Raw genomic sequence first — 72,089 nt, forward strand, 5'->3', positions numbered from 1 at the left:
ATTTAAATCAGAGGTGAAAACAAAATAAAGCTGAAAGTTTACTTGTGGCATTCTAGTCTAAGGTTATTTTTATTTGCACGAATTGTACATGATACATGCTTTTGTACCTAAAATTCAAGTAAATACAGAAGAAAACAGAGACAAAGAAAAGGCTCCTTTGTTTTCCCTCTCTCACCCCTGAGTATCCCCTTTGCAGAGGAAAACACAGCTAACAGTTTAGGCTGTACACTTTCAACTGTTTTTCTAGGTTAGTTTTATTACTATCTTGTTCTTGAGGCTTTGCTTTTTCATTTTTAAACTTGCCTTTCTTTCTTTATGCTGATGACTTCCTGTCAGTATTCCTTGTAAGTTATATACCCCAGTGGCCTTGCATCCAGGTTCTATAAAGACATTTTTAATAATATCCCAGTGATCTAATCTCTTAAGGCTCTCATATTTCACCTGTTCTTTTGAAAGCAGACATTTTACGGATTGGTGAAGCAATCATTTAGAAACATACATCTCTGAAGCCATAATAGTTTTATAATTTGTTCTGCCTCACAAACAACCACAGACAGCCTTCCAAGAGGACAATCCGTTAAACCAAATCTCTAACATTAAAGCCGCTTATGGCTATTTCAGATAATGGGAGCTGTCCAGTGTGTGATGTGTTCGGTCTACTCCATTTAGGAAGGATCTGTTGCACTAATAATGGACTTGAAAATGAGCTCTGCACTAGAAATCCAGCAGTGAATAACGGAAATAAGTGAGCTTACAAAATTTATTGGAAATTTTTTTCTGAAGGTCAGAGAACATATTAAGCACAACAGCAAATGTGCATTTTTAATAGTACATCATATTTTTAGGAGACTCTGATGTAAAGCTTATTACGCATCCCTTTCAAAAACAAAACAGAAACAAAAACAGGTTAAAGAGACTTCAATCAAACCCACATTATAGATTTGTCTAAATTTCTGGAATAATAAATTAGATGTAATAAAATAAAAAATCTCTGAATTTTGCACTCAAAAAAGAAAATAACCCCTTTGTGGACTTTGTTATGAGTCATATTTTTATAGAAACACACATTATCACTTGAAGGCTATGTCATCTTGAATAGGAATGAGAATTTGTCTCTCAGTTTCCTTATTTTTAAACTGTAAATAATATTGTCTATTTTATAAGTATGATACAATGTATGCATAGCAGAGGCTTTACCATGAGCCTGGTCCACCATTGATTCCAATTCCAACTTCTGGTAGATAATTCCCATGCTGATGGCAAAACTCTACCCCAAGTATCTGTCTTATCTTTCAACTTTTCTGTCTCAGGACTTGTTCTGAAGAAGTAAAATTTTTCATCTTTCTGAGAACATTCCAGAAACATGGTGGCAACTAACAACCAGAGGGGCAAGCCTCAACCACTGAGGAATGGGAGTCAGTGGACAAATGCCTTCTATTTTTGTTTCTTTTCTGTTTCTGAAGGGACGTGCTACACAGTTCTTTGGAGGTCCCCAGTGGAAATGAGTACCAGTTGCCCACAGCAAAACTGTCTCAATAATGGACCCTTAATTGGCTTCGTGGAATTCTCTCTAATAGATTACCTTCTCCCAGATGCTTATCTCAGACTCCACTTTGAGGAAAAAAACAAATTAAAGGGCTTTTAACAGTGCAAGTACAAAATATGTGGTTGGTACATGATGGTACCCTTACCTGCCTCTCTTCATAAATGCCATTCCTTCTATTGATGAATCAGATTTCCAGTATTATCAAGGACTTACTCTTGCAAAATAAAAATGTGCTAGATACAAATATTCAACATGGTAACCACTAGCGACACATTCAATATCACAGTAGTCCAAGCCTATGCCCCAACCAGTAACGCTGAAGAAGCTGAAGTTCAATGGTTCCATGAAGACCTACAAGACCTTTTAGAACTAACACCCAAAAAAGATGTCCTTTTCATTATAGGGGAATGGAATGTCAAAGTAGGAAGTCAAGAAACACCTGGAGTAACAAGCAAATTTGCCCTTGGAGTACAAAATGAACCAGGGCAAAGGCTAATAGAGGTTTACCAACAGAATGCACGGGTCATAGCAAACACCCTCTTCCAACCACACAAGAGAAGACTCTACACATGGACATCACCAGATGGCCAACACCAAAATAAGATTAATTATATTCTTTTTAGCCAAAGATGGAGAAGCTCTATATAGTCGCAAAATCAAGACTGGGAGCTGACTGTGGCTCAGATCATGAACTCCTTATTGCCAAATTCAGACTTAAACTGAAAAAAGTAGGGATAACCACTAGACCATTCAGGTATGACCTAAATCAAATCCCTTATGACTATACAGTGGAAATGAGAAATAGATTTAAGGGACTAGATCTGATAGAGAGCCTGATGAACTATGGACGGAGGTTGATGACATTGTACAGGAGACAGGGATCAAGACCATCCCCATGGAAAAGAAATGCAAAAAGGCAAAATGGTTGTCTGAGGAGGCCTTATAAATAGCTGTGAAATGAAGAGAAGCAAAAGGCAAAGAAGAAAAGGAAAGATATTCCCATGTGAATGCAGAGTTCCAAAGAATAGCCAGGAGAGATAAGAAAGCCTTCCTCAGCGATCAATGCAAACAAATAGAGGAAAACAACAGAATGGGAAAGACTAGAGATTTCTTCAAGAAAATTAGAGACACCAAGGAAACATTTCATGCAAAGATGAGCTCAATAAAGGACAGAAATGGTATGGACCTAACAGAAGCAGAAGATATTAAGAAGAGGTGGCAAGAATACACAGAACTGTACAAAAAAGATCTTCACGACCCAGATCATCACGATGGTGTGATCACTCACCTAGAGCCAGACATCGTGGAATGTGAAGTCAAGTGGGCCTTAGAAAGCATCACTATGAACAAAGCTAGTGGATGTGATGGAATTCCAGTTGAGCTATTTCAAATCCTGAAAGATGATGCTGTGAAAGTGCTGCACTCAATATGCCGGCAAATTTGAAAACTCAGCAGTGGCCACAGGACTGGAAAAGGTCAGTTTTCATTCCAATCCCAAAGAAAGGCAATGCCAAAGAATGCTCAAACTACTGCACAATTGCACTCATCTCATACGCTAGTAAAGTAATGCTCAAAATTCTCCAAGCCAGGCTTCAGCAATAAGTGAACTGAGAACTTCCAGATGTTCCAAGCTGGTTTTAGGAAAGGCAGAGGAACAAGAGATCAAATTGCCAATATCCAATGGATCACTGAAAAAGCAAGAGAGTTCCAGAAAAACATCTATTTCTGCTTTCTTGACTATGCCAAAGCCTTTGACTGTGTGGATCACAATAAACTGTGGAAAATTCTGAAGGAGATGGGAATACCAGACCATCTGACCTGCCGCTTAAGAAACCTGTATGCAGGTCAAGAAGCAACAGTTAGAACTGGACATGGAACAACAGACTGGTTCCAAATAGGAAAAGGAGTACGTCAAGGCTGTATATTGTCACCATGATTACTTAACTTATATGCAAAGTACATCATGAGAAACACTGGGCTGGAAGAAGCACAAGCTGGAATCAAGATTGCTGGGAGAAATATCAATAACCTCAGATATGCAGATGGCACCACCCTTATGGCAGAAAGAGGAACTAAAAAGCCTCTTGATGAAAGTGAAAGAGGAGAGTGAAAAAGTTGGCTTAAAGCTTAACATTCAGAAAACTAAGATCATGGCATCTGGTCCCATCACCTCATGGGAAATAGATGGGGAGACAGTGGAAACAGTGTCAGACTTTATTTTGGGGGGCTCCAAAATCATTGCAGATGGTAATTGCAGCCATAAAATTAAAAGACGCTTACTCCTTGGAAGGAAAGCTATGACCAACCTAGACAGCATATTAAAAAGCAGACATTACTTTGCCAACAAAGATCCGTCTGGTCAAGGCTATGGTTTTTCCAGTGGTCGTGTATGATGTGAGAGTTGGACTGTGAAGAAAGCTGAGCACTGAAAAATTGATGCTTTTGAACTATGGTGTTGGAGAAGACTCTTGAGAGTCCCCTGGACTGCAAGAAGATCCAACCAGTCCATCCTGAAGGAGATAAGTCCTGGGTGTTCATTGGAAGGACTGATGCTGAAGCTGAAACTCCAGTACTTTGGCCACCTCATGTGAAGGCTTGACTCGTTGGAAAAGATCCTGATGCTGGGAGGGATTGGGGGCAGGAGGAGAAGGGGACGACAGAGGGTGAGATGGCTGGATGCCATCACCGAGTCGATGGGCATGAGTTTGAGTAAACTCCAGGAGTTTGTGATGGACAGGGAGGCCTGGCGTGCTGCAATTCATGGGGTCACAAAGAGTCGGACACAACTGAGTGACTGAACTGAACTGAGGGACACATGGCTATTGAAGACTTGAAACGTGGCTAAGCCAAATTAAGAGGTGCTGACAGTGTAAGCCATATAACAGATTTTGAAAACTGAAAATAAAAAAAGAATATAAACTACCTTATTAATAATTGCATATCGGTTAGTTGAAATCACAGTATTTTACATTTATTGTTGTCGTTCAGTCACTAAGCTGTGTCTGACTCTGCAACCCCATGGATTGCAGCACACCAAGCTCCTCTGTTCTCCACAGTCTTCTAGAGTGTGCTCAAATTCATGCCCACTGAGTCTGTGATGCTATCTAACCATATCATTCTCTTTCACCCCCTTCTCCTTTTGCCCTCAATCTTTCCCAGAATCAGGGTCTTTTCCAATGAGTTGGCTCTTCGCATCAGATGGCCAAAGGACTGGAACTTCAGCTTCAACATCAATTCTTCCAACAAATATTCAGGGTTGACTTCCTTTAGAATTGACTGGTTTGATCTCCTTGCAACCCAAGGGACTCTCAAGAGTCTTCAAAAGTATTTTACATACATTGAGTTAAATATTTCAAATGTATTACTAACATAAACTTCACTTGTTTCTTTTTACTTTTTATAACATGGCTACTAAAATTTTTTAATTATATTAGAAATTCAGCCTGGCTGAATTAGAAAAATGTATAAAGGCATGAAACCTATCAAAGCAATAAGTACTGTTTCCTTAGTTTACTTTTGGTCACAGTTCTTATCATTAAGAAACTTTCACGCTGACTGAATGAAATCTTTCACTTATTTCCCAGTGTCTGGAACATAGTAAGTTACCCATGTTTCCTTCTGCACAAATAAATCAGAGATTTTATTACAGGAAGAAATAAACAGTGAATTTTATAAAATAGGTTAGTGTCAGATTATACAGGATGTCAGTGCAATTTATCTCAAAGGCAGTATAACATTTTTGAAGGTTTTGGTACTACTTATTAGAAAGATTCATGTGAAATCAGTATGTAAGATGCAAAAGTGGAAGTGAGACTACAGCCTAGCTGGCAGGCTATTGCAAAATGCTGAGTTTGCCAATAGAAAGTGGTAGTCATGGCAATGGAGGAAAATCAGATCATAAGATAAAATTAAGAAGATGCTAGAAACTGATTGGTTCTGGGTAGAGAAAGAAGAGAGGAAGGGAAGTTTTTATGTCGTCATTGCAGCATGAAATTCATTAAGAATCCATGTTCTATAATTACTATTGTTATTTTAAAAAAAAAAAAGTTGCCCTAAGAACTTTCCTCACTATTCAAAGGTATTTTCTAACTCAGGAAAAGAAAAATGACTGCAGAACAGCAGAAAAGGATGTCATATTCTTTATTCCTAACTTCAAAAGCAATGTTCCAAAAAAACAAAGACACCATAAAAGCATGTTCAGAAAGAGACTACATCCTTCCTCTCCATTCAAGCTTCCATGTCCAGAAGATAAGAGCCTTCTGATTAGGATGAAAAGAAGTCATGAGGGAGAAGGAAAGGGGTTAAACGCACATGCAAGGAGGTCTGAAACATGACCTACTTTCCCAGATGTGTAGCTGGGGGAGACAGAAGGATGGAGAAAAGTACGGTGTTCTAGATCTACCACTCCAGTTTGGTATTGAAGTTTCAGGGCAGAAGTGATGGTGTGGGTCTCTCTACACCATAATGACATCAAGCCAACAGTTAGACATGCTGGGTGTGACATAAGGGGATGATGTGGCTCTGATCCTACCTTAAACTCACCACTGAGAAGTGGACGAATAAACTTTCCCCACTTCCCCAAGCAGGGCTCAGATGTCAGTTGAAGGAGACAGCTAAGGGCCAAAGGGGCTTAAATTTGTAAACCAAATGCCACTGTGAATCACGAAACTGAGGTTTTTATAAACGCAGAGATTTCAGAAGAGTGACAAATATTATGACCACCAGAGAGCAGATACTCTCTCTCCCTGACTTCCCATCTCAACCCCCATCCCGTCATTATCACATACAAGCCTTGGAACAGGAGGGCCACCCTAAAGAGAAGGAAAGAAAGTAAAATCCAGAACTGACACAATTTTAAGCTTGACTGAAAAAGTATGACGAAGACTGAGTTCACCTGGAAATGACTAGATATAGTTTTATAGCATCAGGAAAAATAAGGCATATAATAGAAACTAAATGCAAAACTGGGAAAATAAAATGTTACCTGCTTTGAAAATACGATTTCAGGGTTCACAAAAATTATACTTATAGCAGGTATAAAGGAATTTACTACATTCTTAAGAGGATTAAGAACTCTTTTTGGGGAACTATAACATATTTTATTTAAAAAAACATAATAAACGACTGACTGAAATGCTTCAATGCTAAATTGACATTTAAGGGAATTGCTATTTTCCTCCTGCCTGGGCTTCACTCTGAGGCACGGTCTGACTGTAATTTAGTGCTGGGTTTGATCAGCTGACTCATTTGAAAAGACCCTGATGTTGGGAAAGATTGAAGGCAGGAGGAGAAGGGGACGACAAAGTATGAGATGGTTAGATGGCATCATCAACTCAATGGGCATGAGTTTGGGTAAACTCCAGGAGTTGGTGATGGACAGGGAGGCCTGGCGTGCTACGGTTCATGGGGTCACAAAGAGTCGGACACGACTGAGCGACTGAACTGAACTGAACTTGATCAGTAAGGTGATAAGGATTACTAATCAATATTCTTTAGTACAGGGTATTCCAAAGATTTCCAGTCCATTCTTGGATCAGTTAAAGTCTAAAGGTTTCCACAAAATGCATTGAAGGTATGAAGATGACTTGATAGTTAAGATAAACTCTAGAGCAGTGGTTCTTTATGGAGAAGATGAAGGAGAGACAGCAAGTGGTTGGCTGGGGTGGGATACGGTGTACAGGGAGTGGGTGGTTACTCCCCATGGGACAGATGGCAATGTCTAGAGATAGTCCTGGTTGTCATAACTGAAGGTGGTGGGAGACATGAGCATCTAGAGGGTAGAGGCCAGAGATGCTGCTAAACACCCTACAATGCACAGACAGTCCCCACAGCAACCAGTGGTCAAAAAAAAGGCCACGGCTGAGAGACCTGCTCTAGAGGTGAGGCCTACCCACGCTGAGGATCCTGGCAGCTGACTGATCACTTTGAAGTGCTAACAGAAAAAAAAAAAGTGTTCATGGGATCATTTGTTTTGGGAGGAGCTTGGAGAAAACTTCCAGAATTTTCACAAAAAAATACCTTTTCTTTTCAAAAGGGCTCCTCATGATGATAATAATAATAAAATTCAGGTAAACTTGGCTCTAGCTATAGTTTAGAGCAATAAAGATATAGATAACCATCTATTCATCTGACTATTTTGGATTCTATAGTCTGAGTATTTAAATACAAAGATCAGGGGAGAGGCAGAAAAGAGAGACAGGAAGAAGTTCGCAAGTGAAAGTTGCTCAGTCCGACTTTTAGTGACCCCATGGACTACAGAGTCCATGGAATTCTCAAGGCCAGAATACTGGAGTGGATAGCCTTTTCCTTCTCCAGGGGATCTTCCCAACCCAGGGATCGAACCCAGGTTTTCCGCATTGTGGGCAGATTCTTTACCAGCTGAGCCACAAGGGAAGCCTGAAGTTTGTAAGAGAAGTTCAATATTATCATTTCTATCGTACTGGGAAATAAATCACTGGGTCATTTAGTAAAATTAGCTTTGAAAAATATCAACTTTAAAATTTTAAATGGTCATTTGATTGTTTTAAGAAATATTTTACCTTCTAAATAGAAAGTACAGACTGTCTTTAAATATTCTCCTCCTTTAATTATACAATCAATTAACCAATAAATGACCATCTCCCTCTTAATTTCAGTAATCTGTTCTTGAATAGTTCTGTGAAAAACACTTCTGTGAACGTAACTACCACAATTTTAAATGGAAAGATTATAATGTATATGTCAACCACAAACCCACGGCCAATGTTCTAAAACTCAGTAAAACAATCTTAAATAATTAACGAACTCTCACATTAGGACATATAATGCTTGAAACATTACTTCCCAATAAACAACAAATCGATACAGCTAATAATTTAGCAACATACTCTCATAAGCAACATCACCTCTCCTAAGACTCAAGAAGAGATTTTCAAAATATCAACATGTGAGTCTGATGTTGTGGCTTAAATAACTCAAAAACACTTCTAAAGATTGTTTTGTTGGAAATATTTTGTTGATTTTTCATTTCACTGACAACCAACAATATTTTTCACATAATTATTGGAGGGCTACAGTCCAAAGGGCTGCAAAGAGTCAGGCCTGACTGAAGCAACTCAGCTCGCACAGAGGGTACTTGCACACCTTCCTTTGTTAAATTCTGCTCAAGTACTTTAGCTGTTTCTTTTAGTTAATTGTATGTATTTCCAAAGAGTCGAACACAACTGAAACAACTTGTTTTTTTAATGTATTTATACTATTGAGATATGAGTTGCTTATATATTCTAGGTATAAGTCCTTTGTCAAACACATGCACTGTGAATATTTTTCTCCAGTTTATATTCTGCTTTTCATTTTTAAATGTTTTTCAAAGAGAAGAGGCTTTTAATGAATCCAACTGTTTAGCTTTTACTTTCATGGTTAATGTTATCTGTAAGAAATTTCTACCTACCTCGAGGTCACAAAGATATCCTCATGCTTCTTTCTTCTAGAAGTTTCGTATAAATATGCATTAGAATGTCTAAAAATAAAGGTTGACAACACCTAATGTAGGTAAGGATATGGAACAACCATATCTTTCATAATTTGCTGCTAAGAATGAAAAATGGTATAAGCATTTTGGAAAATTGCTTGGTGGGTTCTTAAGCTGTTAAACATATACCTACTCTATGACCCAGCAACTCTAGGTACTTACTCAAGAGAAGTGCAAATATGTCCATCAGAAGTTTATACAAAAATACTTATGGCCATATTCATAATAAAACTAGAAGCCACACAATTGTTCAACAAGATAGCAGACAAACAAATTTTAGTATATTCATACAATGATAAATGAACTATAGCTGTAAACAATAATACAGATGAATCTAGAAAAATAATGAGCAAAAGAAGCCAGACACAAAAGAGTTTATACTTTATGGTTCCATTACATGAATTTCAAAACAAGTAAAATTAATTGATCCTGATATTGATATAAATTAGAATACTGATTGCCTTGGGGTAGGGAGAAAGATAGGAGATTGAACAGGAAGGGGTATAAGGGTATAAGGAAATTTTCCAAGGTAATGGAAATATTTTATATTTTGACAATGGAGTGGATTACATGGGTGTATTGATTTGTTATTGAATTATATACTTGAAATGTGTGCATTTCACCATATGTAAATTACACCTCAAAAATATACATATTACATTTTAGAACCACAAGTATAAATTTTTCCTACAGCTAAGATATGTACACTTCATGACTTATTAAAAGTCACAGATATTCTACTAGAAAAACATTTAACTAGGAGAAATCCTGTTGGGGAGTGCCTGAATTTCTTGTATGTCTGAAAAGATCTGTCTTCATCCGTGCCCTTTTAGATGTAAGTAGAGAGTCAGATTATGTGCTGAAGGTTGTTTCTCTCTAGATTATATTTAATCTCAGTGGGAATTCCCAACAGTGGGGCTATGTTCTCCAATATGTTTGACCTATACTACTGGGCAAGTAACAAGAGTGAATTCAATCTCTACTTAATGTTGTAAATATCAAATACAGAATAACAGGATTTTCTTTATAAAAATAAAGCAAAAGTAACCCACTCCATCCTTTCAAAGACCAGAGCAAGAATACACTTGACCAGAGACCAAGATCTGCCAAGACTCCAGCTCAGTCTTAATAGTACAGAAGAGACTACATCACTGAGGGTAAAGCATTAACAAAACCTCTTGTCCTTTATGAACAAACTTGACCCTGGCTAACTTTACAGCACTCTTTCCCTAGAAACCTGAAAAAAGCAGAACCGAAGTGGTGTTACTCAACAGTATTTCTTACGATAAAACATGACAAATTGCATCTGGCAGGAGAGAAACTATATATAAACTGTATAAACCTGATGGGAAACCAAATTTTGGGGCTCCCTGTATGTGATGACTCATAACTAGGCAATCCCCTTGCAGGAACTCCAGAATTTATGCCTCAAATGTTGTTCTAATATATACTGGTTCCTATTTGAGATATGACGCTTTCATATCAGGACCGCATGCACGTGTCTCATCTCCTGGCACCTGAACTGTCAACTTGGAAGCCAGAGATCAGCCCCCTGACAGATGTGAGGACTGCTGCAAGAGTCTGACTGAAGATGGATGCCCAACAATGTATTTCTATGTTTGATTTCCTCTCAGATATATACATAAGTAGTTCCTCTTTGGTTTATATGTACTGGAGACTTCCCCCGTGGTCCAGTGGCTAAGACTCCACACTGCCAATGCAGGGGCCCAGGTTTGATCCCTGATGGGGGAACTGGGTCCCACATGCAACTACGAGTTCTCATGCCACCACTAAAGGAATCTGCGCGCTGCAACTGAACAAAAAAGATCTCGCGTGCCACAAGGAAGATCAAAGATCCTGCCGGCCGCAACTAACACTTGGCACAGTCAACTAAACAAATAAATGTGGTGATTTAGTCGCTCAGTCGTGTGCGACTCTTTGCAGCCCCATGGACTGTAGCCCAGCAGGCTCCTCTGTCCATGGGGATTCTTTAGGCAAGAATACTGGAGTGGGTTGCCATGTCCTCCTCCAGGGGATCTTCCTGACCCAGGGCTCAAATAAAGGTCTCCCACATTGCAAGTGGATTCTTTACTGTCCGAGCCACCATGCAAGCCCAAATACATAAAAATTTTTTTTTAAAAAATAAAGCTTATGTGTAACAAAGATGAAACTATAACCTCTCCCTTACATCTGGTTAACTGTGCCAAGTTATTAAATATCATAAACCAAAAGCAAACAAAGGGTCAAATATCATTAAGAGAAGTTGGTGACCAAATAGTAAACAGAAACATAGAATGGAATGAAAAAAATCCCCAAACCATTCTAAAGCAGAAAGAAAAAAGTAGGGATATTTAGACTTAAAAGTACTTGATACAAACTTTAATAAACTAAGAGTAGCTCTGGAACAGTTTCCCATGACCGTTTGAATTTATCTACATGTTAAGTCTATCAGAAATCAGTATACTACTATCAGTCACTAACTTTTCTTGAGCTTGCTATATAAACTTTTTTCCTATGTAAACTTTTAATGAACCCAACACAAAAGGTAAGTCAATGAACTTAAAATTATGATCCACCATAGGGAGATTAAGACTCATCCTGAGTACACATGAATTTGTCATTTGAACTTTAATTATGAAAATAACATCTTCTCTTACCGAGTTCTAGGTAGAAAGCCTACACCCTCATTTGGCAGCTAACATTACCATTTGCACATACTGAATGACTCTGTAAAAAATTTTTTTTAAAGTTCAATATATCAATGACTAGATGATATAGCTGCAGGGCTTTTGTTTTGCTTTGTTTTTGAAGACAAAAACACTATGGCTTTCCAGATGATTAAACTGAAATATTTAATAATCTGCAATTCTAATTTATTTTCTAGGCATACATGCAAATTTTACCAATAGCCTGTAGCAACATACTTAAGCTGCCACAAGTTGATCAACACATTCTAGCCTGGGTGTTTAAAAAGGATTTTGGGTAGAGATGGAGGAATAAAAGGCAAACTAACTCACCCATTCCTTAACCCTATAATCTTCAACAAGGAGTTTATGTCTGAGTAGACAAGAAATAAACAATATGACCAAATTGCCTACATTGGTGTCACTCCTTTCTGGAAACAGAAAAAAGCCTCTCTCAAATCATGCCTGAGAGTAGACCTCATATGGGCCCACTGCATAAATGACAGGATTGACTACCTCTATCCGATCAGAAGTGCCTAAAGGACTAACAAATTCCACTAGTTATAGTGAATTTGAAAGCTAATAAGCACCTGCTCTGTGGTACCCGTGTGCTAGATAGATGACTCCGTGATTATTTGTTTGTACCTTTATTGTCAGTTCCTCAAGGATATGCATGAGCTGTCTCTTAATCTCTTTACTCTAAGTTTTGCCTGGTATATAGTAAACTTAATAAATGAGTAAATGGACAAATGGTTGAATGAGTAACAGAAAGGTGGCCAATTAGTCTCAGCAACCACTGAAGATACTGTTACTCTACCAGTTAGGATGTTTTCAGCTGCAATAAACAAGTAACAGAATACTGGATTACAGGATTGATAACAGAACAGGATTAAATGAAGTGGACATAATCATCTCATTTAAAAGAGAAAGTGAATCCAAGGTTGGTGCAGTGATTCAATTATGTCATGTGGGTTCTTTCTATCCTTCCACTCTTCCCACCTCAATTTGTTAGCAATGTCCGCCTTCGTGGTCACAAGATGGTGGCTAAAGCTTCACGATCACACCAACACAAGGGTAAACAACAGCCAAAGCAGGAAGTGGATAAGCATATTATTTTTATTTCCACAGGTTTTTTCCATTCTACTACATTTTTGCTTACCTCTCACTTGCCAAGACTGATATTGTTTGTTGTTGTTCAGTTGCTAAGTTGTGCCCCTCTCTTTGCGACCCTGTTGACTGCAGCATGCCAGGCTTCCCCATCCTTCACCATCTCCTGGAGTTTGCTCAAACTCATGTCCATTGAGTCAATGATGCCATCCAAGCATCTCACCCTCTGTCACCCTCTTCTCCTCTTACCCTCAATCTTCACTAGCATCAGGGTCTTTTATAATAAGTCAGCTCTTTTCATTAGGTTGCCAAAGGGTTGGAGCTTCAGCTTCAGCATTAGTCCTTCCATGAATATTCAGGATTTATTTCCTTTAGGATTGACTATAGTTTGATCTCCTTGCTGTCCAAGGGACTCTCAAGAGTTTTCCCCAGCACCACAGTTCAAAATCATCAATTCTTTAGTGTTCAGCCTTCTTTATGGTCCAGTTCTCACATTCATATGTGACTATTGGAAAAACCACAGCTTTGACTATACAGACCTTTCTTGGCAAAATGATGTCTCTGCTTTTTAATACACTGTTTAGATTTGTCATAAGACAATATGAAAAAGAATGGAATTTCCATAACCGGCATAGAAGAGTTCTCTATGGCTAAAGAACAGAGAACAAAGATGTATCCTCCCTGCTCTCCTCTACCAAATGAACAAAATGAGAATTCTGTTTACATGCAAGAAGAGGAAATAGCTATAATCCACAGTATTTGCACAGCTCATTAACAGCATAATATACAGAAAAGTCACCACACTCTCAAATCACTCATTCATTTATTCATTCAACAAATATTTGGCAGGCACTATTCTCTGTCCCAGGACTTCCCTGGTGGCTCAGTGGTAAAGAACCCACCTGTCAAAGTAAGAGATGCGGGTTAGATCCCTGGGTCAGGAAGATCCCCCGGAGAAGGGATTTCTTGTATTCTTGCCTGGAAAATCCCATGGACAGAGGAGCCTGGTGGGCTACGGTCCATGGGGTCACAAAAGGGTGGGACACAACTGAGTGATTAAACAACAATATTCTCTGTCCCTGAGATACATGAGAAAACAAAATATGACTTCCAAATCTCATGAAATTTACATGCTAGAGGACAAAGACCGACAATACACAAGTATTATAAATAAGATAAATGCATCACATGTATACGTATTTTGTAAATATACTAAAGTGATATGTTTGTTTGTTTGTTTTTCAAGATTGGGGTGAGGTGGGACTGAGATGGGGCTCTAAATAGGTTAATCACAGAAGACCTCCTGAGGGAGTGATAGTGATTAAATAGCAGATCAGACTGTTGCCTTTCTGGTCCAACCTAACTTTTCAGATGGCCTCAAGATAGCTGCCACTAAAATAAAAGAACATGTCACAGGAAGAACAAGAAAGCAAAAACTGAAGTACTATGTTGAATATATCCAGAAAAAAATTGGGGTTGTGCTTACAGACATATTGAAAGCAAGCAAACTGCAGGCTTAATAAGACTGAGGAAACTATGTTGGTAAAGAATCCATGAGCCTGAAAACCAAAGAGCTGTGTGTCTCTCTGAGTCTTAAAACAAACTTTAGGTCTACAAACAGCTGCAAAATACAGCCCCTAAGGGGAACATATTCCCACAACCCACTTCAGATGTGGCCAACAAGATTAATAGATGAGGAAGATTCTTCCAGAGAGTAGGGTAGGGGACCACAGAAAGCAATGAGTAAGAATTCCCTCCCAAAGAGCAGAAACAGGATCCAATCAAGGAACGTCCTCCACTGCCAGAGCAGAGGGCTCTGAGACCCCTGCCCAGCTGGTCCCCATCAGTGCTGGGGACCAACGACTGCTGTGTCTCTCATTCTTCTCTTATCTGAACAGGGGTTTTAATTTCCTGGCCCACTCTGATCTACCTGAGTTATATTTAGACCTGAGTGGAAAGACTGAATGTCACTCAGAAATCTTTGGATTTAAGCTGGATACAGTAACTGGATGGAACTTTGAGTCATCTGCCTTGGGACAGAGGTGAGTGTGCTCTATGTTTCTTGCATGGAAAAAGGATAAATGTGAGAAGGATACATGCAAAAACAGGCAGTCAGAGTTGCAGGCTATGAGAGATAGCTAGCTGCCCACCAATATTCATCCACCCCTGTTTCTTGCCACATAATTAGGTGACATTCTCAGTTTCCCTTGCAGACTGATCTAACTATGTGACTAAAATCCCAGCTATGATACATGTTATTGTTGTTGAGTCACTAAGTCACATCTGAATCTTTTGTGACCCCATGGACTGTAGCCCACTAGGCTCCTCTATCCACAGGATTTCAGGCAACAATACTGGAGTGGGTTGCCATTCCCTTCTCCAGCGAATCTTCCTGACCAGGACCGAACCCGAGTCTCCTGCATTGGCAAGTGGGTACCGCTGAGCACCAGGGAAGCCCTACGATACATGAGCAGCTGTGGTATGTGCCTGATTCTTCGAAATTCCAGCCTTTAACAGAGGTGTGCCTTGTCCACATGCTGCTCTCTCCATTGGTTGAAACCTGAACAAGTCTTGACCTGATGACAAGGTTCTAGAGGATAAAAGCATCACAAGATGACAAGATGAGAGAATCCGGATCCCTGAGTTGCCATGTGGAACACAGTTACTACCAACCAGGTGTGTGTTAGGCACTCAGTCGTGTCCAACTCTTTTTCAACCCCATAGACTGCAGCTCTCCAGGCTCCTCTGTCCATTTCATTTTCCAGGCAAGAACACTGCAATGGGTTGCCATTTGCTTCTCCAAGGGATCTTCCTGAATAAGGGATCAACCCTGGGTCTCCAGCATTGCAGGCAGATTCTTTGCCATCTGAGCCACCAGGGAAGCCCAACCTGGTATACCCTCAGTTATTCTGTTAGGAAGAAATAATCTTCTTGTTCACGAAGTCACTGATTTTCTAAGTCTATTTTCACAGCAACTCAGTCTAACACAGAAACATAACTCCCGAGCTAGTGTAGCAATTATCTTATATATATATATATTTATCTTCTACATAGCCAAAAAGCACATAATACATTTTAGAAAACTTTTGTCTTAACCTGTTTGGCTGCTATTACAGCATGCCTTAGACTAAGGGGCTTATAAACAGCACAAATTTATTTCTCATAGTTCTGGAGGCTAGAAGTCCAAGACTGAGGTATTGCTGGCAGATTCAGTGTCCAGGTGAGATGCTACTTCCTGGTTCATAGATAGCCACCTTGTCACTGAGATCTCTTGAGGCAGGAGAGGAAGGGAGCTCATGGAGGCCTCTTTATTTATAAGAATACTAATCCTATTCATGAGGGCTCCACCCTCCAAATCCCATCACATTGATGGTTAGGATTTCAACATAAGGATTTGGGGAGGACATTCAGCCTATTGCAGCTTTCTTTCAAAACAGCTAAAAATTTTTAAAGCTTTAAAAACTATTATTTTCCAGTTGTTAAAAAAAAAACAACTGTGGTGGAACCACTAATTTCCTACAGATTATAGATAAGTGAATCATTACTACACTTAGCATGTAAAATTTAGCAGAATAATGAAGAAAAAAAGCAAAGAAAAATATAGACCACTGTGGTACTTAGACATTTTTATAGTGCTACAGCAATTAAAATGAAAATATATTCCAATGCCATTAAAAACTCCATTCCAAAAGCAATTACTTAATGCCTTTCTCTTACATCAGGTGGGAAATTTCTCAAGTAGGGATTCTGTTGCTTCCTACTAACTAACTCAGAACAGTTTCAAAAAATATAATGAACATTTAATAAGAAATTGTTAAATGAATAAATAAATGAATGAATGAATGAAAAAAAGTATTTTAAATATTGAATTAGTTTTAACTTTTGTGGAAAAGTACCATGATTAGTCAAAACGAAACTCAAAAAACAAAAAAAGTTGTATTCTTTTTCATCATTAATGCTATCATCTCCCAAAAACAAATCTCTCTGAATTAAAGAAAATCCTAAAAATTTAAAATTCTGAAATTTAAAATACCCTATCTAGCTTGACAGGCACACTAATAGTTAACTCAGAACTATGTCAGGATTTCAATTTCTAGCTTGAGTATTCCACACTCAGACATCTGATATTTATAAAATGAAACATAAAAATAAACCTTTGGTAAAATATTATGAAATAGATTTCTAACTTTGACATCAACTCCAAACTTTCCTTTTATCACTCTGAATTTAACAGCAGGAATTGTGCATATTACTAAAAACTGGATTTGACCCACAGTGGAAAAAAAAAAAAAATCAATAGCTAGTAGTTAACTCCCAATCTCCTCCCAGCAATGTCAATGTTGAATTTATCCACAGACGGGAAATAGGTTTGGTTTGTCTGCTTGCACAATAGGACAATGGATCAGCAGACAGCTTACCCATAATGTCAGCATTACTGAAACTATAGGTGGTAAATCCCTTTAATGCAAGTATTTGTAGCCCAAACTTTCAAAGGGATGCTGGTCTAAGCTTAAGAGGACCCATAATTTTAAGAGAGACATTTTCTTCAGAGTTAAGAATTCCAATAGAGAAGCATGAAACTCTGTCGAGAATCCTATAAAAATTAGACTTTTAGAAAACGGATCAACAATACTGAAATAAGCCTACCACACCATTCAATTTGAGTGTAAAGCAAAAAGAATTCTAAAGCAAATAGTCTTTTTTCTTTTTTTGCTTATTAAAAATGAGAAATAGTTTAAATAGGTATTTTATCTCAAATAGATTATTTAAGCCAGCATTTAGTTTAAGACTGAAAACTTAGTTTTCAGTGTTTACTAACCAAATTTAATTTTTAACACATGATTCATTCAATCAACAGATTTATTCAAGAAATATGTATTGAGTACTAGGACAGAGATTGTTTATTGCCTAGTGTAATATCCATTGTCCCTACTTGAAAAAAGTGTTAGTCTCTCAGTCGTGTCCAACTCTTTGCGACCCCATGGACTGTAGCCCACCAGGCTCCTCTGTGCATGGGATATTCCAGGCCAAAATACTAGCCATTCCCTGCTCCAGGGGACCTTCCCAACCCGGGGACCAGACCCGGGTCTCCTGCATTAGCAGGCAGGTCCTTTACCAGCTGAGCCACCGAGAAGCCCACTGTCCCTGCTTAGAAGTCCTGAATTTTAGCTGGGTGCCTGGATGTTGGAATAAAGATCTGATCCCAAGTCTCCCTTTCATCCTGGCTCTCACCACAGAAAGGGTGGGAGGTAACCAGAAATGTTATGTCGCAGTTTCTGAGAAATATCCTTAAAAAGCAGCCAGTATATATTCTTTGCTCTGTCTTCTCATCTTTCTCCACCTTGCTGTTTAAAATGTGTCTCTAATGAAAGAGGCTCTCTCTTGCACAAAACAATGAGCCCACATCCTAGGGATGACAGACCAGAAAGCTAGAACCCGCATTCGTTCCTGAGGACTTTGTAGGTCAGGGCTACCACATCCATCCTAGACTGTCCATCTTCAGACTTCAATGCAAGAGAAAAAATAAAGTCCTATCTTTTAAAGTCACTTGTATTGGGGATTTTTATATCACTGCAGTGAACCTAAGCCTAACTGACACAAGCTCAACCTATAAGGTAAGTACTGAAATACAAGATGGCTGAAGCAGATTTGCTTGCACACAGCCAGCTTAAGTTCTAGCAATCGATACTGAAGTATAAACAACACTGAAGTGAATTATGACTGTTTTTGCCTGTTTATTCTATTTTCAAACCAACTCCCTTCTTCAGGTAACAATAACCACTTTTCTTCAGAGAAATATCTCTCTCATATTATGAGATCAGATTTTCATCCCTGTAGCCCCATTCTTCAGTCAATCTATTTTGGGGGGAGGGGTGAAGGGGAGAGGTGGGAATGTAATCCAAGCCTGGCCAATTAAAGTACCAGTCAGTCAAACTGATTCAGAAATGAGCCAATTAAACTTAGCCATTTAGAATCCTGCTGTGTTAACAACCATCACTACAAGGTGTCACATAACAAAACAACTCAGGACTCAGTGCTTACGACAACAGGCATCCATCACAGATCTGTAGGTCTTCTGGGCCTCCCTAGCTTCAAGCTGCTGACTGGACGCAGATCTGCTCCACGTCTCTCATCCTCCTTGGACTGGCAACAACCTGAGTGAAATTCTCTTAGTGATATATGGTTGAGGCACAAGTCAAGCTAAATCACACAAGCACATTTAAGGTCTCTTCTCATGTCATTCTGATTAATATTTCATTGGGGTGGGGAAATACATTCTGCCCACTATAGTGAACTATGAGGTCACATAGCAGACAGAGGATATGAAGAAGTGGAAATGATAATGCACACAATCGATGTGTCAATTATGCACACATCTGACACCTCTAGGTTTCTGACACCTCTAGGGTCATGGTGGTCTTAGAAGGCTCTAAGCCTAAGGTTGCATGTGCTAATCTTCCAGGCTAAAAGGATGTCTCCAATGGCAGAGAATGACTTAACACGTGAAGAGAAACAAAGACAGTCAAGGTAAGAGATGGGTGGATAGATACACAAAGCATACTGAATCCTTTACTTTAAAAGAGGAACATGTCAGAAAAAATACCAAGAATAGCAATAACACGAACAAGTGTTGTGAGGATTCAGAAAAGTGAGATCAGAGAACTTTTTGTAGCAGACATTCATTGGAATGACGAGCATGGGTCATCTTCACGAGAGCAGACATAAAAATGATTTTCAGAAAAGCAAATTATGCATTCTCTAGCAGTCCTTGTTGGCTTATACACCTAATTTCCTTGCCTTGCCTTCTGTTGCAGAGGATGATAAAACTAAATACTCACTTCCCTAGAATCCATTGTTGCAATGTAAGTTCTGCTGGGATCCCTCAGGAACACTGTTTCTTCCTTACAAAAATGAAAAGGCAGCTTTCCCTCCCACTTCTCCCTCCATCTTCCATTTCTATCTTCTTTCCTGGAAGACAATATGTAGGGCAGCCTTTCTGCTCTTAAGAGGGAAAGCCAGAATAGATGCAGAGGGGGTGGTCCTGTGATAATGAACCAGCAGTTGGTTCTTCCGACCTTGTTTGGCTAAACAAATAAAACCTTACCCTGATTCAGATACTGTTAATCAGGTTTTCTGTTACTTGCATCTGAAAGGATTCCTTGACTGATTTAAGCCTAAAATCAAGGTAATATCCGTTTTAAGTCCAGAACCAACTATATAACTGATCTTTGTATTGATATGTCCCCTTACAGTTTATAACACATTTTTGCATTCCTTACTCAGTTACTAAATTAGTAAGGGTTGCAGTTAAATATAAAATCCTTGACTATTCAAGTAAATAAGTTAGATTTTATTAAATGAGACAGTAAACTGGAAAGCCTGATGTAACTGTCTAAACACTAAATAGATTTATGTATTACTGTTATAAGAAAGGCAAGAAGCTATGACAAGTTTTTGAGAAGGGGAGTTCATCTGTGTTTATTTAATAATGGACTGTGAAAGATGGATTGAAAAAACTAGGTTGGAAGCAAAGAGACCTGGGAAGAAGCTCTGATAAATGAAGGATCCACTGACAAAATAACAAGGGATTCCAGCAAGGATGGAGTAAGGAGTACCAGAATAGCTCTGCAAAGTTAGAAAACAGGACAAAGTATATGAAATACCTATTTTCAGATGCTGAAACACAGGCAGAGCAAAATGTGATCTCAGAAAAAAAGGAAATAACTGAGGCAAGCCTTACAATTGCCCTGGTTTTATGCCTGGAGACACTTTCAGACCAAAGTCCACATAAGGATATCCTAGCAAAGCTGGTATGAAGAGACAAAAATTGAGCTTGGGGAGTATGAGATGTCTGGAATTTGCAATTAGGAGTGCAGAAAGGAAGAACTACTCAGAGAAAGAGTTTCAGAATATGCTTTAAGCCTTCACTTGAATACTTCACTTGAATGCACTGTGCATGTACAGCATAGAAGCTATGAAAGGCTGGGCAAAAATTAATCACCAGGGAAAAAAGAATTACCAGGGAACTACAATCTGAACAAATAGATTCAAGAGAAATAGATTCAAGGGATTAGATCTAACAGACAGAGTGTTTGATGAACTATGGACAAAAGAGGTTCGTGACATTCTATAAGAGGCAGAGATCAAGACCATCCCCAAGAAAAAGAAATGCACAAAAGCAAAATAGTTGTCTGAGAAGGCCTTATAAATAGCTGTGAAAAGAAAAGAAGTGAAAGCAAAGGAGAAAAGGAAAGATATACCCATGTGAATGCAGAATTCCAAAGAATAGCAAGGAGAGATAAGAAATCCTTCCTCACGGATCAATGCAAAGAAAGAGAGGAAAACAACAGAATGGGAAAGACTAGAGATCTCTTCAAGAAAATTAGAGATACCAAGGGAACATTTCATGCAGAGATGGGCTCAATAAAGGACAGAAATGGTATGGACCTAACAGAAGCAGAAGATATTAAGAAGAGGTGGCAAGAATACACAGAAGAACTATACAAAAAAGAGCTTCATGACTCAGATAATCACGATGGTATGATCACTCACCTAGAGCCAAGACATCCTGGAATGCGAAGTCAAGTGGGCCTTAGGAAGCATCACTATGAACAAAGCTAGTAGACAGAGGTGATGGAATTCCAGTTGAGCTATTTCAAATGCTAAAGGATGATGCTGTGAAAGTGCTGCATGCAATATGCCAGCAAATTTGGAAAACTCAGCAGTGACCACAGGACTGGAAAAGGTCAGTTTTCATTCCAATCCCAAAGAAAGGCAATGACAAAGAATGCTCAAACTACCACACAATTGCTCTATCTCACACGCTAGTAAGGTGATGCTCAAAATTCTCCAAGCCAGGCTTCAACAGTACATGAAACGAGAACTTCCAGATGTTCAAGCTGGTTTTAGGAAAGGCAGAGGAACCAGACATCAAATTGCCAACATCTGTTGGATTATCGAAAAAGCAAGAGAGTTCCAGAAAAACATCTACTTCTGCTTTACTGACTATGCCAAAGGCTCTGACTGTGTTCCGTTCAGTTCAGTTCAGTCGCTTAGTCCTGTCTGACTCTTTGTGACCCCATTGACCACAGCACACCAGGCCTCCCTGTCCGTCACCAACTCCCAGAGTTTACCCAAACTCATGTCCATTGAGTCAGTGATGTCATCCAACCATCTCATCCTTCTACTCCCCTTCTCCTCCTGCCTTCAATCTTTCCCAGCATCAGGGTCTTTTCAAATGAGTCAGCTCTTCACATCAGGTGGCCAAAGTATTGGAGTTTCAGCTTCAACATCAGTCCTTCCAATGAACGCTCAGGACTGATCTCCTTTGGGATGGACTGGTTGGGTCTCCTTGCAGTCCAAGGGACTCTCAAGAGTCTTCTCCAACACCACAGTTCAAAAGCATTAATTCTTCAGCACTCAACTTTCTTTATAGTCCAACTCTCACATCTATACACGACTACTGGTGGATCACCACAAACTATGGAAAATTCTTAAAGAGATAGGAATACCAGACCACCTGACCTGCCTCTTGAGAAATCTATATGCAGGTCAGGAAGCAACAATTAGAACTGGACATGGAACAACAGACTGGTTCCAAATAGGAAAAGGAGTTCGTCAAGGCTGTATATTGTCACCCTGATTATTTAATTTATATGCAGAGTCGATCATGAGAAATGCTGGGATGGATGAATCACAAGCTAGAATCAAGATGGCTGGGAGAAATATCAATAATCTCAGATATGCAGATGACACCACTCTTATGGCAGAAAGCAAAGAAGAACTAAAGAGCCTCTTGATGAAAGTGAAAGAGGAGAGTGGAAAAGTTGGCTTAAAACTCAACATTCAGAAAAATAGGATCATGGCATCTGGTGCCATCACTTCATGGCAAATAGATGGGGAAACAGTGGAAACAGTGACAGACTTAATTTCGGGGGCTCCAAAATCACTGCAGATGGTGACTACAGCCATGATATTAAAAGACACTTACTCATTGGAAGAAAAGTTATGACCAACCTAGACAACATATTAAAAAGCAGAGACATTACTTTGTCAACAAAGGTCCATCTAGTCAAGGCTATGATTTTTCCAGTAGGCATGTATGGATGTGAGAGTTGACTATAAAGAAAGCTGAGTGCCGAGAATTAATGCTTTGGAAATGTGTTGGAGAAGACTCTTGAGAGTCCCTTGGACTGCAAGGAGACCCAACCAGTCCATCCCAAAGGAGATCAGTCCGGAGTGTTCATTGGAAGGACTGATGCTGAAGCTGAAACTCCAATATTTTGGCCACCTGATGTGAAGAGCTGACTCATTTGAAAAGACCCTGATGCTGGGAAAGATTGAAGGCAGGAGGAGAAGGGGAGTAGAAGGATGAGATGGTTAGATGGCATCACCGACCCAATGAACATGAGTTTGAGTAAATTCCGGGAGTAGGTAATGGATATGGAGACCTGGCATGCTGCAGTCCACCGGGGTCACAAAAAGTCGGACACGACTGAGCGACTGAACTGAACCAAGCTGAACTGACAATCTTTACAACTACTGGAACTCATAGGAAAGGAATCAATTGAGTTTCATACAACTAGAGAATAGAAACTTTATTGGAAGACCTGTGACATACAATAGAAGGCTTAAGCCACTCCTTAAGAAGAGAACTAGAAATTCTTGTAACAAAAGGATAGTCTAAACACCCACAAAGTTTAATAAGCTACTAGAGTAACAGCATTCCACAACAAAGCCCAAAACTCTTTTAAAACCTGGATATTCAAATGTATTCATTTTATAATGCCGTCATAACAAATTGACACAAATTTAATGGCTTAAAATAATATAATTTACTATCTCTAAATTCTATAGGTAAGAAGTCCAGGTACAAGGGAATTCTAACCCTCCATTTAGAACCTCACAAGGCTAAAATCAAGACATCAGACAGGTATTGAATTGAACATCCAAATCCATCCAGTTTTTTGGCTGAATTCAGTTCCCTGAAGCTTTAGGACTGAAGTCCCATTTCCTAGCTGGCTGTCTGCTGGGGTCCAGTCTTTTTTTTTTTAATGTCTTTAATTTCTGCCATACAACAATGTGAATCAGCCATAAATATACATTTATTCCTCTCCTGCTTGAGCCTCCCTCCCATCCCCATCCCACCCTGCATCCCACCACCCTAGGTCATCACAGAGCACAGGGCTGAATGGATGAACAAATTGTGGAATATTATTCAGCAACAAAAAGGAACTCCTATTACAAAACAGCACCATGAATCTCAGAAATATGCTGAATAAGGCAATCACAAAAGAATATACACCATTTATTTCCACATATGTAAAGTTCTAGAGTAGGCAAACCATATCTTTAGAGATATAAATTAGATCAGATGGGGGAGGTGGTTTGAGAAGGGGCATAGAGAATTTCAAAGTTGTGGAAATGTTCTATATCTTGATTGGGGTGGTGGACATGCTATTGCACACATTTGGCAAAACTCAGGGACTGTACTTTTAAAATGGGAAAGTTCTATTTCTGTAAGTTAAAGCCCAAAGTGTAGACTTTTAAAAATAATTTAAAAATAAAAAACAAGGTAAAAGTTTTAAGGAGAGGTAGACAGGCAAAATGCTACAGAAAGAGAGAGAACACTGAGAAATGAAAATAACTTCGATACAAGAAAATCATTATTGATTTTAGAAAACACTTGATTGGAAAAAATGAGTAGAACCCAAGATGTAAGACATTTCAGTCATATTTCCATAAAATGTGAAATTCAAATAGGTAACACAAAGACTTTTCTATTTCAATCTGTTGTTGTTCAGTCAGCTAAGTTATGGCTCACTCACTTGAGAACCCATGGACTTCAGCCCACTGGGCTCCTCTGTCCATGGGATTTCCCAGGCAAGAACACCAGAGTAGGTTGCCAGGGGTCCAACCCAGGGATCCAACCCGCGGCTGCTGCATAGGCAGGCAGATTCTTTACCACTGAACCACCTGGGAGGCCCTTCTGTTTCTATTAGTGCTTCTCAAATTCTCAGAGGTGTACAGTAATCACCTCTGGGTTTTGTGAAAAGCAGGTTCAGATTCAGGATGTCTTGGGTGAGACTTTATATTCTACGCTTCTAACAAGATCAGTCAGTTCAGTTGCTCAGTCATGTCTGACTCTTTGCGACTCCATGGACTGCAGCATGCCCGGCTTCCCTGTCCATCACCAACTCTCAGAGCTTGCTCAAACTCATGTCCATCCAGTCGGTGATGTCATCCAACCATCCCCTTCTCCTCCTTCTAACAAGATACCAGGCCAATATTGCTGACTCACCTTCTATACTTCAAGTAGCAAAAACACTGATCACTTTTTTGGGGCACTGATGGTTTACATTAAGTGCTAGTTTGGTCTAGAAGTTCCCAAGTTCTACGGAATCCATTCCTACAACCAGTCACCTGTAGACTGACAACCTAGTCCCCTCTGTGTAAACAATAGAGGTGTTTATGATGTTCTGGAAAATAACAGCTAACTCCTGTGATCAAGTCCCCACCTCTGATTCTAACCAATAGATAATCTGGGTTAGTCATTTTTAGGAGGCAAAATAAGAACTCTTCTGGCTTCTCTTTTCTAAACTGTTGTGAGTCTTACAATAGAAAATGTAAGTCAAAGTGCTACATGAATCATAACAGCAAGCAAAGTGGGCAAAAGAGATCTTGAGTACCTCCGTTTTTTAAAGGGGCGGAACCTAAAATAAGAGGTGGGGCTCCGGGATTATCCTCGTAGGCGTGTTAGGAATGCGCCATATTACAGTGGAGGGGCGCCCCATTTCTACAACAATCTTAAAAAATAAAGCTTCTGCATTTGAAATTACCCCTAAATGACGAAAACTTGAAACACAAACTTTTCTCCCATTAAACTCGTCAACCAGCACCTAACTCAAAGTTCAGCGATACTATTTTGCCTCGGCCTAGCGAGTTCACCCAAAGTCCTCCCCGCGTATCTCTGGCCGTGTCCCCCGGCCTCGTCACTTTGCGGCCCACGCGGCCCCCGCCCGGAGGCAGTAGTTTCCCTACGCTAAAGGGGGAGGTGATAACGGACTCCTCTATCTACTTGCCTCGAGGAGGGGCGTGTGAGGAGCCACCTTCCACCAAACGGTGAGAGACACGGGCCAGGAGACGCGGGATCAGGAGGAAATCCGAGCCGAGGCCGCGGCGTCGGTGCAGCCCGGGAGCTGCGGGGGTTGGCGGCCGGCGATCGAGCGCGCGGCCTCGCCCTCCGCGCCGCCCCGCCGTTCTCCCCTCAGAGCCTCGGAAGGATGGCACCGGCGGGAGGGGGCGGGGCCCCCGGGAGGGGGCGGGGCCGCGCGGGCTGGCTGCTAGTCTGCGGCCGGAAACAATAGTGAGGAGCCCGAGCCGCGCGCATCGGCGGCGGCTGTGGCGGCGCGCGAACCCGGACGGTAAAGCTCCCGCTCCCCCCGCCCGCGCCCTGGTCCCCGACCCCGCGGTCCCGCCGCCTTAGCCCTCAGCCCCGCGGCCCCGGTCTCTGTTGCGCGCGGGACGCCCCGACGGACAGTCGGGGAGAAGGACGCGGCACCCTGAGGGGCGGGCGGGCGCCCCCAAACGCCGGAGGCCGGGCGGGAACCAGGCTCCCCGAAGCGCTGAGTCCGGACGGACCGGCTGCTGGAGCTCTCGAACGCCTTCTGCCGGGGTGGGAGGAAGCCCCGGGGCGAGGGGACGCGAAGCTCCCGCCGGCTGGGCTCTCTGGGACCGCCCCCCCCCCCCGCCCCTGCCCCTGCCCCTGCCCCGGCCGGGCTTGGCCATCCCGGTTTCTCTGGCCGTGCCCGAGCCGCTCCGCTGAGCCGCTGCCCGACCTCCCGTGCGGATGCCAGGGACGCGGCCGGACCCCCGCCCTAGTGTTCACTTTTTCCACGTGCATTTTGCCCGCCTCAGACCTGGAATAGCACACCTCGCTACGCCGAGCTAGCGAGACGCATCTAAGGTTCCCACAATGAAGTAGGGAGAGCTGTGTCCCGAGCGCCTCGCTCGTCCTCCCTTCAACAGCGTTAAGTAGGTTGACAGACCCCGGTAGCGGAACAGGCCGCGCTGCTAAGCTCTTTCTGCGCCTGGTCGGGGATGGAAGCGGTCTAGAATCCCCGAAAACTGCTCTTCATCAGTTCCTCTCAACTAAATACAACACAGGACCAAAAAAGGCGCTTGGGCATAGTGTGACTTGCGGCTGGACTTTTAAGTTTTACTAGCTTTGTGTCCTTGCACAGTAAAAGTGTTAGTGTGGCGATGCTTGTTTCGAGAGGCTGTTGCCTGAGATAAACTGAAAAGCATCCTTCTCTTTCCTAGAAGTTCCTACTTTTTTGCCGTGATGACAAGTTCTTGAAATTGTGTAACTTTCTTTTTCTGTTTCTTAATAGGGGCACTATGAACGAAGAGGAGCAGTTTGTAAGCATTGATTTGAATGATGACAACATCTGCAGTGTTTGTAAACTGGGAACAGACAAAGAAACACTCTCCTTCTGCCACGTTTGTTTTGAGCTAAATATTGACGGTAAGGACACAGGATAGATTGATTTTATGCCGTGAACTTTACAGAACTACTTCATGCTGAACTCTGGTTATAAGGTAAAACTAAAGTTTCTTGAATGATTGTAAATTGTGTCAAGTGGAAATCTGTTAAAGATAAGGGTTTCTGGAAATGAAACTGAAGGTAGCACAGCTATGAATTTAAGAGAAACTTGTTTTTTTTTTTGACTCCCACAGTATTAACTCGGTTTTACTAATATAAAAATGAAAAATGAGTATTGACTGCTAAACTTTTCTGTTTTGAGAGCTTATTGGATTGTCAGATTTTAACAGATCTGTGTTTTGTTTTAATATTTAAGAACTAACATAACCAAACATTTACATTGATAGCCAAATGTAATTTTGTTGTTTTGGCCATACCGTGCTAGTACATAATTGAGGTGAGCTATAATTTTTTTCTCCAGTGCTCTTATTATCTGAAACACATTTTAAAATTTTTAGATAACTTGTCAGTGATAACACACACCTTTAATAATTTTTAAACTAAAAAGGCTTTTAAAATTTCTCAGTAGTATCTCTAACAGTACACAAATGAGTTCTCCAAATACTTTTTTTTAAATCTCTATTATTAAAGTATTTAGGTTGATGCACAGCTAATGTGTCTGTGGGTATCAGTAGTTTGCCTCCAAGAAACATGTGGGGTATGTTTCCTTATCTTGATGTTACCTTGATAAATTCTGATTTTTTTAAATATTTATGTTACACAAAAAAGGATCTTAATATTCTGCTGATAAGTTTGTCTGCCATTTGAATTTTGAATTGTAACATACCAGTAGAGAGCTTTTGTTAGATTTTAATCTAAAGATTAATTTCTTTACTGGTTCTGTTTATTAAGTAGGAGATAACAAATGTTCTTTCCATTTGAAAAAAAAAAGGGGTTATCTACCTTGAGATTCCTCTTAAGACTTGTTTTTCATAAATTGTTGTAGGCACCAAATTAATATATTTAGATACTCTGTAGTAAAAGTCAAAATTATAACTATGAATATGACTATTAAAAACATGTAGAGTTAATTATATGACATTCATTTTCCATTTAAGATACTGGTTGTGACAGTTTTGCCATTGTACTCTCAGAAGTGTAGTTGCTAAACATGATAATCTATGGGAGAACATGGATTTCCTGTGGATTGCATAAAATGCATAAAACAATATTGGCCCTGTATATTCTTTTTCATTGTAAATTTTGGTTCTAGATGGACAGAGACATTGGAAATGACTCAGCCCAAAGTTGTGTTTACGTTGAGGAAAACTGACAATCAGGTTGTGGGACTGTTCAGGGTGGCTCTGGTGGTGATGGCAGGCTGTTATTTCGTGCCAGGCCCTGCACTAAGCACCTTATATGGATTATGTTATTCAACTCAAAATAGCTCTGTGATGGCTACTATTATCCATTTTAAGGTTGATGGAGCCTAACTTTCAAGACCTAGAAACTGCACTTTGAAGTTTGAAGTTGCTCAGCAATGAATGATATTGCTCGACTATGGAAGCCTGGCATCTAGTTCTAGTATATGTCCTTTTAATTCCATTGATCTACTGTCAATGGTTATTTTAGTTGATGGGGTAATATTAGAAACCTATTTTCCTGAATCGTAATTGCTGTCCTTGATATTCGGCCAGCCAACTTTTCCTAGCCAGTGTTTCCTGCTACATTACCATTAGGGGTGTTCATGCTGTGATCAGATTTTTCTGAAGAAACCTAAACTTTCATATTAGCTTTTCTAGTTTTGTTTTTTTTTTTAATGCCTTTGAACTGATTCTTCATCACTGTATAGACAATATACAGATATTTCTCAGGTACCATCCTTATAAATATTTCATCTCTGATAAATCTATCTCAGTGTATAAGCTTGTCATAAGCCCTACATTGTTGAAATATACTTATCTTTAACTTAAAAGACAAAAATAATTCTCAATTTGAATTAGAACTGTTTCTTTTTATGTTCTACATACACTCAAGGTTTTATATTTTTAAATATAAATTAAATATAAATTTAAATATAATTGACATTTTTAAATGCCAGTTAAACTTTCCTAGGGAAAATTACTTTAGAATTAAATTTTCTTCTCAACTTATCTGAAGTCAATTCCTAAGTCTCACAAATATAATACATTTCATATTTAACACAATGATGAACTTCTGCAGTATAGCCATTTTAATATGAGATTATTTTTTTTAATCTTAGGGGAAAAGAAGGGAAATGAGAACCCTGAATGCCACAAAATTTCAATTTTTATATCAGTATACAGGTTTTTTAAAAGTCAATGAAAAAAAAGGTGAAACAAGTTATATTCTTTGTTTACGTCAGTAAACCTTTTAAAATGTTTTTGAACATTTTTGTCCCCTACCAAATTCTAAGCACAGTACCAATCAATAAATGTTAGGTAAGTAAGTGGGACTTTAAAAAGTAGGGCATTTAACTTTCCTACTTTTGGTATAACCTTTCTGTAGTGTGGTAATGTTGCCCTCATTTGGTTTCTTAGCTTTCTAACTGCCAAGTTTGCTCTAAAGCCTTCTATTCTTCTTTCACCTAGTTAAAAATTTTCTTAGAATTTTTTGAGTCTACAGATTCATAGTAAACAAAAATATTAATATCTTAAACCTTCTGGATTGTAGCTTATGTCAGATCAAAACTAGCCTAATCAAATGTTGCTTGCATAAAATCAAAATTAAGCTTATCATATTTTTTAAACTGTGGGCATACATATATTTATAAAATGAAAATGAAAGAAGAAAGAAAAAAATTAAATCTTGTAGGAAAGATTTCATATTCTGAGCATGGCTGTAAGTTGCCTTTTTTCTGTGTCTTTGCAGTACTTACAAAGAAATGAGTACCTACATTTTTATATACTTTCAAACCAGAGGTGATATACTTCAAGAACCTAAAAAATACTCTTTAAGGAAATTGATTTGGGCAAGGGGTGGGGAGGGACACATAATTCACCATTGGAATTACTTGTCTACTTCTAGGAGTAAGAGAAAGATGCATAAACTTCTTAATACTTATGACCTGTCCTTGGCGCCAAGACACTATAAACATTTTATGCATGTATAATCAAATACACTAACGTGCATCATAGTTCATGGTACTCAAATTTTTCTAAAGTTCTTTACTGACTACCATTCCCTAGGCTATTAAGGCTGGGAAGAAGGTAGCCCAGGGTAGTCAGGAGCCAGTCATGAAACTCAGCTGTAATATAGCACAGTCAGAAATGAAACTAAAGGTGAGGGGGTGGGGGAGATCCAGAGCTACAGTCTGTTACTTCATAGTATCAGTTTTCATTTTGTGCCAAAATACTGTGCGAATAATTAGTATTTTTGTGTATGAATGTGTTAGTCATTCAGTCGTGTCTGACTCTGTACAACCCCATGGACTAACCCGCCAGGCTCCTCTGTCTCTGGGATTCTCCAGGCAAGAATACTGGAGTGGGTGGGTAGCCATTCCCTTCTCCAGGTGTTCATCCTGACCAAGGATCAAACCCAGGTCTCCTGCATTGCAGGCAGCTTTTTTTACTGTCCGAGCCTCCAGGGAAACCCTTAGTATTTTTACCTTCCTCCTCTAATATTGACTTCCTTTTTATTCAGTGAAGAGGAGCTTTTTATAAGACAGAGATCAATTCCTCTTATGCCAAAGTTTTCAGTGTGAGTTGATCTTGCTAGTTGATTAAGTAAGCATTTCATATAATTACTAGTCCATCCTAGACTGTAAAATCCATCTCAGACTTCATTCTCCCCTAATTGGTTGAACCTTCTGGGAACTTTTTTAGAAACAGACCCAAATTCAGATCTTTAATAATCTTTTCAGCAAGAAGTCTGTAGATGTTTGCTCTTAGTTAAGGCACTGGTGAACCCAGTGCTCACTTTTAATCTCATTTTTCCTTGATTCTCTGAGTCTTTGACCAAAACGTTGTTCCCATGGCCAGTAGTCAGGGAGCAGTTTGAATCTCATATTAAATCCCTGATTTAGCTGGGAAGTCGGGACTGATTATTAACTACTCAGAGCCTGTCAGCAGCTCTTCCCTTTGTCTTGTTTCTAACACGTCAGCATCTTTCCACTTGAGTAAAGGCCCACCACTTTACTTGTGATAGGGAGGCTGTATGTTGCTAACTCCATTTGGCATTAACCTCTTTCTCTTGCTTCTCATAATGACAAACATCATGGCTTGCTATTAGCTAAAAGAGCACTTTTAAATATAAAGCCTGAGTGACTTTTGAGTTTAGCTTAGCTGTCTTTATACTTAGAAGTACAGATGAAGAATTAATTTTTTAACCGCCTTTTAATGTCACTTTAAATTTGAACACTTAAAATGGCTCTAGCAGTAAAACCTCTTTATTTGGACAGGAGTTAGGAGGGGTGGAAGTGAAACTGTAGGTTTAATTGGTGATAACTTTATAGAATATTTTTTTAAAAAGATAAAGCTAGGCTAGCCACATCTAGTAAGCTAACAAGCCATATCTGAGGAGCCAGGTTCCAGATTCTTTTCCCTGTCCTAATTTTATGATGGCCTCGTTTTAGTTACTCCCAACTTTTTCCCTTTTTAACTTCAAACTTTCTAATTCTAAAGTTTAGGATGAACTTAAAATTGAGATCATAAACGAATTTTGGTTGGAAAGATATACCCATTAGAAATTAGGTCAGGCTGTATGTAACAGAAAATCCAAATAATAATGATGAAATAATACAGGATGGATATTTACATATCTCATAGTAAAAGAAGTTGATTCTGGAGTCTGTTTGGTAGCACCATGATCAGAAAGACTCAAGCTGCTTCTGTTTTACTAATCCACTTTCTTTAACACATATTTGCCATCATCAGTCGTCTCATGAGCCAGGATGGCTGCCGGAACTCCAGTCATTGCTTCCTTATTCTCAGACAGAATAGAAGGGGCATCTGACAAAAGGTACATGGTAGCCGTCTCTCCTGAATCTATAAAGGAGCTTTTCCTAAAGTCCTCCTTAACAATTTGTTATACGTTTCACTGCCCTTTGAAGAGAAGCTGCTCCAAATGAAATCAGTACTTTACAAAGAAAGGGACAAAAGATGTTGAGTGTCCACCTAACAAGATGAGCAACAGAGAGGCCTTTCTAGTAATTGAAGGTTACCATGTTGAAAGCAAACTATTTGAGCTACAACTAAGACCAACAAGTAAAGGTCCCGTGATTCTTCTAACCCAGGAGTTTGAAATGGAATGGATTTTTACAAAGGAAGCTTTGTATTCTGAGGATCGGCATACAGCCAGATCTCATGTGAATTTGTTGCAAAAAAGCTATGAGAATTTTCAAGTTTCTGACCCATCTCAGGACATAAAATATAATGGTTAATACTACTGCTCATTATACATATGTTAGATACTATAAACTTACCCTGCTTTCTCTCAGCCTCTCTTCTTGACATGGTAATTCCTCATACCTTTCCAGTTCAGTTCAGTTGCTCAGTCATGTCCGACTCTTTGCAACCCCATGGACCACAGCACGCCAGGCTTCCTTGTCCATCCCCAACTCCCGGAGTTTACTCAAACTCATGTCCATTGAGTCAGTGATGCCATCCAACCATCTCATCCTCTGTCGTCCCCTTCTCCTCCTGCCTTCAATCTTTCCCAGCATCTGGATCTTTTCGAATAAGTCAGCTCTTCGCATCAAGTGCCAAAAGTATTGGGAGTTTCAGCATCAGTCCTTCCAATGAATATTCAGGACTGATTTCCTTTAAGATGGACTGGTTGGGTCTCCTTGCAGTCCAAAAGACTCCCAAGAGTCTTTTCCAACACCACAGTCCAAAAGCATCAATGCTTCAGCGCTCAGCTTTCTTTATAGTCCAACCCTCACATCCATACATGACTACTGGAAAAATCCATAGTCTTAACTAGACAGACCTTTGTTGACAAAGTGATGTCTCTGCTTTTTAATATGCCGTCTAGGTTGGTCATAACTTTTCTCCCAAGGAGTAAGCATCTTTTAATTTCATGGCTGCAATCACCATCAGCAGTGATTTTGGAGCCCAAAAAGTAAAGCCTGTCACTGTTTCCATTGTTTCCCCATCTATTTGCCATGAAGTGATGAGACCAGATGCCATGATCTTAGTTTTCTGAGTGCTGAGTTTTAAGCCAACTTTTTCACTCTCTTTCACTTTCATCAAAGGCTCTTTAGTTGTTCCTTGCTTTCTGCCATAAGAGTGGTGTCATCTGCATATCTGAGGTTATTGATATTTCTCCCAGCAATTTTGATTCCAGCTTGTGCTTCATCCAGCCCAGCGTTTCTCATGATGTACTCTGAATATAAGTTAAATAAGCAGGGTGACAATATGCAGCCTTGATGGAATTCCTTTCCCTATTTGGCATCAGTCTGTTGTTCCATGTTCAATTCTAACTGTTGCTTACTGACCTGTATACAGATTTCTCAAGAGGCAGGTCAACTGGTCTGGTATTCCCATCTCTTTCAGAATTTTTCAGAGTTTGTTGGTTCACGCAGTCAAAGGCTTTGGCATGGTCAATAAAGCAGAAATAGATATTTTTCTGGAATTCTCTTGCTTTTTCGATGATCCAGCAGATGTTGGCAATTTGATCTCTGGTTCCTCTGCCTTTTCTAAATCCAGCTTGAACATCTGGAAGTTCATGGTTCACGTACTATTGAAGCCTGGCTTGGAGAATTTTGAGCATTACTTTACTAGCATGTGAGATGAGTGCAATTGTGCAGTCATTTGAGTATTCTTTGGCATTGCCTTTCTTTGGGATTGGAATGAAAACTGATCTTTTCCAGTCCTCTGGCCACTTCTGAATTTTCCAAATCTGCTAGCATACTGAGTGCAGCACTTTCACAGCATCATCATGTAGCATTTGAAATAGGTCAACTGGAATTCCATCACCTCCACTAGCTTTGTTCATAGTGATGCTTCCTAAGGCCCACTTGACTTCACATTCCAGGATGTCTGGCTCTAGGTGAGTGGTCACACCATTGTGATTATCTGGGTCGTAAAGATCTTTTTTGTATAGTTCTTCTGTGTATTCTTGCCACCTCTTCTTAATATCTTCTGCTTCTGTTAGGTCCATACCATTTCTGTCCTTTATTGAGCCCATCTCTGCATGAAATGTTCCCTTGGTATCTCTAATTTTCTTTCACCTTTCCATGGAAGATTGCTTTTCTACAGCTGGGTACATCTGCCACTGCTTTCCTTCTGCTCCATGTGGGCCCTGGACTCAGACCTGGCCTTGAATCTTGACTCTGCCACTTACTAGTTGGATTTTCTTGGCAAGATACCTAAGTTCATTGTGTCATACTGGTTCTCAAATTTTGTACTTTCATTTCTTAATCTTGAAATTATTGTGCCAGAATCTAATTCAGAAGGCTGAACTCCAGTTGTTGCCGTTTGTTCCAAGAATACTTGGCTATATAAGCAGTGGTGCTCAGATTGGTTTGCTCCTGATGCTCAGAATGAAGCTGCAGAGTGTTTCTCCCCACCCGTAAACTACACATCTGCATGTGCAGCTAATGTGTAGGCATCCTCACTTGTATAGCCCATGAGTACTTCACACTGCACGTCTAAAGGTAAAGTATTATCCTATACTACATATATTTCTTTTCAAAATGAATGAATAAATAAATAAGCAAATTCCCCTTCCATTCCTACAACAGAAAATGTTGGGGTTGGAAGTGAACTGTGGAAAAGGTGAACAGATTCATGCCTGGCTGAAATACTTGAGAGGTGGTGCCACAGCAAAACCTGCCTGCCCTAGTTTTTTAAAGTTATTAATATTTCTCAGAGCAGCCTTCCCTGCCCCCCAGCAGCACTGTCAACCCCATGTGCTTTTCCTGCTAGTAGCACCCTTTTCTTCATGGCACTTGCTTTAATTTGTTGCTGTAACTATTGGTTTATTTCTTTGTTTATTTGTGCTCACCCTCCTCCATTTCTAGCTCCATAAGGACTTGGGTTTGAGCCTCCTTTATTTACTAGTATATAATTAGCAGTAGCATGAGGATTGGCCAGAAGTTATGAATGAGTGTTTGAAATATTCGATTGATGAGTGCATTAGCCTAAAGGAAACTGTAGAGGACTGTCTTTTTTTTTTCTGTTTTTCCCTTAATCTTGCCCATAGTGAAACTCTTCTGTTATTTTTCTGCCCTTCCACAGAATTGTCTGAGATCTTTCTAGAGTCTCCTAAAAGCTTTGTGACTCTTACTAATAGAACTTTGTATTATATTCAAAAGAAAAATGTAGCAAATAATATTAACAGCGATATCTGTGTTTTTTTTTTTTTGCAATCAGGAGGATAGAAAACAGATAGTATTTTTTCTCTACAGAACAAGAAGTCTTAAACAGGACTATGCTTAGAGTGGGAATTTCTACATTCATTTACATGCTGCAACTCTATTATTCCGAACACCTCAGCAGAGTGGTGTTTGCTCATCATGATGACCCCTTCAAGGTATTTGATGATCTGGAGTGCTTGTTAAGTCTGTGATAAAAGTACACTCTTTAAATCAGTGACTTAAAGTTGAAAACAAAGAAACAGTACGTTACTATCCAGCATATCTTATTAATAGAAACACCATGATTATAAATAAAGCATTTGTTACAATAGATAAAAATGACATTCTGATTCAAATTCATAATTCATTTCCACCCAGTGTGTTGGCAGAGATGAAAAGAAATGTTTTATGAGTTATCCAGAAACAAATTAAATCCAGATTGGAAATCTTTTAATTGTTAGCTCAGAATTATCTATTCTCAGTAAAGGGATACACTTTTCATTACTGAAATAATTTTATAATAACTGTTACTAGAAAGCTGATAAAGAGAAATTAGCTGCCCAGAAATAAAGGGGAATTTTTCTGTTGCATACAAAATAATACTGCCTGTGAAGAAAGAAAACAAAGACAAATTTCTCTACTCAGGAAGAAATGAAATAATCACTCTCTAGTTGGGAGAAGCTAGTCCAGCTGTCAAATACTTAAGGGATTTACACTTTTAGGTAAGTGACTTATCTAAATAATAGGTATTTATCAGCTATTCTGTGTTTCACATGCATTATTTCGTTCTTAATACAGCTATATGAGATAGGTTATCCCAATTTGATAAATGAGGGAGGTAAGGAGAGAGTCTGGGAAGCTAATCTAGAATCACACAGCTTGGAAGTCCAAACCTGACCGCAGAAGTCCAAGTGCCTAAATCATTTCTGCTTCCAATGAAAATTACATGAACTCCTAAGAAATCTCAGAGATACTAAGTAACTTCTAGGCAAAATTACAGATGAATTACACCAATGTGAATGGTTAGGCAAGGAACGAAATTTAGGTCCCGAGAAGTGCTTGCTTTTTAAAAGCTATTTTTACTTGTGATGCTGTTTGATTAATACACATTTGGTGGAATATCCAAAAGTAGACCTTTTTCATGACCTAAGAGAGTAGGATGATACAGTCTCCATATAGGTTGTAATCTAAATAGTCTGTCAAGAAAATGTAGATTCAATCATCAGAGAAGAGGGAAGGACTGGGAAGAAGAGACACACACAAGACAGTCTTGCTGCCCAGAAGACACAAGGAGGCTGAGCTGCAGACTGACATTTGCTGCAGAATCATACAGGTGTCAGCTCGTCAGGAGGCAGTGTTCTGACCTGCTCTCCATCCTTCCAGCCGTTCAAGTAACAGAGGCTAACATACTTAGTCTGATTCATCTTCCTCTCAAGAGAGAGTAGGTTCTGAGTAAGTGGAGGCAGACAGTACAAACTAAAGTGAAATTATCAGCACCAGTCCTGGAATTGCACGCTATCTCCCTTTTGTTCATCTAGGAATACTTCCTAGAAAGAGAAGAAGCAGGTGCTAAGACAGCATAACTTTATATAGCACTTTAGATGTTCAAAGGTACTTTTGCAGCATCTTAAATTTAATTTCTACCTTATAAAGAATAGTAACACTAATTGTGAATTTCAAATAAGGTGTTAATGTGGAAAATGTAACAAGTAATTGAAATCCAAGTGGCTGAGTAACATTGCAAAATTATCAAAATGTTGTCACAGTTCTAGTTAGAATGAATTTAAATCATTCTAATCCAGTTTGGCACACCATCTATTAGGATTTTGATAAGGGGAATAAGCCCATTAAACACCGAGCCTTGGATTTATAGTTTGTAATAAGGGAAAACAGTGTCTGTTTACAAATAGTTTTAAACTAGTGTGTCTATTTCAGTTAGCTTTTTGGCATTACTGTCTCAACTATATAACAGCAAGGCAAAACAATGGTTTGTGGCACCCATGAAAATCTGAATCTTAGAGTCAAAGCTATGTTCATAGAGATTTTTATACACATTCACTCAGTAAATATTAATTAGGCAACTGCTGTGTGCCAGCAATTGTTTGGTAACTAAGGATAATACAGTTAACAAGAATAAGTTATATGGTATATTAGAAGGCAATATAGAGTCATTTGCCTTTTATGAAGAATAAATTCAATCACTGGTATACTTTTCCATGTATTACCTTATTTAAAATTTACATTTAGTGTTCATTTCCTACATAAAATGAGGATTAAAATTAATAGTAAAAGTGCCTTCCAACCACCAGAGTGCAATTCAAATACACTTAAATGACATCTTCAATATCTAAAACTCACGATAACTGGTGAAATAATATCTGCCATGAATTTAGCAAATGATAATTGCTAGTCTGCTGTGAAAACAGAGTTCACACACAGAGGAAGTCTGGTGGTGTTAAAGTATCCCTCATAACCTTGACCATGTTGCTTTGACTCATTGGAATAATTTCAGTATGTCAACAATCAAGTTCAGTTCATTGTCAGTCAACATTTTGGCTGTATTTATACTACAAAGTAGAACAAATACAGTGTAATAATTCCTATGTAATGTATAAGACAGTTCTTCAAAAAACTTAGTTTTTTATTACCAGTGTATTTACTAACCAAATGAAATAGCAGTCATAAGTATCTGAGGAAAGAAATTAAAATATCACAGTTCTCAGTCAAGACTAATTAAAGCATAATTTAATTTCATGTTTCTTACACCCTGTCTCTCTTTTCTACCACCCACTCTTCATTTATTCTTGCCTTCATTTGTTTTATCATACACTGACACATCTTGCATAGTACAGTTATCTTCTCCGTAACCTGACAGAGTGACCGAAAAGATGATTAGAATGGCAGAAATGCTCCTGTCTCCCATATTTATAAGAAAATCAAGGGAAAAAAGCATTCCTCTCTGTCCCTTAAAGCTATCGTTCTCACAAGAGCAGTGTCCATTCAGTGTCTCCTCTGTCCCTCCTCCCCACTTCCTCTTCAATGCCCCTGTAATTGGCCTCCTCTTTTGCTTTCACCAGTGACTTCCTAGTTGTCAACACAATAAATAGTTTCATGTCCTTGCCATTTTCAAAATCTGACATTTAACATTTCCCTCTTTTTTGAAACACTCAGCTTCCTGGGTTCTCTGTTAAAATAGCTCTGCCCTCTTATTTCTGCCCTCTTTTCTTCTTCTTTAGTTCATTACCTATTGCAGATCCCTGAAATACCACTGTTTCATTGAATGCTGTCCTTGTTTTTCTTTTCTTCTCATATTTCACTATCTGTTTCTTTCACTGCATGAGCTTCAGCTATACCTTTGTAAGCTAATGGAACTCCATAAACATATCATAGGCCAATTTTCTTTTAAATGCCAGACCTGTATATCCAACCACCTTCTGGGCCTCTCCATTTAGATATTCTACAGGTGTCTTAAATGTTAAAAGACACTTGCTCCTTGGCAGAAAAGCAATGACAGACCTAGACAGCGTATTAAAAAGCAGAGACATTACTTTGCCTACAAAGGTCCATATAGTCAAAGCTATGGTTTTTCCAGTAGTCATGTATGGATGTGAGAGTTGGACTATAAAGACAGCTCAGTGCCGAAGAATTGATGCTTTTGAACTGTAGTGTTGGAGAAGATTCTTGACAGTCCCTTGTTGAGCAAGGGGATCAAACCAGTCAATCCTAAAAGAAATCAACCCTGAATATTCATTGGAAGGACTGATAAAGCTAAAGCTCCAATGCTCTGGCCTCCTGATGTGAAGAGCCAACTCATTGGTAAAGACCCTGATGCTGGAAAAGACTGAGGGCAGGTAGAGAAGCAGGCGACAGAGGATGAGATGGTTGGATGGCATCACTGACTCAATGATGTTTGAGTTTGAGCAAACTCTGGAAGATGGTGAAGCACAGGGAAGCCTGGCATGTTGCAGTCCATGGGATAGCAAAGAGTCGGACACGACCAAGTGACTGAACAACACCACAGGAATCTTGAATTTAAGTTTCCCAGACTAAATTTATCTCCTTACTTCCATATACACATGGCGTTTTTATGTCTTTCATCTTTGGTTCACATGGAATTCCAGGTCCAGTACCCCAGAGATTGTGTTTCAGTAGATCTACAGTTGAGTCTCGGAATTTGCATTTTAACGGCAATCCCAGCTGACTCCTACGCAGGTGGTCCCGGGACCAAACTTTGAAAAACTGCCCTGCGAATGAATGGTTCCAGCTTCTTCAGGGCTTTCCATACAAAGTTGTGCAGTTGAGGTGATGGGTTGTGGCTGACCTAAGCTCTGCATTTCAAGCTGTATGCCTTTATTCCTTCTTACAGTACCACCTCAAGACCCACTTAGTCAGATTTATAGACTTGATCTCCCTCCCCTGTCACTACCCCACACCCCTAGTTCTCTCGGTATCACCAGAAGGGTCTTTAAAGTGCTAATCTGATACACCATTAATTTTCTTAGAACTCCTTACTGATTCCTTACCATTTTCTTCTGGTTAGACTGTTAACTCCCTAACATGACACGTGAGACATTTCATGACCAGGTATCTGCTTAACTGGCTACCTTTATTACCTCTTCAAAGGCACTCTACAAGCCAATCATCCATGCCCACTGTCTCTCCCTTCCTCTAGTTTCCTCCATTTCTTTCTCACTTCCATACTTTATTTAGTTTCCTGTGTCTTAAACACCATTGACTTCGGCTTCCTCCTAGTATGCAACTGCCTAACGTTTACTGATATTAAATAGAGATGGTAAATTACACTGTTGCCAGTGTTCACAGGGCCACTTCAAGGATCACAAAAAGATAATAAGTGTAGGAGCTCTTTGGTAAATATATCAGCAGCATGTGGTGCAACTGTTATTTAAATTGAAATACAGAAGTGTTTTATTTTCATCTCATCTAAAAAGATGAAAGTCTACTGAAACAATCATTCTGACTCATTTGTGTATTGACTTTGTGGTGTTCATTTGTGTTGAGTTGTGTTGTTCACTCATTTGTGTTGTTCATTTGAACAACTCTTCCATTGCCAAAATAATTCAGTGTTTTATGCACACTGAAGTTTGACTTTATCCTCGGTTTTGGCTGCACTGGGTCTTAGTTGCTTTATGCAAACTCTTAGTTTGCAACATGTGGGATCTAGTTTCCTGACCTAGGGGTAGAACCTGGGCTCCCTGCATTGGGAGTGCAGAGTCTTAGCTCCTGGACCACTGGGGAAGTCCCCTGAGTTTACCTTTTTATGATTTGGTTTTCTTTTATGATTTGGTTTTCAGTAGATTTTTCTGCTCTCGCCACTGTAATTCCCCTCATGTATCAGCTGCCCTGGTGGCTCAGTGGTAAAAGAATCTGCCTGCCAAGCAGAAGACGTGGGTTCAGTCCCTGGGAAAACCCCCTGGAGAAGGAAACCGCAACCCACTCCAGTATTCTTGCCTGGGAAATGCCCTGGACAGAGGAGCCTAGCCATCTCCTGTGCATAGGGTCACAAAGACTTGGACAAGACTGAGCAATTAGACAGCAGCAACCACAGCAGCTGCCCAGCTAGTCCTTTCCTCAGCTGCTTTCAACAACACAGATTGTGTTCACACATCAGTGTCTTTTTCCCTCAGTGCCTTTCAAGTCTTTGGGTCTCCAACAAGGATTTCCAGATAAAACTATGCAGTGGTTATAATCTGACTTCGGAGGAGAGGAATCTTTGATTTGAAGGTTACCCTTTGCTAGAAACATTGTTAGCCTAAGGAAATTTTCAACCTTAAAAATATTCAGAATATTGGAATATTTTAGGACTATGTATCTTTTATCATTCCAGTATTATAATTTTTTTGTTTTACTTAGTTCATTGGAACATACCAATGAACTATATAATGAACCATATAACTTAAGACCTAATGTGTCTTGCACTAAGACACCCTGTTTTCTTTCCCAAACCAAAATATTTCTTTGTAGGCTTTTTAAAAAATGTTTTAAATTTTCACTATTTAAATGATGAAAGATTTTCTTTCTCTCACTGAAATGAAATTTCTCTCTTTTCATCTCTTTTTATTTTCATTGAAAAAGCACACTATTACAGAAAAATCAAAATACAGGAAGCAAAAAGAATTTTAAGATTTATAATCCCACATATCTACCAATAATCTTAATATTTTTGGTGTGTTTTATAAATTATTTTCTGCAGTACAGTATGCATGTATACATGGTAAGTTGTGTTCAAAAATGAAATCAGGCTATGTATACCATTTATAACTGGTCTTTTAATTTAATATATCAGAAACATCTTTTTCATATAAATGGATAAAAAAGGTTGCACTGCATTGGACTGTAATTTTTATAACTTTGTTTCATCATGGAACGATTTTACTGGACACTAGCTCTCCAAACCCTTTCTGCAAATCAAAGTTCCTTTTACTCTAGAAATGCTGTGATTCAATTATAGTATATAGTCACAATCTTTCTTTTTTAGCATGTTTCAGTATGATTCATCAATTATTGCCTTTTTGAAAAATCTTTAGTTTTTTTAATCATATGGTTGGTGAGTTGTAGTGATTGTTTCCCATCAGTTTTGATTTTTACCATTTACTACCTATAGTAGTAATTGAATTAGAAATGACTTCAAATTCACTTGCTAGTAAATCTCTATTAGATGCTGCTGTAAAGCATTATATAAGGAATAGTCAGCTAGAACTTCAGGAACAGTGATTCAGATACATGCAAAGAAGTTGAGATACAAAACAGATGTTTTATAAATAGCTGCGGGACAGCTTTTATTTTGTTTTTCTTATTTGTAAGAAAATAAATCAGGCAAAACCTTAACTAGGCAGAGGGCAGTTCAGGAGACAAAGGGCAGTGTTCACATGGCTATCACATTTCTTACTTTTGACCCCATAAATTTCCTTTGTCATAATGGTTTATTCTCGTTCATCCATGTTATTATGAATGCCTTTTTTCTAGACTTATCTTTTATTTAAGTAATGTGTATCTTTTTAACTTTGCCTATTTTGGGGGAAATTTTACTTAGAAAAACTAAATAAGTAGAGGGTTACTTAGGTCAACTGGATTATTTACTACAAGTTTTTATAACTTTTAATTCTTTGTGCCACTTAACAATTATAGTCTAAACATAGTATTTTTAATGTGCTAGAAAAGCAATTTTAGCTTTTTATATTCTGTGCTACTGTGAGCGTAGTATCCTAAAGATGGATAACTTCCATTCGTATTCTTTTTCCAAATACCCTTGTACTTCATCAGTTATCTATGGACAAGCTACCCTGTCCAATTTGGTAACCTAGCCACAATGTAGTGATTTAAATTTAAGTTAATTAAAGTCAAAATTAAAACCCTCGTTCCTTGGTCATGCTCTCTACATTTCACATGCTTGGTAGCCACATAAGGTTAGTGGCTATGGTATTGTATATAGCACAGGATGAGAACACGTCCACTACCACAGAGAGTTCTATTGGACCTTTCTCGTTAAAATAGGTAATTAAATTTGAGAGCAGAATTGAGTGTAGATTGTTATTTTTTGTACCCAGTTAGTAATAAACAGTTGTTATGTAGGTGTGTTTCTCCAGTTTCCCAACTGTTATGATGAAAAAGTAAAATTCACTGAGAAAGGTTTTCTTTTTGATAAATTATTTGCAGTTTATACATCCATCATTGCAAGAATTCAGTTCTGCTGTGGCTTCCTTGGTTATTTGAGGTTGAGGTTTATCTTTTAACATCAACCTTCTGAACTCTTTGCTGATTGAAATTTGCCCTTATAATTTGTTTATTGAATAAATCTGCTTTGACTAACTGCTTAATCCTTCTCTCCGCACACACAAAAACCTTTGGCATAAACATCTCCTAAACTGAAATACGCTGTCCACAGACCACCTGTTGGTATATCTTTCTTTAAGGCAATGATTCTCAAAATTTGGAAAAGCAAGTTGCTGAGCCCATCTGTGTATTGGCTTAGTACAGTTTCCAATAATTCCATCTGTTTCCAATGCAGAGATAAGCAATTCCCTATTCCTTTGAACAGTATGTTGGGTATTTGAACATGACAGACTCTAAAGTGATGTTAGGGGGAGGGGACTGGAGCACTGTTCACCACAGAGCCCACTGAGACACAGAGGACAACTGATACAATTTTCCCTGTTTCGGATTTAAGGAAGTAGGTGCCCCAAGTATCCATCCTTGTCTTCCCACCTTCAGGCTAATCTGCCTTTTGCTAGTAAGAGTGTAGACAGTCTGAGCGTCCTCCCACTGCATGCCTGTGACTGGCAGTAGATCTAAAGGTGATCACTCTTCTTGAATCATGGCTTGGCTGCTGCTTGATCATCAAATGCAGAGGAGCCTGGTCACCTGGGGTGTCCAGCCATTACTGGGACAGCCATTACCTCCACAGACGCAATCCAGACCTGCGTCATTACAGTCTCAGTGTAGTGTGAGAGTCACTAACCAGCATGGCTCTGCTGGATAAGTCACAAGTACCTGCACACTCCCAAAGGGAAACATAAGGACTGGTGAAGAGCACTTGCCCAGTTTTCAGGCAGTAGCTGCTTCTCATTACTAGCCATTTGCTGTCAGATCTTCTGATTATGTTTTTAAGGGAAACCAAGAAATCAAAAACTGTAAGTGAATCTAAATTTTTTAAAAACATTTATAGGCTAAGCAGAACTTGCTACAGTATGGATCCAGACTTCAGGCTGTGGGCATGCCACCTCTACTTCCAGAAAAGTGAAAAGTGTTAGTCACTCAGTCATATCTGACTCTTTGCAACCCCATGGACTGTAGCCCGCCAGGTTCCTCTGTCCATGGAATTCTCCAGACAAGAATACTGGAGTGGGTAGCCATTCCCTTTTCCAGGGAGTCTTCCTGACCCAGGGATCAAACCTGGGTCTCCTGCATTGCAGGCAGATTCTTTACCATCTGAGTCATCAGGGAAGCCCCAACTTTTCCTCTATTCCTTTTTTCAGAAATGGGAACCTGGTCCTCAGAAACAAAGGCATAACAGCTCCTTCCTTTCCTTCTTAATTCAATAGAGTTTAGCTCTTTGCTCCCATCTTTACAATTAACACTTACTGAAAAAGTGGAAACAGTGACAGACTTTATTTTCTTGGGCTCCACAATCACTGCGGACAGTGACTGCCACCGTGAATTAAAGACACTTGCTCCTTGGAAGAAAAGCTATGACCAACCTAGACAGCGTATTAAAAACATGAGACATCACTCTGCTGACAAAGGTCTGTATAGTCAAAGCCATGATTTTTTCAGTAGTCCTGTATGGATGTGAGAGTTGAACCATAAAGAGAGCTGAGCGCCGAAGATTGATGCTTTCGAATTGTGGTGCTGGAGAACACTCTCAAGAGTCCCTTGGGCTGCAAAGAGATCAAACCAGTCAGCCCTAAAGGGAAAGCAGTCCTGAATATTCATTTGAAGAATGAAGCTCCAATACTTTGGCCACCTGATGCGAAGAGCTGACTCATTGGAAAAGACCTTGATGCTGGAAAAGGTTTGAGGGCAAGAGGAGAGATGGTTGGATGGCATCATTGACTCAGTGGACATGAGTTTGAGCACAGAGATAGTGAAGGACAAGGAAGCCTGGCATGCTGCAGTTCATGGGGTCGCAAATATTCGGACACGACTGAATAACAAAGATGTACGTAAACTTGGCTTAATATGGGCAACACATAAACATGTAGGTGCTTGTTCTCCATTCCTAGCAACCAGGATAAGATCATCATAAAAAGAAAACACCTTAACTCTTGGAAAATTCTTTATGCTGGGCAAATGTGAGCCTCCATAAAAAAAGATTCTGAAGCAGTACTGTGAATTGTTGCACAAATGTTGGTTATGTCTGGAGGCAGTGTGCTTAAAATTTCTTCACAGCCTGTTAACCTGAAACTTGACATAACTAAATTATCTTGCCTTACTTTAAAATTAAGAAAGAACACACAAACCCACCATTTGGAAAACCAGTACTGCCAGTTCTCTAATTTTTTTTTTTTTTTTGAGGTTGTAGTAAAAGTTGAAATGCTTACTCCCTTCGAGCTTTCCAGTCTCCTGCTGATATAACAGGTATTACAGCTTTACATCCAACAGTTGGTTGTATTATATTTGCTCAACCTATGGAATACCAAATTATATGCAGCCAGTCCTGTGACTGAGGAATGAAATATAGCAGTCACATTCAGAAGGAAGACTAACTGACAGAGTAAATATGCATGTGGCAGTCAGATGATCTGATTTGAGAACCTGTGAAAAGAAGAAGGGATGTAACATCAGTGTAGTCGGCTGAGAGATGGCACTGTTTGATAGGACCAGCTGGGGAACCAGCAGGAAAAGATTGCTTTGCTTATCTAATTACCACCAAATCATAAATAAGATCTTCAAGAGGCTAAAAGGGAAAAGCAGAAGGTGATGGGACATGTCGTAGAACTTAAGTGTTTGGGGTTCTGTGGCTGTTATTTAGTGCCATTTGGAGTATCATCTTGTGAGAGGACAAACTGTTACTACAATAAGCATATTAAATATATGCATGGAAACATCTTTATTTTAAAAGGGTGACAATGATAGGCAAACGAGAAGATCTACATTTGAGTGGCTTTTGCCCTTTTATGACTTTAACCAAGTTTTCTTAAAGCAGATTGATCCTAGAAAGGAATTTAAAGAATAGAAATGGGGATAGCATAGCAGATGGGTTAGTGGGAGGGTTTTCAAAGTATGTGAGAACGGTATAACAAAATCAGAAATGAAAGTGGGGAAAAACGTTATAAAGAAAACTATTGAATAGAAACAGCTTAATTTTTAAAAATACCACTGTTCATACAAAAATGTCCACCTAAATAAATTTCCAAAATATTAGCAATTATGGTTGCCAAGTAAGGTCCTGGTTCTCTACTAATCAGGAACTCAAGACCCAAAGTTACATAGCCATCTATGTGATATGTTTTAAAGTTTTCCTAATACTTAGGATGTCAATTATATTGGTCCTCAGAAGTTTTATTAGGAAGTTGTAGTACAGTTTTTGTGGAACTGGTTTGGAAATTACTTCTAACTCAGTTTTTGAAAAGTACCAACTCATTTAATTGCATTTAGATTCATTCCCTTTCAAAAGCTGCTGAAGAAACAAATTAGTGCTCAGAGCTGTTAACACTTGTAAATGCAATTAAAATTTATAAAGTCAACTGGAAAACTCACTGGGATCTCTGATAATAGCAGTGGTTGTTTCTCTTATATTAACTCAAACTGATGAGGTGGAAAAAACAAAATCACTTCAGGAATTTATAAAATGACACATATATTGTTGATACAAATTGAGTGGGCTACTCACATTCATTTCTAGTAAAAAGGTATATGAAGTGTCAGTATATTAAATTTTCTTAATTGGGTATTTTAAACTATGTTTACAAGACAAGTATTTTCAAATTAAACTTTAAAACTGATTCAGGTTTTAAATTTTTAGTGAGCTAAGAAGGTATAGGTACAGATCTGGATGAATGAGCTACAGTTTACATAAAACAGCCTTGTATATTCACAGTATGTATATTCCTAATAAAAATAAGCAATTGAGTAGAACTTCCTGATTTTATTTGGCAGATTGAATGATGCCACTGGAATGCATCTCTATATATCAGTTCTTGGGATTAATGTCATATTAAACCAAACAGGAGTAACTCCACTGGAAGATGCCTTTAATTAACTTCTGTGTGTGTTTGTGTTCGCTCAGTCACATCCAACTCTTTGTAACCCCCATGGACTATAACCCACCAGGCTTCTCTGTCCATGGGATTTCCCAGGCAAGAAAACTGGAGGGGGTTGCCATTTCCTCCTCCAGGGGATCTTCCTAACCCAGGAATTGAACTTGGGTCTCCTGCACTGGCAGGCGAATTCTTTACCACGGTGCCACCTGGGAAGCCCAGTTAACTTCTGAGAGCCTGCAAAGCTGCACAGCCTAGTTACCTTGTGGATGGGCCAAACTTCATTGCAGTAGACCTCAAATAATAATTGGTAATAAGTTTTAGGTTTGCTTTTTAAATGCAATTTTAATTTTCCTTTATTCATGTAATGACTTTTTCTTGAGTATTCACTATGTGCCAGGCACTATGATAATAAGGATGTGTATAAAACAGATGGTGCTCTTTCTTATAGAATTTACCTCTAGCAGGAGATAAAGGCCAGTGAAGAAGCAATTTGAAAATCTGGTGCCATTAGCTCAGATGTAACTGGTTAGAAAAGGCTTCTCAGAGGAAGGAGGAACTAGAGAGGGGCTGGTATGAAGACCCAGATGATGGAGGGGGAGTGGTCATGGTGTGAAGGAAGATTTAGTGTGCTAGGTTTTAGTGGGGAGAAGTCTGTGAAGGTGGACAGTAAAGCATCTGGGATGCAGCACCAGGAGGAACTGTCACGGAGGACACCCAGATTCTTCCTTGAGCAGTGGGGTGTGCCAGACTCAGGAGGAGGAGTGGGTGTGGGTGTAAGGATGGAGGAAGAGGCGGGGGGAATGTGAGGAGCAAATGGGACCTCTAGGGGCATGGCAGCCCCTCCAGTGTTCTTGCCTGGAGAATACCATGGACAGAGGAGCCTGGCCGGCTCCAGTCCGTGGGATCAGAGTCAGACATGACTGAGCAAATAAGCACATGGGACATCTAACTAGAAATATTCCCACATTCAGAACTCTTCCTGTCATGACATTTTTTTGTCTTTTATATGGGATTTTTCACCTGAGTGTCTGAATCTGAAATTTACTTTACATTTACATATTTTCACAGTAAATTGAATATTGTTGTTCTCTGATTTGCTTTTTGTCTCAGCTGATTACCAGTATGCATATAATTGTGTGTTTACTGGGCTCCAAACGTTCATTTGGGGGTGGGGATTTAAGTAAAAGTTAAAAGAAAAAATTATTTCTGAAGAAAAGTTATCTTACATAAATTACTAAGAAGAAAGATTGGATTAAAAAAATCATTAACTTTAAAAGCCCACATTATTCTTCAAATAAACATTTATTATATTGACTTGTTAGTAAAGCTCTGGGGCACATTGGGAAAGTTGTCGTTTCATATTTTTGTCTTTTTTTAATACAACTTCTGAACATTCCAAATAAATTTTTTAAAACCCCAAAAAAACTAGCAGCAAAGAAAAATGACTTTCTTTTGGCTTCCCAGGTGGCACCAGTGGTAAAGAACCCACCTGCCAGTGCAGGAGACATAAGAGACACGGGTTTGATCCCTGGGTTGGGAAGATCCCCAGGAGGAGAGCGTGGCCACCCACTCCAGTACTCTCGCCTGAAGAATCCCAGGCGCAGAGTAGCCTAACAGGCTGTGGTCCTTGGGGCCACAGAGAGGCAGACACTGAAGCATCTTAGCACAAACGCACACAGCCTAGCTTAGAATCCTCCTTACACACAGAAGGATCTCCTCTCACTTATAGTAAAGGAGAATATAATTTACAACGTTTAGATTCAGCTAAACCATCGCTACATAGATTAGTGCTGTGGCAATGGACTGAGTGAGCATGAGACCATTTACGGTTTCCGGGATTGGCCAGCTACCTGTTGGCACCGAGCCCCAAGAGAGTAAGAAAGCTCTTTAGTGAATTTTCCAAAGTTACTAAACAAGTGAGCTTCAGGTTCTCTCTGCCTAGCAATCAGTGTTAGAATCAAACAGCAGAATGGAGGTGTTTCTTATTTTATCTGTAATTGATGCTAACTGCCTTTTTGTCTTATTTATGATATTAAACCATATATAATATTATAAAGTACTTTTTATCTGTTTATTCTAATCAAGATTTGTGCACTTCCTTTTTATGTTAATTTACCAGGTTTCGAAGGCTTACACAGTGTTGTCAAATAGCTTTGAAGTTTTGTGCTTGAATATTTTAATTTTGCAGGAAATTTGACGTAACCAGACAATAACTGGTAAAAAGTATATACACACACAAATACAGCACGGGCACCAAAGGAGTAAATAAAATGTGTGTGCAATTGTTTTAAGTTTGGTTTTTGCACTCGGTGGAAGAAACACGACTGAAATGGTTGAGTTTACCTGGTGAGGCATGTCTGCTTAGTTAGACGGTTAGTATTTAAGACGGGTGCCCCCGTAGCTTACTTGTGAGGGAACTAACAGCCCAGTTAGTACTGGTTTTGGCAGGACCCATCATTGGCTGATGTGATGTTGTTTTAGAACAAGTTAGTATTTTTATTTTGCACCTGATTTAATACTGTTAAAATACAGATACATCACTATTTTAGTATTAGCCAGCAAGTCAGTGAATAAAATTATTACAGCTTCAGCTTTTAAAACAAGGGATGGATACAGAATGTAATTTTTTCTGATGAGTCAGTTAAAACTTCCTTTTTAAGTTAACACCTGAGTGGTTCTCAACTTCCTGTTTTCAAAGCTAAGCAATTTAGAATGCTTAATTCTTGCAGGCATTAATTTTCCATTCCACATCCCATGTTCACCTTCAACATAAAAGCACTGCTGTTTTATTTTAAATGGTTTGAACTTACAAAAATGTATCAATGTATTCTGTATTTCAAAGTATGTTGTATATTTGAAAATGTATTCTCTTTTAAAAAACAATAGAGATAGCATACTTGAGCTCTACTAAAAAGTTGGAAATGTAAATGTGTAGTATTTTCCATGATTTGTGGTGTGTAATGAACGTTTGTGAGTTGAAGAATTATATTGTGTCTTGGTAGACTGAATTTGTTGCTCTGTGAATAAGAATTGTGTGTAGTGCATTTCTTCTAGAGATAAAATTATGAAGTTTTAGTAAGTATTAAACGTGAAAACATTTTAGATGTTTTTATTTTCTTACTTGAAAAAATCTAAACAGTTCATTGACTTTTTGAGGCTTTTATTAATGTATATTTTTCTGATTCTGGTTTATCTTTCCCCAGTAAAAATATAACTATTAATTTAAAATCATGATTTACTGCGTTTTTTTGTTAGGGAAAAAATTGTGAAGCATTTCTCTTTATTAAACCTATAACAATAATTTTTACAAATGTATAACTTCAGGAGAGCTAGTGAAGAAAGCTTTATAATGTACAGGTCAATATTCTGTAAATAAAAATATCTGGTTTGGTGGTATTTTTTAATATTATGCAATAACATGCCTCTGGACTGAGGTTGAAATTGAATCATTAAGTCCTTAAGAAAGGCTTCGCTATTCATAAGAATTTAATATTTCTGCTATTCAGAATTTATTGAATATATAGTTAAACTGAAGCATAAATTATTAGGCTATACATTATTGTAATATATATGTATATTATTAATACTAATATTCTTTAGCATTTTTCCACTAATATGTAAATTAATTGGTGACTCGGTATTTACTAAGATTTATATTTTTTAATGCAGCTTATAAAAAAACAAAATTGTGTCACATCTTTTTTTCTTTTTTTCTTTTTATTTATTTATTTTTTTTATTATTAGTTGGAGGCTAATTACTTCACAACATTTCACGTCTTTTTTTCTTTTAGGAATACCAAAATCTGATCTCTTGCACACCAAATCATTAAGGGGCCATAAAGACTGCTTTGAAAAATATCATTTGATTGCAAACCAGGATTGTCCTCGATCTAAGCTTTCAAAAAGTACTTATGAAGAAGTTAAAACCATTTTGAGCAAGAAGATAAATTGGATTGTACAATATGCACAAAATAAGGATCTGGATTCAGACTCCGAGTGTTCTAAAAACCCCCAGCATCACCTGTTTAACTTTAGGCATAAGCCAGATAAAAAGTTACTCCCACAGTTTGACTCTCAAGTACCAAAGTACTCTGCAAAGTGGATAGAAGGAAATGCAGGTGGCCTCTCAAACTGTACACAACGAATGTTGGAACAGAGGGAGAACACAGACTTTGGGCTTGCTGTGTTACAAGATTCGGGTACCACTTTATGCCACAGTAGTGTACTGTGGCCCCACAGTCACAACCGGGAACAGAAAAAGGAAAACACAATCTCTGGTCCAGAAGCTCATGTCCAGACCCAGCATCCACATTACAGCAGAGAGGAATGTAAGTATAGGGAAAGGGGGTAAAGATTGGAGTTTTGTTGGTTCTTTTTTATTTTTTTAATATTTCACATATGTGATGTGTCAAGAATTTTGCTGTGGAATTACAGATTTGGTTAATTTAGCATTTAAATGACAGGTTCACCCTAGCAAAAATGCTATCATTTCTTTGGAATATTCCTTAGTATGCCCTAAAACCACTGGAATTCTACAGTCCCATCATTTGTTTTGCCATTTTAAATTATTAATAGAATGGAATCAACAGTTTGGGAATTAGGAAGTTCAGAGTTCATATAGTTTAGAAGTAGAGCCTCCACCATTGACAAACACACACGGTCATGTTGCTAATCCCTACAAGACTAATTGGGGCTGGTATTTCAAAAGCAGAAACCTGACATGTTACCAAAGGTTAAAGGTAATGTGTGCACCTGGAAAAACTGACTCATTCAGTCTGCATCTGTTTCTTCAGAAACGCACAGGAACAAACGTGATTTTAATTAACTTAGAATCAAGTGATCTTAGGGCTAGAAGGGCCCTTGGGTCTATCTTTGTATAACTTCTTGATTCTGCATCTGAGTTATCTACAGTCGTAAACGTAGACAGTGCTCCCCTGGTGGCCCAGTGCTGAAGAGTCTCCTGCCAGTTCAGGAGACGAAGGTTCAGTTCCTGGGGCGGGACGATCCCCTAGAGTAGGAAATGGCAACCTACTCCAGTATTCCTGGCTGGAGAATTCCATGGGCAGAAGAGCCTGGTGGGTTGCAGTCTATCGGGTCACAAGAGTCAGACACAACTGAGCGACTTAACAACAACATACAGCTAGATAAATTGATTTTCAAACTGTTCCTGTAGTACGTTGGTCTTTTTCAAGCTACACATCATGAAGCATGTAGCGCTTTAGCAAAGTCAACTCAATGGGTAGTAACTAGCACTTTTTAAAAACGGAAACAGCATGAGAAATACCAGAACCCATTGGACCTAGTGCTAAGAATTTTTCAGTGAACCTTTTATTTCAGGTGGAGATAGATAGATAGTTGTGAAATAGACTGGTTGTGGATTGTGGGCAGAATGTGAAAACCCAGCACTTTAGGAGTTAATGAGTGAATCCTAGGGTCCTGTTAAATGTCATGTTCAGAAATAAATGCAGATACTTTGTTTTAAATAGGATGTTGTGTTGATGGTGTAGAAAACTTATTTCCCCAGGTTGTCATGGTAGTAATGATTGTATTTTCATGTTTCAGTGAATTCGATGACTCTTGGTGAGGTAAAGCAACTGAATGCAGAGCTCCAACAACAAATACAGGGTAAAGACTCATGTCAGTACTTCTTACATGTGCCAGTTTTGTTACAGAAAATCCCTTATTATCATTATTTGCGTTTAAATTTAGAAATGACCCTCTTAGACTTTCCAGAGCAAAAAGCATTTTTCTTAGTCTTCTCAGTGAACTGCTCGTGACGTAGATTCCTCTTTCTCTGGTGAAAACAGAGGCCGCAACGTAATCTCTTACTAACATGTTTCTTTACTGCCTACTATTGTGTGAGGCACTGCACAGGTGTGCTCCTTAGCAGATTTCTAAGGCAGGTGGTATTGGCCCCATTTTGTTTTGTTTTTTTTTTAATTATTATTAACTCTTCCAAACACAAAAGTAGTCAGAATAATGTAGTGAAACCCTCTTTCCAAATTTCAACTGGCTAATTTTCCTTCTTCTCTACTTGCACCCGTTTTCCTTCCCCTACTCCTACCTCCAGCATGGATTATTTTGGAACAAATTCCAGACAATATTTTGTTTTGTTGTCCATAAATGTAATAGTGTAGAATTTTCTCTAAAGATAATATTCTTTTTTAGGCAATCACAACCTCATGTTTTTAAAAAAAGAACAGTAGTGTGTTAATATCATTCAAGCAGGATGCTAATACAGTTAACGGTGTTCAATTTCCCCAATTGTCTTTTTTTCTTTTTCCCCTACAATTAATTCCCATTTAGGTAAGGAAACCACATTTCAGAAACCTTAAATTGCTTACAATTGCTTTAGTTGCTTACAGAGATCTTGCATTCAGTAAGCAACAGATTAAGGATTCTAATTCCTATCCTTTTAACTCCAAAGGTAGTGGTCTTTCTTGACTACACAGCCTCTCAGGATAATAAAATAATAATAGCAACTTAACATTTGTCAAGTACTTATCCTGTGACAAGTACTTTACAAGTATGATCTTATTTAATCCTCACAGTAACCCTGTAAGGTGCTTACTTTCATTATCAAGGTTATTCCATAAGAGGAAATTAAAACATAGTTTAAGTTACTTGCCTGAGACACTAAGAGTCAGAACAAAAATTCAGGTAGTCTGATTCCAAAGCCTCTTAGAGGAGGTTCCAGACCTGGGTACTAACAGGCACTTTACTGTCCATAAATCATATTAGAAATTCATTGAACCTGTTTATTCCGTGTGAGGAAAGGATCTCAGAAGTGACTGTAACTGCCATCTCTGCTGTGCATCTGGGTCATTGCTTAGGACTCACAAGTTTCGTTTGATGGAGAAGGACACCATATTCCAGTTGGCTATGCAAAGTGTACAACTTCCTAGGATGATCAAAACTCAGCTGTTTCCTTGGTTTCAAACTACTTTCATTACAAACACTTGCCCAATGTGTTCATTTCAGCTTAAGTACTTGAAATATAAATCATAGATTAGCTTTCTGTGTATTAAAAATAGAATTACTTTTTAAATCTTTACAGAAGTTTTTGAAGAGTTAGCCCACCAAGTGCAAGAGAAGGATTCTTTAGCCTCAGAGCTCCATGTCCGCCACGTTGCCATCGAACAGCTTCTCAAGAACTATTCCAAGTTACCATGTCTGCAGATGGGCCGAACGGGATTGAAGTCACACCCGCCCATAAACAACTGAACTCAACTTACACTTACTTCCCATGCTCTGCCATTTTTTGGTCTGCTGGGCATGTTCACTTTGAAGAAGTTGAAGAAAGTTATGGTCAATTATTTTATGGTCATTAAATTTGCAAAGATTAAGGCAATATTCAACATCTTTGCCAAATAAAGCAGACCATTACACTCTAGTCTTCTAGGGTTAATCATTTTGATTCATTTGGGGAATCTGTTTTCCCATAATTACTAAACAGCCCTCCCTAATTTATACCACATGTGACTACTTAAATATACTGTTACAGTGTGATTTTATTAAACATGTTTTAATGTAATTCACCTGTCAAAACAACAGAAGGTTAACAAAGTTCTTATATTAGTCTAAATTACTAAAGATAACAAGAGGGAAATGGAATTCATAATATCACCTCTTATTTATTGAGCAATATTTTAATATGAAAATTTTATATATAAAAATGCTATTTTAGGTACTTTTCGTCCTCTTTATAAATGTGCATTTGAATGGCTCTGTATATTATAGTTACACTTCGTGTGTGAGTTTGTTACTCATTTCACATCACTGCATTTTATTCTCTTAATAATGTTTTTACAGCTGTTACTTTGTTTTCCAAAGATAAATGTATTTTGGAATAGAAATCTATCTAGTTGAACTGTTTTGACTTCTAATAACTCTTATGAAAGAGGAGTTAATAACTTTTTAAAGCAAGTATACGGGAAAATAAAAGACATTATTTTTTTCTAACAAAAGCAATTATGAGTTCAGGAAGAAAATACTAATCTAGTTTTTGTATGTCAGCTTATCTCCGTAGAAGTAAAAGCCTATTTTAGTCAGTATTACTTTCAATAATGACTTTGATGTGTTAGAATTTGGACAAGAGTTTAAGTCAAGCCTCACTTCCAAGTCAAATAATTTAATATGCCATGAAACTGGTGTCCTGTCTTTGAAAAAAATTATTTTGTGTGCTAGATAAAAGTTCAAGAATTCTTCAACTGTCCAAATTCTGTTAACATCATGGAAAGTCATGCCCAAAGAAAGCATTTTCTAAATTTTAGAATCAAAAGGAAAAGAGAAGATTGCTTGTGACAGAAAAGTAAAATTCTAATTCAAAAAAATAAGCTCCTTTTTAAGAAGATATTTTTGTTAGTTGCTTCTCATGTTTCCAAGAGTTCTGAACAAATAAGTTGTCTCAAACAGATAAGTTTTCAAGCCATATAGTATAGTGAATGCTATAACCAACGCAGATTTAAAATGGGCTCTAAATTCTGTTTTCTGCTGGTACTTAGAATGTATTTATGAGACAGGATCCTTTGCATGAAAGCATCAACAGAAAAGCCGATTAACTTGGCAATTTTGTACATAAAGATATGAATAACTTCTGCCTTAAATTTGGCGGGCTGCCCTGGCTTGGGGCAGATTTTAGTCTTGAACACAAAGAGTATTTGACCAAGCAAAGAAATGCCTCTATCTAGTAGAAAACAAATTTTTGTCATGCGAAAATATAAAATGTGTTAAATTTGCCCGAGGATATTAATTGATATGTTACTGATTTTTGTGAAATATGTTACTGATTTTGTGAAATATGACATAACTGCTTTTTGGAGGGAGCTTTTGAAAGACGCTTTCCATTTCTCTCGATTCTTTGAGTCATCCAAAATGAATTTAAAATCCAAGGAGTGGGGAATGAATTCATTGCCTTAGTTTTGATAAGCTTTAAATTAAATGTGTGCAATATCAAAAATCCCTATAAATTGTAAGTTGAATAGAGATGTTTCCTGATGCCAGTAAGTGTCTCAGTGCTTCGTTGTTAAGGACAGATGTTCAAATTTTACTTTACTCTCTTTTTTTGGCATAATTCATTAAGGATGTTACCAGCCAGTGTGCTTGCACACATTTGTGCTTCTATTTAGATCACTTAGGGACAGTCGTAAAAACTGGGGATGTGTTGCCTTTGATAGAAGCAGTAGCTTATTTCCAGAAGAGCAGTCCTGAATCCAACAGTGTTATCCAAAGAAAGTGTTTGCTTATTTCTGGCAAATATGTAGCTTTACTGCTGAGCTTGGCACAATTAGATGGGACCATATAGGTACCAAGGTCTTATTTGGAGACTGACTTACTCCATTTAGATATTTATACGTAAGCTCTTCAAAGGCACGGTGCTCTTAAAAAATATCTGTGGTGCTGGTACTCACACTAGTACTTGATTTGGGTGGATATTCTAGTTTAAAAAAATTTTTGACAAAAGTATTTTGCACAGCAGTTTATCCAAATATTTGGTAAACTTATTCTATATTCCTATGTTAGTTTTCTCGAATATGCAGTTATTCTATATGCTAAAGTAAGGATAAGGGATAGAGTTGAGTTCTACCTTCAGAGAACATGAAATACTCCAAATATTAGTTACCATCCTTGGCCATTTTTCGGCAGAGTTGTTAGTATTTTTTGAGGATGTTTAGAAGAAAATCTCACCTATACTTTTAGTTTCAAAAATGGCAAAAAAGAGATTGCCAGTCAGCTATTTAATAGCTGATATGATTAAGGAGAGTGAAATAAGACTAATATTTTTTCACTTTAGATTTCATAATTAGACAAGTTGAATTAAGTTTAAAAAATTAGTTTGAAGTTGAAAGTGATTTTGACAACACAAGATTGTTCTCTTTAAAGATTTAAAATGCTGTCAGCCTTTTAATTAAGCTAAAAATGTGTTTACTTTGCGATTATTATCCTTTGATCCTAGTAATCAGTGTCCAGATTAGTCTTTTGAAAGGCATGCACTTTCAGACCAGACCAGCAACAGACGATGCACGCAGGCAGCCAGCGTTCCACTCCGCTGTGTGCTTCTTACAGTGTTGGAGCAAAGAAATGTTTTTAGTTTTTCAAGTTATATGTTCATTTTACCACAGAGTGCCCATTTTTATATACATTTGAGGATTATTTTTAAATAAGTTCATGTTGGGAAGTGATTTCAGAAATATAGTCAAAATATATTGTTGGCATCTTGAGATTTCTGGGGTTTTTTATTTTACCGTTTACTGCTGAAAATGGTTTAGAGCTCATTCTTTTTGTTTATATATTTTTTTACCTTGGTGTTTATGCTGTTCCTTTCAGTCAGCTTTTGCTGTGTGTGTATGTGTGTGTGTGTGTTTTTAATTAATTTCTGGGGATAGATGTGTGTGTGTTAATGTTTACAAATTTTGGCTTTATTTTGTTTTAGAAGAAATCTGCTAGTGTTATTAATGTTGTAAAATGTAATACAAAATGTATATGCTCAAAACTTCAGTAGGAACTTTTAAAGAGTAAATTATTTGTGTAGCTCAGTAAGCAGTTCAGGCTAGTGACCATAAAATTAGGTTATGTGACATAAAAACTTGCAAATGGTACAGTGTAAGGTTCTTGTAGTGTTATTTTTATGCCGAAGTAAGATGTTTGAGTACTTTTAAAGTACTTAATAAAAAATGTTTAGTACTCAAGTATCTTTGTTCAGATGTGGCTGTAAAACAAAGATAGTTGATTTCAGTGTTCAATTGCATTTTTAAGTTTAGGTTGGTGGAAATAATTATTTGAGGAAATTTGTGGTGGAATGGGAGAGAGTTCATTGACCAAATAATAAGGTAATGAAGCCCTGGCACAAGTAAATGTATCTTGGAGAAGGGCTCTAGTACTGTGCTTGGAATAACAAGGTTCTGTCCAGTGTCTCGGGATTTTCATCCACTTCATCCTTTCATAACTGCCCTTATTAATAATGTAGCCTAACCTATTAAGCAACTTGATCGCCTTGCTGTGAACCATATCATAGCAAGTCTCTAAAACTGAGATATCTTTAACACCTAGTTTGTAACATACACTTTTCATACTCTTTTTCAGTTTAAAAGAATCCAGATTACTAATGCATTTTAGTGATGTTGAATTAGTCCACAATTTTAACCTTAACAAATTACAAAAATCATGCAAGTGAGTATTGCCCTCCACCCTCCATTCAAAAAGTGTTACTTGGAGCTTCCCACAACTGCACCAAAAAAAAAAAAGAATTTTAGTAAATGTGTTTCTTCTTTCAAACATAGAATGTTTACTGCCATCCTGCTGTCTCCAAAAGAGGCATTTTAGAAAGTGTTCAGTAGTGACTTCTGTTAAATGCTATTCATACTTTTACAATTTGTGTGTGTGTGTTAATCTTGCTTTAAATTTTAGCAGAACATTCAAAATTGTCTAAGATTTGAGAAAAGAAAATGAAGCTGCCGTGATGAAAACCAAGTTGGTTTCAAAATTTATTTAGACATTACTTGGCTGTTATACTTTCCTTTTAAAACTGCAATAATTTATATATTTCTATTGCTCTGCCTTGGAACTGTAACTACATATGCTTGTCTACTATTTTTAATTTTACAAAAATAAAATAAATATTTTATTATCTGTTAGCTTTAGTGGCTATTTTTAAGTGTCCATATATTTTCTCTAAATTATTGACCAAGTGAAAAGTTTCATTTTTAGGTTTAGGAAGTCTGTACTTAAGAATGGTTATCTAACAGTTTCTTAATTCTTGGTGAGACTCTTTCTTTGATAATATACCCTCTGCCCCAAGAGTTCAGAAGCAGAAAATAAGATTCTTGTGGCTTTCTAGATGCCTGCACAACTTTTTAAGGTTTTAAGTGTGTTAAGTTTTAATAAGTGTATACAACTGTACAACCATCTCCTCTTAGGATGCCTTTCAAATCTCTTCCTTCTCCATTTCCTTTCCAGTGTCCTGATCTCTGTCACCGTACTTTGCATTTGCCTGCCTTAGAACTTTACATAAATGTTATTCTACAGGATGTACTTGTTTGCCTCTGGCTTTTTTTTCACTCAACTGGCTACTTTAAAACTCATCTGTATTAGTTCAAGGATCAGTAGTTCATTCCCTCTTTTTGAGCTGACTAGTCTTCTATTGTATGTATTACAGTTTGTTTATCCATTCATCCTGTTGATGGACATTGAGTTGCTCCAGTTTAGGGTTCTATAAATAAAGCTGTAGTGAATATTTTTAAACTGGCTTTTAAAAGGATACTAAAGTAGAAATTAAAGCATTCAAGATTACTTGTGGTTAGGACTATGAATCTGAATATTTTTCAAATTACCATTTTTCCCACAAATGATTTTTAAAGTAATTTATATACCTGTGGTATTAATTTAAAATTAGGAAACAGTTTTTCAAGAGATCAGAGGTAGATTATAAAATAACGGGTATTTGAGAACTTCAACATGAAGTTCTCTTCAAAGTCTAAGACCACTTTTTTTTCCAGAAAAGGCAATGAAGACCAAAAGAGTCTGGTTTGGAGAAAGTACTGGAAAAAGCACCAAACCACAAGCGAAGCTGTTCTCCTGTTTAGCTTTAAACTATTCTGTGACATTAAGGGAAATTCATCACGTAAACTTCTCTAAGTCTGAGTTCACTGAGCAAGAGCCAACAGTTGGTAAAATGTAAGCCTAATGCTGCTTAATCCTTTTTGTTCCTGCCGAGGTTCTGAGCTTTCTTAAGAATTTTCAAATCACTTGTAAAATGATTTGTTCACCCTCGTTATTAAATGTCATTATAGAACCCCGAATTTTTTAAAGGTATTTTAGAGACTGACAGGTAGCAGTGAGTATGTTGAGAGCACTTCTCTGTCCACGAATACAAAAGGGGAGCCGCCAGCAGAACAATGCCTTTTACATCGTTTATATATAGGTGTTCTAAAGTATTTGTTAAAAGGCTTTTAAAACTTTTATCTTTGGAATCTGATCTAGATGATGTCTTAGATCCCCTCTGTCTTAAGTTCCACACACTTGCAAATAAACATCAGTGGATTTTACTTTTTCAGGGGCAGTGGGGAGGGGCATGTGCTCTGCATCTGAATCCCATTCTGGTGCTCAAATAGCACAGACCACTTTTACCTGTGGAAGCAAAAATTTCTCCCAACCTCCCTTGCATCTGGGACACTCCACCTAGTTGGTGAAGCAAAGAAATGGTAGGCGAGGATGAGAACAGCCAAGGGAAAACATCTGCTGTCTCATACTCAGTGCGGGCAACACGTCAGCTCCTGGCATCTGGGCTTGAGTAGCCATTGTTCAGAGGATTTGACCTTGAACCTAGTAGCGGAGTAATCACCTTTGTTGCTGCCTAGTTTCCAAGCTTCCTGGGCAATCTCTGCCCATTGAATCAATTCCTTTTCAGCCTAAATCAACCAGTCGCCTTCTCTGGCTTGCAACTGAGAACCCTGTTACGCCTCACTTCAATGCTCTCCCCCTCTGAGATATTTCAAAATTGGTTTCTAAAAGTGAACCGCTGAGAACCACCCCTTATCCAAGCTAGCCCCTCAGGACCACTGGGTCCTTTTGGGTCAGCTGCAACTGATGGGAAGGTTTTGAAGAGAAACTTTTTGGTAACATAGATGTCTGTTTTCCTGTTATAAGTGTTGATTGTTCACAGGCGGAGTGACTTTGGAGCACTTCTCTCTCTCTCTCCTAATTCTCCAGCATGAATTACTCAAAGTGCTCACGTTTGTATCTACCAGGATCTTGGAGGAAGTGATGTGAGACAATGCTAATCATAACTTTAGCCCTGGGTTTGACCTGTGTTCTCTTGGGTCATACTGAATGACCCCAGCTCAGTAAGACTCCAGAGGCACACCACGGTGACTGCATATTCTCCATATCAATTGTCGTCATTGGTGCGCAGTCATGTCCAACTCTTTGCATGGACTGCAGCACGCCAGGCTTCCCTGTCCTTCACTATCTCCCCGAGTTGGCTCAAACTCACGTCCATTGACTCTGCAATGCCCTTCAACCATCTCATCTGTTGCCCCCTTCTCCTCCTGCCCTCAATCTTTCCCAGCATCAGGGTCTTTTCCAAAGACAGTAGCTACAGGGAAAATAAGTAAATAAATGCCTAAAGCCGTCATCCAGTAACTGAATACTGCACATTCTCTCCACATACCCCACCCCACAGCATCTCTGACTCCATTTCAAGCCTTTGATGACTCGCACTCGTTCTATTTCCCCTCCAAACCAGTAAGTTTTCTAACTTAGAGCTTTATGAAACAGATGTCAAGTGGCTGCACCTCCGGGGTTTCTCAATGACTAGGTCAGGGGTGGAACCCAAAATTTTCATCTAATGAATTCCCAGGTAATGCTGATCCTGCTGATCTACACGGCATTTTGCAAACCACTGCCCCAAAATCATCCACTGCCCAAGTTTACTTCACAAAAGATAGATTACTACTTTCCTCCTCAGATGTTTCTAGATTACTACTGCCTAGAGAATAAAAATCAGTCCTCCCAGCTCAGCATTAGAAGCCTTCATCCCTGGCTCCCACCTGTTTTCCATTTTAATTATTTCATCAAATTGAGATCGTGTTCCAGGAACTCAACAAACCCTATAGGCTTAGGGTCTAAGAGACATAAAAGCCAACAAGGCTTTATCGGCCAACTGAAAAAGAGTGCCTGGAGGCTACAGACTGAAAAAGGTTCACTGGATTTAGCCACCAGGATTTCAATGAGAACAGTTTTGCTGGACCTATGGGGGCAAAAGTAGATCATAATGAAGTGTGGGTGGGGAGGTGGGATAGTGGAGTTGGGGTATGAGCTCTTAAAGAGTCTAATCATAAAGCTGAAGTCATGATGGTGGGTCCAAGGTTTTGTTTCATGTCGGGAAGTGGTGGGGTTGGCCAAAAATTTTGTTAGGAATGTTACAGGAAAAACCTGAAAGAAGTTTTTGGGCAACCCAATACTTAAGCATAAATACTGAGAAGACAGATCGGGAAGAGCCAAAGACGAAGAGGTAGCAATAATCAAAGGAGTAGATGGTACTGAAGAGGTGAAACTATAGCACACCTAGAATGAACTGTCCTCGAGGAGGTCTAGGATCATCTCAGGCTTTGACATTGGAGAGAAGTTATACACCACAAATGACTGTATTTGAGGGAGATTCATCAGAGAGTAAGTTGAAAAAGTCCCTACCTGGCTGTTCCCATTTTCTGTGAGAGAAAAGAAAAAGATGATGGGGTCAGAAGCTCGAGAGAAGTGGTGATGTGCTAAATAGCTGCTTCTGAAGGAATGAGAAATGTCTCGCTACAACAGGAAGGGTTGCCACACTGTTTAGATGAAGTGGAGATTGGCACCCATGACTCACCATTGAATGAATTTCTCTAAATTTGCGTTCAGATTTTGTTACTGTAAATACAGAGTATTTTTGCAATTGGAGTATACTGAGAGCACTACTGAAAATAGAATCTGAAACTCAAATTTGTGGCTCAAAAATTCACAAAACAGCACCCAATAGATAAAGTTTCAAGTGTGGGGAGAACGAGAAATTTGAAAAGCTCCTATAAATAGTATGTAGGAAACAATGAATTATGTAGCTCTAAGCAATAATTTTCACTTGTCCTCTCAGTAATTGGTCCTACAGGCAAGGTCCTAAGGCTGTTTTGAAGGACAAGCCTTTACAGGTCAGTTGGTATCAAGCTTCAGCAGAGGGAAGTGGGGAAATTTGAACCTAGATAAAAGGAGTTTGTTGAGAGGCCATCAACCTCCTCACAGAATGTGGAAGAAAGCCAAGGCATAGCTAAACACAGAGTTTCAGATCTGTAACTTCAAAGTAAAGGAAAGGAGATGTAAAAGGAGAGAGGCTCTTCTGGGGGAAAGAGCCAAGTGAAACGAAAGTGATGAAGGCAAAAGAGGAAGCTGAAATGAGCAAGGCCATTGCTGAACTGAAATTCGGGAACTTGGGGCCTAACCCACCGCCGCCGCTCCTGGGCGCCACTTCACCTCTCTTAGCCTCCGTTATCTTGCCTGTCAAAAGTGGACTTGAACTTGGTGATCTTCAGGGGAACTTCCAGCTCTCACATTCTGTAAGGATAATGAGTTTTAAGAAGCCTGTCACGGACAGTTTCCTCGGCCTCTGCATGAACAGTAGAGCTGAGCGGAACGGACATGAGAAATGTGGTTTCATTTAGAAGAAACCATGAGGTGCTTTTACAGCAAGATATTTCTATGATCACCTATAACAAAAGAGACAGGACACAAGAAAGCATGGCTCATAAACAACCCTACAATTCCCTACGTACTGTTTATAGAAAGAAAAAGAGGACTGTAAGTCTTGACACCTCATTACTTTCCTACTTGCTTTTATCAGGGGAAAATATTTGGGGAGACTCTTCTCTCACGCTATCAACAGCTGGTCCAGCTCCTAAAGACGGGCTCAGGCACTTCTACCTGTGCTTGGAAAATGAAAACCTGGAAAGGCTGTGCACAAAGCTGTTTGGTAGGACATGATCTTTTCACTCAATAAAACTGTCCTTTATTTTGAGATTACATCTTTTCTGTTATGGGAGTAGAAAATTTTCTTCATGAAGTGATAACAGTAGATGGTAGGTTTTCATTTTTTATTTGTTTGGATTTGAGTCCTTACTTGGTAAACATTAAAACCACAGTCTTAAGTTGGTGCATGATTCAGGGTTCTCCAAATAAAAACCAAAAAGGATAGGTAGACAGGTAGGTGGGTAGAGAGATAGGTAGGTGAAAGTGTGAGTCACTCAGTCGTGTCCAACTCTTTACAATCCCATGGGCTATAGCTTCCCCGCCGCCTCTGTCCATAGAATTTCCCAGGTAAGAATACTGGAGTGGGTAGCCATTCCCTTCTCTGGGGGATCTTCCCGACCCAGGGATTGAACCCAAATAGATAGACAAACAAGACAGATGGGCTGGGGAAGGGGTTGAATGATTTAAGGGAACTGGCTTAAACAATTGTGGGGGCTACAGGCTGGAAATTTATGTTGCAGTCTTGGTTGGACCTGAAAGCAGTCTGGAGGCAGAATCCCTTCCCTCTCAGGGAAACTTAGTCTTTTCTCTTAAGGCCTTCAACTTATTGGATGAGGCCCACCCACATTATGGAGATTATCGAGCATAATCTGCCTTATACAGTCTACTGATTTAAATATTAGTCACATCGAAAAAATATTTTCACAGCAACATCTCAACTAGCGTTAACCAAACAACTAGACACCAAAGCCTAGGCCAGTTAACACATAAAATTAACCATCACAGTTGGTTACTATTTTTATTTTAAATTCCATGAATCTAGTAAGTCTGGAAATCATAGATCTGGCATAGTCTAGTTGGGATCTGCTGTCATAGGAGACCACAAAATATGTGGCACTAGAGGGGTCTCATAGCTTTTCTTTGATTTGCCCTTGTTTTATTTTACGAGAAAGTTTTCTTCAGAAAAAAAAAATTCCTTTAAGAACAGCTAAGCTGCAACATATATGAAAGTTGAACTGCTCCTGCTCTGTGTGAAAGACCGTGGAGATTATCTGACACAGCCCGCTTCACACCCTTTTCAGTTACTATCCCCCCCCCCCAGTCCACCAGAACTGCCACCATAAGCCCCCGAAACAGTTCTGAGTGACCTACAGGCCTGGGGATCTACAAAGTACTCATTAGAAACTGATCTGGTCTCACCCACATAAAATGGCCTAAATCGCTTAAGAAACTTCCAAACCTTCTACAGTCCTTATTAGCCACAGATGCAAAGACTGGACCCCAAACCTCCTGATTCCATTTCCAGAGCTCCTGTGACATGATATCACCTCTGCCTGGGCTCCTAGCTTTTATTTCTATTACACAAGATCTTCTGTTTGAGGGAATTATAGGATATTTCTCCACACTCCGAGGGACCACAGAAACAGCCAGGAAAGGAAAACAGGGGGCAAAGAAAAGGCGGGGCAAGTTTTCCCTGCTAAGCAAAACAGGGTTTAGTCTGAACCAGGACAACTGCTAGTGAATCCTGACAGCGCCTTATCTGCCCCTATTCTGGAAGGCAACCAGGATGGGCTACAAAGACAGTTCCCATCAGAACCTAAGACAGCAAGTGCCTTTCTTATATCAAAAAGCCAGTTTTAGCAGCACTCAATCCTAGGAAATGTCAAAGCTTATAAATGCCCATTGCTTTTCTTAGAAAATAAAGGGAAACACTCTGTTGCTCCTGATTCTTCAAAGCAGAGGCAATAAAGTCATATATTATCACAGTCATATTTACAAGGGACAGTGCACAGTGTTGGGGGGATTTCCTCTGTCAACAGAAGGAAATGGAAATAGTGTGTAAAAGCCCCAAATATATTATGTTATATTATATTATATCCTTGTGCAGAAATTACATACGTCTGTACCATACCCTAGAACCAATAAGAAGGCTAAACTAACATCGGGGGTCCCAGCAAAAAGGGTCATCATGAAGCCTAATTCCAATCTCACATGGAGGTGAATTTGAAATGGAAACCTAGTTAGTTACAAAGAAACTTTGAACAAGCTCTGAAACTGTTAGCTAAATAGCCCTCCTCTTCTTAGTCATTACCAGTAACTTAATGCTCATTAGAAGTAAAAGGAGGACCTATCCAATTACCCACTGCTTGAGACTGCTGGAAAGCAAGAATGCATATCTGCTGTAGCCAGCTGCTAGCCACATGTCTTGGTGTACTGAGTTCTGATCAGTCAACTTAGGTAAAATCTTATCACTAGAGATGCTAGAAATAGCGCCAGCAAAATGACCGAAGAAAGGGCAGTAAGTTTGTGTTGTCCCTTTTCCTTTCCTTCTAGAACAGTTCAGTCCAAGAGCTATTAGGTGGGACAAACAAGGGTGGTATCCAAGCGGGGGTATGCGGGGCGGGGGGCGGGGGTGACGGGGGGCGCGGGGCGGGTGCGCTGTTGATGGGGGAGGGGGGTGTTAGACTTGAAGTAAGTTCTTATGTAGGTTGTCAGACTGCCAGAAGGATAAGTAGGGCACCCATGGGGATGTTAGAGGAGATAAGGGCCTGGATATGGGGGCTCAGAGCCTCAGTGGGCTAAAGAGGCCACCTGTAGAGGAAAGAGTGACAATGGAAAATCTAACACACACAGAGATTGATCAGATAAGTAAATATATTAAGGATAATGACGGCCTGGTTTCTCATTCCTGAAGGAGTTAGAAAAGCAGTTAGAAAGGCAGAAAACTAGAATGAACCCTGTGGATCTGACTGAAATTGAAGACAATGACATAAACTCATCATTTTCAAATAGATATGTAAATACATAGATGCATACACATAGACACACCTGTGTTTGTTCACTAAGAAGGTCTGAGAGAGTGACCTCAGACAAAAGCAATGAATACATCTAGCATTCAAGTGTTACTCTCTAAAATCATTCTCCACTAAATCAGCAACCCTTCAGGGGAAATGACTGACTTTGGAGCTGAGACAGGGTATAGGGAAGGAGCAAATTAGCCAAGATGGAAATATTCAGGCTCTCTCGCCCCACGTTTTGTAACAGCTGCGATCACTTACAGCACCGCGCGAGGGCGTCACGAGGTACTCGCTTGGTCACGGGGTTTTGTGTGCTGCAAGCACATGTGACCTCCACCCATAAGGCTGCGGGAACTGCTGCTGCATCATGGTTGCGTCTGGTGGGTCAGCCACGAGAGGAAAGACTAGCGTGAAGCCTGCTCTGGCTGCTGCAGCCAGCCAGGAGAGGACTGTGACGGCTGCGTGTCAGCTAGGAGAGAGGTTGCGTGCAGTTATGTTGTGTTACGTTATGGCTGCTGCTATGGCTGCATTGGCATAGACTGCTATGCCAGCCAGAGAGAATAAACACGTCTGCAGCTCCCGTGGCGTCTCGCGTCTCCTTCCGGCCTTCCGGCCTCTTAGCTCATGCCTCGCCTACCCTGGCTTCAGCAAACAGTGCCGGCAGTATGAACAGCAAGTCAACTGGCCCTGTGAACAGGATGAAGAGCAAAACACAGGGAAAGAAGAAGATGGGCCTTTGTGCCCCCCAAAAAGGGCTCAAAAAATGATATGGACATGTCAAAAAACACAGAAGCTATGTTGAAGAGGATCCACTGACCAAATAACAGACAATTTAAGTATCAGAATAATTAGTGAATCAGTTGAGTAAAATTTAAAAATATGTGTCCATACTGTTTCTTAAAAAATGAGTGAATGGAGAGTTGGCCATGAGATATGGGAGAGTTAGTGATGCCAAAAACTTGACCTCTGTGCACCAGTGCCAAATCAAATCTTGGAGACAGAGTTTTCAGTGATGTAGAAAGAATAGCTTTATTGCTTTACCAAGCTGAGAGGGACACTGAGGGCTCATACCTCAAAAACCATGTGTCCTGACCTGGGAGGATTTGGGGAGGAGTTTTATAGCAATGATTCAAGGGCAGGGTTGCTGATAACATTAGAGAGTGTGAGGGGCCTGCACTCATTTAATCTGGTCTCGGGCAGGTAATCTCTTAATGAGCTTCTCTGTTTCCTTCTGGCCTCTTCAGAATGAACAATGCTGAGTCCATTTGCCAGGGTTTTAGTTCTATAAACAGCTCAAATATATTATTATGTGTATGCCTTGAAGTAGAACCAGGACCCCAAGGTTGCACTATTGTCGGTCTGAGCTGCTCCTCCCTGTCTGCCCTCCCTTCCCTGATTGGCAACTGTTTGAATCTCCCCTTCAGGACTCAAGGAAGGTCATAGTGGCTGGAATTTGTTCCCTAGAAAAAAGGAATGGGGGAGACAGAAAGGCTACCATGCCCACGGGCCCCACAGAGTCCTGCTCAGTTTCATGACCTCATCTCAAATTTATCTCCCCCCAAATAATAGTTATTTACAAAGAAGAAAAAGAAGAAGTTTAAGTCTCTACCTTAATCAAGTGATAAAGCCATATCAGGAATGAGGGTAAAGATAGGAATGAGCATGAGACTGCTATTTTTCATAAGAAAGTATAATTGATATTTTAAATAATATAAATGTGTAACTGTGATAAAAAAATATTATATTGGAAAAATTTTAACAAAAATGCTTATCTGTTATTCTTAGGTAAGAAAGCCAGAAAATAAACAACAAATATCATAAATGAAGACTAGTCAATGATAACATAGTATTTGAAACAAAAAAAAAAAAAAGAAACAGTTTTTACAAAGCAAAAAAAATTATATAATGACTCTTAAGACAACTCCTGATCCTTAGAGTTTAAAATGTTATCAATTTGAACAAAGCAATTCAAAAAATTTAGTGGAAAATATTATGAGTTATTGTTGGTAATAAAATACTATCTAGTTAACATTTGTAGAGTCTTAACATGCATTTATGCTAAGTCATTTTAGTTGTGTCTGACTCTTTGTCACCCCATGGACTGTCCCCACCAGGCTCCTCTGTCCCTGTTGCCATTCCCTTCTCCAGGGGCTCTACCTGACCCAGGGATTGACCTGAGTCTCTTATGTCTCCTGCATTGGCAGATAGGTTCTTTACCACTAGTGCCATGTGGGAAGCCCTTGTAGAGTCTTCCTGAAGGGGAAAAACTCTTCTTAGTGCTTTATACCCATTATCATGTCTAACTCACAATTTCGCTATGAGGTAGGTACAATTATTATCCCCACTGTACAGATGAGGAAACCGAGGTAGAGACTTTAAAAATCTAGCCCCACCTCACAGAGTCAGAAGGATGAACTCAGGGGGTTTCCCTCTTGTGCCTATGCGTTTAATCATTACCCTGACAGTTTTAATCCTAAACTCTAACCTTTTGTGTTTTTCCTCCTCAGGTCATCTAAGATCTAGTAATGACATCTGTAACAGCTATCTCTACCACCATGACTATCTCAACCTTAATTCTAACCCTGCTATTTAATGCCTTGGTTATTAAGGAGACCTCTAATTCTTCTCTGTTATGCACTGAATATTTGTGTCCCCCCAGATTTCACATGGTGAAGCTCTAACCCTCAATGTGATAGTGTTAGGAGGTAGGGCCTTTGAGAGGTACTTAGGTTCATGTGAGGTCAAGAGGGTGGTTGCCATGATGATATTAGTGTCCTTATAGAAAAAGAGACCAGAACACTCTCCCATCTCCCTCTCCCCCTCCATCTCTCTCTTTCTCTCTCTCTCTCTCTCTCTCTGCCTTGGAAGGACACAAGCGAGAAGGTAGTCATCTGCAAGTCAGGAAGAGAGCCCTAACCAGGAACCAAATGGCCAGCAACTGATCTTGGCCCTTTCCAGGGCCCTGGAACTATGAGAAATAAATATCTGTTGTTCAAGGCACCCAGCCTATGGTATTTGCTACAACAGCCTGATTAATATACTATCCCTTGAGTTGGACTCAACTTAGTGGCCAAACAACAACAGCTATATATATATATATATATATATATATATATATATATAAAATGACATACAGATTCTCCCCATACTGATACATACTCAAGGCTATCTACCAAGTAAGTTTTCAAAGACAGATTTATCAATGTCACATTCCTACTTAAAAATATGTAAGGGTATGGTGCCTGAGGGCAGGATTCAAATCCTTCAGGAGAGTATTCAAAGCTTCATACCCTTGGACTCAATTACTTCTACTAACTTTACTTCTCACTATACTTTTCTCTGAAATGTTCCCTCCAGCCAATTCCGCAAACACCCCCAAACAAATGTTGGGATATACAGCCTCTCTCTCTCTGACCCTATGCATTCTTTCTGGCCATTTCTGGAATGCCCTGCCCCTATTCTCTCTCCAGAAACTTCCTTTTACCTGTTCAGACTCACTGTAAGTATCCAAACTTTTGAAAAGATTTCTCCAAATCTCTGTGCTCCCATAAGACTTTGCTTATAGCTCTATTTTGACAAGCATTTATTTAGGGTCAGTCTCCACCTAAACCACGCTTCCTTTGTGGCTCATGTGGTAAAGAATCTTCCTGCAACGCGAGAGACCTGGCTTCGATTCCTGGGTTGGGAAGATCCCCTGGAGAAGGGAAAGGCTACCCACTCCAGGATTCTGGCCTGGAGAATTCCATGGATTGTATAGTCCATGGGGTCGCAGAGAGTCAGACGTGACTGAGCAACTTTCACTTTGTTGTACAACATAATTGTTCACTGTTTGTGTATACTGTTAAAAAGATGACTACAGTATGCCTAGTTAACATCCATCCCCATACATAGTTACAAAAATGTTTTTCTTGTAGTGAAGACTTTTAAGGTCTTTTATTGAGAGCTACTGTGTACAGATGGTCAATACCGAAATCAGATTGAATATATTCTTTGCAGCCAAAGATGGAGAAGTTCTATACAGTCAGCAAAAACAAGACCAGGAGCTGACTATGGCTCACATCATGAACTCCTTACTGCAAAATTCAGACTTGAATTAAAGAAAGTAGGGAAAACCACTAGACTGTTAAGCTATGACCTAAATCAAATCCCTTACAATTATAGAGTGGAAGTGACAAACAGATTCAAGGGATTAGATCTGATAGACAGACTGCCTGAAGAACTGTGGACAAAGGTTTGTGACACTGTACAGGAGGCAATGATCAAGACCATCCCCAAGAAGAAGAAATGCAAAAAGGCAAAATGATTGTCTGAGGAGACCTTACAAATAGATGTGAAAAGAGAAGCAAAAGGCAAAGGAGAAAAGGAAAGATATATATACCCATTTGAATGCAGAGTTGTAAAGAACAGCAAAGAGAGATAAGAAAGCCTTCTTCACTGAACAATGCAAAGAAATAGAGGGAAACAATAGAATGGGAAAGACTAGCGATCTCTTCAAGAAAATTAGAGATACTAAGGGAAATTTCCATGCAAAGATGGGCTCAATAAAGGACAGAATGGTATAGACCTAACAGAAGCAGAAGATATTAAGAAGAGGTGGCAAGAATACACAGAAGAACTATGCAAAAAAGATCTTCATGACCCAGATAATCACGATGGTGTGATCACTCACGTAGAATCAGACATTCTAGAATGCGAAGTCAAGTGGGCCTTAAGAAGCATCACTATGAACAAAGCTAGTGGAGGTGATGGAATTCCAGTTGAACTATTTCAAATCCTAAAAGATGATGCTGTGAAAGTGCTGCACTCAATATGCCAGCAAATTTGGAAAACTCAGCAGGGGGCCACAAGACTGGAAAAGGTCAGTTTTCATTCCAATCCCAAAGAAAGGCAATGCCAAAGAATACTCAAACTACCGCACAATTGCACTCATCTCACACACTAGCAAAGTAATGCTCAAAATTCTCCAAGCCAGGCTTCAACACTATGTGAACCGTGGTTCAAGCTGTATTTAGAAAAGGCAGAGGAACCAGAGATCAAATTGGCAACATCCGTTGGATCATCAAAAAAGCAAGAGAGTTCCAGAAGAACATCTACTTCTGCTTCATTGACTATGATAAAGCCTTTGACTGTGTGGACCACAATAAACTGTGGAAAATTCTGAAAGAGATGGGACTACCAGACCACCTGACCTGCCTCCTGAGAAATCTGTATGGAGGTCAAGAAGCAACAGTTAGAACTGGACATGGAATAACAGACTGGTTCCAAATCAGGAAAGGAGGATGTCAAGGCTGCTTATTGTCACCCTGCTTATTTAACTTATATGCAGAGTACATCATGAGAAACGCTGGGCTGGAGGAAGCACAAGCTGGAATCAAGATTGCCGAGAAAAATACCAATAACCTCAGATAGGCAGATGACACCACCCTTATGG

The 72,089-nt window shown here is 39.1% G+C and overlaps 1 protein-coding gene across 2 annotated transcripts; it reads left to right on the plus strand.

Annotated features, from left to right (window-relative positions):
- Positions 1–25,858: 25,858 nt before the first annotated feature.
- On the plus strand, positions 25,859–59,005 carry C27H21orf91 (chromosome 27 C21orf91 homolog). Of its 2 annotated transcripts, none has more exons than XM_043448843.1 (5): positions 25,859–25,969; positions 27,241–27,374; positions 51,164–51,700; positions 52,935–52,997; positions 54,430–59,005. In XM_043448843.1, the coding sequence occupies exons 2-5, from the start codon at positions 27,248–27,250 to the stop codon at positions 54,594–54,596; spliced, it is 894 nt and encodes a 297-aa protein (XP_043304778.1). In that variant the 5' UTR covers positions 25,859–25,969; positions 27,241–27,247; the 3' UTR covers positions 54,597–59,005. The 2 variants fall into 2 exon arrangements, with proteins under 2 accessions (XP_043304778.1, XP_043304777.1); XM_043448842.1 differs by lacking the exon at positions 25,859–25,969 and adding an exon at positions 26,141–26,271.
- The last annotated feature ends 13,084 nt before the right edge of the window (positions 59,006–72,089 follow it).

The sequence above is a fragment of the Cervus canadensis genome, chromosome 27 (assembly GCF_019320065.1).
Source record: "Cervus canadensis isolate Bull #8, Minnesota chromosome 27, ASM1932006v1, whole genome shotgun sequence".
In the NCBI taxonomy this organism is placed as follows: Eukaryota; Metazoa; Chordata; class Mammalia; order Artiodactyla; family Cervidae; genus Cervus; species Cervus canadensis.

Excerpts from the sequence above, each read along its gene's own strand:
- C27H21orf91 (XM_043448843.1), top strand. The coding sequence starts at position 27,248 with ATGAACGAAGAGGAGCAGTTTGTAAGCATTGATTTGAATGATGACAAC. Across the intron at positions 51,701-52,934 it reads ACATTACAGCAGAGAGGAAT|TGAATTCGATGACTCTTGGT; the intron begins GTAAGTATAGGG and ends TTCATGTTTCAG. Across the intron at positions 52,998-54,429 it reads GCTCCAACAACAAATACAGG|AAGTTTTTGAAGAGTTAGCC; the intron begins GTAAAGACTCAT and ends AAATCTTTACAG.